The sequence below is a fragment of the Spinacia oleracea genome, chromosome 5, assembly GCF_020520425.1.
Source record: "Spinacia oleracea cultivar Varoflay chromosome 5, BTI_SOV_V1, whole genome shotgun sequence".
Classification (NCBI taxonomy): Eukaryota; Viridiplantae; Streptophyta; class Magnoliopsida; order Caryophyllales; family Amaranthaceae; genus Spinacia; species Spinacia oleracea.
Genome location: NC_079491.1, coordinates 60,832,754 through 60,899,400, shown reverse-complemented (window position 1 = coordinate 60,899,400; position 66,647 = coordinate 60,832,754). Strand labels below are relative to the sequence as shown.

The window sequence follows — 66,647 nt, the reverse complement described above, 5'->3', positions numbered from 1 at the left end:
GCCTCCTGTAGAAACAGTGGCTGGTCCAGTTGATGATAATAATCCTTCTCCCACCATTGTTTGTGCCCTTGAGGCTGAGCGGGCTATAACTGAGAATGTTTCTGAAGCCTTGGCATCTTTGGAAGTTAGTGTCCAGGAGCCGGTTCTTATGGAGATTGATATTGGGGCAGCGTAGAAGACTATGGGGGTGGATCCTGCGAACATTGCTCTCTACAAGACTTTATTTGATGATCCGGAAGAACTAGAGTAGTGTAGTTCTTTGCTAGGGTGTAGGTGCTCTTTATTTATTTCAGTTGTGTTTGTTTTTTATTCCTAGCACTTTGTTTTCCTTCTTATTATATTTTAATAAAGGCGTATTTTTAGTTTCCATTCAATTTTGTTTCTCCTCTTTTATATGTCTAACACTTTTTTACACAAAGAATATAATTTTTTTATTATTATTTGGACCGAATCCTTGGTAAGGATTGCCTACGTATCTTGTCAGAATCAGGTCGCGCGTAGTTCTAGCTTAATTTAGAATAATTTCTAGTATGCCGGATTTCGGTAAATATGTCCTGAAGTGGGAACATATTACTTAATCGGTCAAATGAGTGAAGTATTTATCATTATTTTCATCTGCCGTTTTTTTTGCCATAGGTTGCTTGAAATTCGACCAATTTGTATAGCTGTATTCTTGGTAAACCTATTTGGATACGTATTGTACCCCCCAAGTGTTCGTTATTTTTCCGTTATGTGCGGATAAAATGACGAGCACTTTCGAAAAAAGAAAACTTTTGGCGGGCAGAGAGTTTCAACGCCCAGGCTGGGGCGTCAGAAATTTCGGCGCCCAGCGCTGGGCGCTGAAAATGACTTGGGCGGTCAATTTTGACGCTTTGCTTCACAGGTTCTTGCGTTTATTTCTATTTCGTTTTTTGTGCCTTGATATTTTGCTTTGTAGTTAAAGTTAATTTTGAGGCTATTTTGGAGGCTTTTTTACTGTTAGCGTGAAACGCATTTTTGTCCAGATTAATTTTTTCTATTGGTGACTCAAAACAGTTTTGAAAATGGAGTTAGGGTGCGGAATTTATGAAGATCTTTGTGTAGGCTTTGGAGGTAGGTTGGTAGTGAAGGGTATGAAGGAATCTATGTTTTATGAATCTATTTTTTTGGTAATATTTGCATTGTTTTTGGATTTTTGATTTCCTTTGATTTTGGGTTGCATGGATTGGCTCCTATGATGACACTGGTTGGCTTTTTAGGTTTTGGGGATATGAATGGGATAGTGTGGTTTATTTTGTGGGTTTCGGGAATTGATTCTCATGGCACTATTTCAAAACCGAGTGGGCTTTGTTTGTTGGGCCTATAGTGGGCCGCTTCTTTATTTTTTTTATTTTGCAAGTACATTTGGTGTTTATTTAGAATAAAATTTCCAGGAGAAATATTACGCCTTTATTGATTCGGAAAGTAAGGAAAACACACTGAAATAAAACTGACCCATATTCTAAAGGGCCTTAGGACCATCTAAAGTCTCTATTATTTTTTCTATCAATCTAAAGAACTACTAGGCGCTTTTTACTAATGGTGCTCTATGTGGCTCAAGCCTGGGGTTTAGTCTCATAAAACTTCGGTCCTTCACCGGTACTCATCTTGAATTCCATTCCTTTTGCGTTGACCCACTGATATGTCTTCACCCATCCGTTCTCGACCTCTTCTAGTGTTGATGCAGGAGAGATTAACCGGGTTGGATCGAAACCTTCATCTTGTAAAGCTAGGGTAGTCATCACAGTCTCGTCCTCAATAGGCTTCGATTCGTTAAACAATGTCCACAGAGCCTGGTTGTCCAATATTTCAGCTGTTTTAGTCTTGGTGAGGTGGGGTGCCTCATCCAAGGTGTGGCAGTCATGGAAAATTTCAAATCCGGGTTTTAGCAAGCCATCCTGAACGAAGGGTTCAGGGAAATCACAGCATGGGTGTTCTTCTCCTTCCCGAATGAACATCCCGTTAAGGGTCCTTTGATATGGGGGAAGGAGGGTGGTTTGTTTGGTTTTGTTAAGGCGTAGCCTAGATAGGCGGTCAGCAGTATCTTCCTCCGTTGGTTCATAACCTAAGCCAAAGGGAGTAGATTTGTCGGGAAAAGGATGGAATGTGCATTCCTTCTTCCTTATGCCCAATGGGGTTCCTGGAAAATAGCCTTGAGCTAACAGCATTTTAGGGATGACTCGGGATGCATGCGGGTCTAGGAATGCTGGATCATAATCTTCGATGAACTGGATTGTTTCTTCCATTTGAAACCCATAAAGGTCGTCTGCAGTTTCGGCCGTTCCAACCATAGTACAACTGACGTCGAGAGGAGGGGCGTGGATTTCTAGTATTACCCCGTTATGGTTAAGTTTAACCATTTGGTGCAAGGTAGAAGCCACACCTCCTAAGTCATGGAGCCAAGGTCGCCCCAAGAGGAGGTTGAAAGTGGGCTTGATGTCGATAATTTGAAACTCCGTGGTGCGTGCCACAGGCCTAGTTTGTATGGTAAGGTTGATTTTTCCCAATACAGGCCTTCGGGAGTTATCATAAGCTCGTACCCCTTGCGTGGAGGTTTGGAAATCACCGTTTCCTAGCCCCAAGCAATGGGCGGTTCACAATGGGCAGACATTAACCGCCGAACCATTATCTACGAGCGCTAGGGGGATGTTTTGTCCTTTGCATCCAACCACTAGGTAAAGGGCTTTATTGTGAGCACCCCCCTCTTTGGGTAAGTCTTTATCAGTGAAAACTATGGCCTTTTCTCCGGCATCTCTCGTGACATGGCTAACCAATGAGTCAGGTGTGATATCTGTAGGTACTGAGATGAGGTCAAGTGAGCGAATAAGCTTTTCGCGATGTTCCTTTGAAGTACACATAAGATCCCAGATGGTAATCTCAGCCTTGGTTCTTTTTAGTTGTTTCAGGAGAGGATTTTCAATGACTTCCGCGACGGTGGCGTGCCGCCCGTTCTCAGGAGTTTGCCTGACCGGGATGTCGTCCATAGGAGGTGGGTGAATATCCGGTTGGTATATCCTTTCGGATCGGTTGAGGTTGTCGACCTCGGGCTCCTGAGGGGTGGTGTCAATGAGAGCATACCGGGCCAAGTTTCAGTGAAGAGGTCCTGGCCTGAGACTTGAGATAGGTAAATATCTTCAGCATCATCGTTCCACACACCGCACACTTCCCTCTCGATTCGATCCATAGGGACCATAGCGAGTGGTGCACCTTGAGGTGTAATATACACCGTGGGGTCGAAATTCTCTGGTTGGTCGAGAGAGATGTGACAAGAGCCGAGTGGGCTCTTGTTGTTGTTGGGTTTGGCAACGTTAGGGAGAGGTATCACTTCATCCTCTATCATGTCCTGGATCGTATGTTTTAGAGTCCAGCAGTTTTCAGTGTCATGCCCATTTCCTTGATGGAATTTGCAGTAAGTACCTTCGACCCAATATTTGTTTTTGACAGGAGGGTCACGGGTGGGGCCTATAGGTCTCAACTTTCCTTGATTGGTTAGTCTTTCAAAGGCTTGTACCAAAGTTGACCCGAGTGGGGCAAACTTTCGGTCTCGGACCCATCTTACAGGGTTTCTTCGGGCGGGAGCCTCTTCTACAGCATGGACTTCTTGGGCTTGGGATGTGTTACCTCGATTATAGGTGTTGGTTTTATATGTGGGTTTGCTCTGTATGGTTTTGGCGAGGTCGTCCTCGATCTTTATTCCCACATCATAAACTCTTTTGAAAGTGTCGAGTCCCAGGTACCTAAGGTGTTGTATGTAAGCCGGGTCCAGGTTGTCAATGAATTTTTGGACCAATTCTGTTTCGGGAGGCCTATTGATTAGCTGGGCCGCCTGGTCCCTCCATCTAGCAAAGTAGGTTGTGAAACCCTCATTTTTCTTTTGGAAGAGAACTTCCAGCTCGTGCATGGTGACTTGGAAATCCATGTTCGACGAGTATTGCTTGATGAAGACATTGACAAAGTCTTCCCAAGTGGGGAAGAACTTAGGGTCCTGGTGATAGTACCATTTGAGCGGCACAGGTTCCAAGGACAAAGGAAAGGCAGGTAAGTACATGGACTTGTCCACGCCTTTCAAGTTCATGGTATTCACAAAGCTCAGTAGATGATCACGGGGGTTGTCCGTGGCCTTGAACTTTGGTAAGTCAGATGAACTGAACTTTTCTGGTAATTTGCCAGGAAAAGGTTCAGGCTCCAGTGAGAAGTATTTGCTCCCCATGGTTTGCTGTAGGACCATTTTTTCAATCCTCTTCTCGTTTTCGAGGTCATTTTTGGCTTGCGCAGCCGCTAAGGCTTCGTTTTCCATTTTCAGTTGGCCCATAAGTTGGGTCATTTGGACCATCTGGTCTCGCAAATCTTCAATGGACATGTTTGGAGGTGCGAATCGAGGTTGGGGAAGCGGAGATCCTTGAAATGAGGGACGACGGACGGAGCTTGGAGTTACTAAACCTGGTGTTGGCGATGTATCTTCGAGACGCACTAGCCGTTGATTCCCTGATCGGCACCAAGTGGCAGGACCAGTCCTAGGCATAAGATAAGCTAAAGTTTAGGTTCCCAAAGTTTCAAAATTCACAAATCCAGCCCTTGATGTTTCCTGCCCTAATCCCGATCCTTATCGGAAGACCCCCTAATATTTTCTTAGGTATCCGAATTTCTCGGAGCAACCCCCCAGGTTCCAGACCCAGGAGTCAACTTTCCCGTATGAGCATTCGGTACATGTTTCAGTCTGTGGAAGAGATTCCTTACTTTCAAATATTCGCGAAAGCGAAGTTTTTGGTAGCTATCCGGGAATAGATTTATATGTTAGCCCGCGGGGGCGGGCTGCTTGTAACGTTATTAGTCTAGTCTGGTTTTCTGACAAAATCAACCAAGCTTAAGCGGTCACGGATATCAAATAGAATCTGATTCTATTTGCACTCTATCTGAGATAAATCTAATCTGTACAAGGGAGTTCTAGACACTTCCATGCAACCTTCCATTGCTGCGGCTGGCCATTCCCTGTCTAGTCAGAGCCGCCAGGTTTGGAACAAAACAGTCTCAAAATGAAGATGTAGGAGATTTCGATAGTGGGGGTCAACAGAAGATTCAGAAATGCAAGGAGTAGAGAGCTAAATATTTGTTAATTTAGATCTAAGATTATCGAATGAGATGTCGGAGGGAGAACGCATGGGACTGAGGGGAGAACATCTTTTTTGTCAATAACCTCAGACCAGAAGGGGCGGTTCCGTATGAATCGAGGGATCGGGTTTACTTAGTCTAGACTTCGACTCTCTAAATTGGTTTTTTTTTTTCGCTCTTTCTTCTGTCGGTACACTTTTTGGTTGTTTTTTTTTTTATTTTGGTCATTCTTTGGATTTTCGAAACACTTGCCCGTGTGACATTCATAGTTGTTAGCATGTTCGGTTTCGATGCCGAGCATTGCCGTCGTAGGAGGCCCAACAACGACACAAAGAGTTATTAATTTTTCACGAGTCGCTTTTTGAAATCGAGTGCTTTTCTTACGCCCTCGTAGCAATTCTTTTGATGAACATTTTTTTTTGCGCTACGTATTTTCCTTTCGCTCGGGCACCGAGGCTGCTGCGCCTGACCAGAAGGCCAAGCAGAAACTTCAGCGCCCAGCTAGGGGCGTGAGAAATTCCGGCGCCCAGCCAGGGGCGTTGAAAATGCGTCCCTGGCTGGTTCTCGTTTTCTGTCTCCTGTTTATGCGACTTCGACTTGCGTGCTTGCCTAATAACGTCCTTTACGCGTAACAGCGTTTGTGGGATTCGTTACAGGCCATCCCGAGCGTCGCTTATTTTGTGGCGATCATTCGGGTTTGCGGAACACGTGTTTTGATATAACTCTTTGGTAAATTAGTCTATGAATGTTTGGGCAGTTTTTAAGGTCGTTGGTTTTCTAGGATAGTTTGTCACACACAATCACATATTTCGCTACACATAACTACATTACAAACATGGATTTGAAAATTAAATATGCCATGTAGTTTATGATAGGCTTCTATGGGTAGTTTATTTGCGCCTGGCTTGGTACCGCTTCTATCGTAGATCCAACACATGCCCCGGTCGAGGTAGTGTCTTCAACAGACGAATTTCGCTCAAGAGGCCAACCCGCAAGTGCAAGCCAAGGGGGCATGCAGGCGAGAGGGACCTAATGGGCGAGCGATTGGGTTCGGGATAGGTGTACTACCTGCACAAGTACCGAGTGGGAAACATGCGCGGCGTATGCACCCCCTATTGGCGAAAAAAGGTATCCTTAGTCCCAATTCCCGAGGGAGCCGAGATTCGTTATGATGTTCTGCCCGTTCACATTAATATGCTGATTGTCAGGTCGTCCCAACTTGATGGGGAAATAAACGCGGGGTAGGATCGTTTCACCCTTCGGCTATTTTGATTACCTACAAGAACGAGTATTTCCTTCACTATCCCCAGCGGAGTCGCCACTGTGAGGGGGTCGAAAAAGCGCGAGGCTAATGCGTGACCTTGTCCCTCGTGGGTGTGACGATTCTTTTTATTCAATCAAGTGTAATTGGATTTCCTGTTAGTATACACCCAATTGACTAGTAATATAGGAGTCGCCATTCAGTTTTTAATGACAATGAGAAAAACTGACAAAACCCGGTTATCGTGACATAAAGGGAGTGCAATTATGTTTGACCACGACGGCCGTAGGTTCCCTTGTGATCCCTGGTGTGGGGATCTCTCAACATACACCCGCAAGGTAGAGATTGAGGGTTCGGGGGATTGTCGATAACTCCAGAGGCAGGATATCCTTACTAGCTCAGCATAAATAATTGAAGGGACACGCGTTAACTATTAAACTAATCTGAGTTGATTTTAGCAATATGCAACATATAATACTAATTCGATCGTGATTATCTGTTTTAAGTAGCATTAAGGGACCTAGCATGATAATTCGATTTCCCAAAAATATTATATTTGTTAGGCGTGATAAAACAATCAGATTAGGTTAGTTTAACAGTTCATAAAAAGGGCGAGGAAAGCAGTTAAATCATCGAAAAGGGACACATTACGACGCACCCTTGAGAGGTGCGTCACGGTTCTCAAAAAACTAACCACTTTGACTTTGCTATTTCTCCTTTTTATTTAACGAATCTCAATTATGGGACAGGATACGTTCTGTTCGATTTATGGATCGATTGCGACAGAACGCGTGAACAGTTTCGCAGCGAGAGGCTTAGGCTAAGGGTTGGAGTCAATACTCAGAATATAATTATGTGTTGTTGTGTGTTTCACGTCGAAACTAGGGGCCTATGTATAGGGAAGAGTTTGTGGAAAGATGGAATTGCAGAGTTCTAATCCACAAAGAATTAGGAAAAGAGACGTACCCAGGTATTTTCAGCGCCCAGGCCTGGGCGCCGAAATCTTCGGCGCCCAGAGCCAGGCGTTGAAAATAGGGTCTGGGCAGTTTTGTTTAGTCAGATTCGGATTCCTAAAATCCGTAGAGTTTGAGATTAATTCGAGTCTTTTAGCGCGTATCAATTTTATGACGGAATGCGTCTGGGCCCGTTACGAACTCTAGGCTCGTTAGGATTTTAATTAATACGTAACTCTTATTTCTGAATCATATTAGGAATAGGATTCTCGCAGTTTTCTATCTCATTTAGGATTTATGTTGGAATGCAACACCTAATTCTGACAGGTTTCTATCTTTTATGATTTGCCACTTTTAGAAACTACCTTTTACGGAAGTTACTATTTTTAGCAGGTTTCCATAAATAGCAGGTTAGGGGTGAAATGAAATGGGGAATCGAGATTTGTTTATTTTATAGGAGACGCGTTGTCAAGTGGAGTTTTTATGCTTTCATCATCGAACCTTTCCCTTGCGGGAATGGGGACAAAAGTAGGTGTCTACAACAAGGTGGAGAGAGAGCACGTGGGATACGCAGCAGAGAGCTGCACAGCAACCAGAGTGGTTCGCAACACCATCTCCAACACCGCAAGCTCTCCAAAGTGGAGCAAGTGATCCCACTCGGATCCGAAGCTCGGTCCATAGCAGACTGCGACCTTCGGTTCATGACAGGCTGGGTAGCCCCCGTAGATCCAGTAGACAACCCGAGGGCAGTGGCCAGTCGAGAAGGAGAAGGAGAAGTGACCGAACTCCTAGCCCCCTACACGCCCCCGAGCAGTCCCTTGGAGGAAACTCGAGAAGCGAAGGTATCAGGGCGAGGCTAGGAAAGAGAATCATGACTCCAACATCTTCTCCATTCTCGGATGATATTGTCATGGAGACAATTCCCAAAGTGAGACTACCAGCGCACCTGACGTACAGCGGAGTCACGGATCCGAGGGATCATGTCATCTCTTACGAACAGCAGATGTTTCTGAATCCCTACTCCGAAGCCTGCTGGTGCAAATACTTCCCAACCACGCTGACAGGAGTTGCTGGAGAATGGTTCAGATCGCCGCCGAAGGGATCAATCAAAAGTTGGAAGAAGCTGAAGAAGAGGTTTTGTGTACAGTTCGTGAGCAACAATCGCCCAGAACGAACCACTGCCGAGCTAACCTCTATACAGCAAGAAAGAGACGAGAGCCTGCGAGACTTCATGGCCAGATTCATGAAGGAATCCACCAACATTCCGAACCTGCAGCCAGATGTAGCAATCTTCGCCTTGAAGCACGCGCTACGGGAGGGGAAATTCCGAGACAAACTGACAATGAAAAACCCCTCCAAAATAGCGGACGTGCTCCAAATGGCAGATGCATTCATCAGAACCGAAGAGTTCAACAAGGCAGCAGCAAGGCTAAGAGGTTCCTCAGATCCGAAAGATAACAGAACAAATCAGAGTAAGCCCGAGGGCAACTCAAGAAAGGGGAAAGAGAAGGTGGGTGCGAGAGAAGCGAGTCCCAGGAGAGAAGGGAAGAAGGGTGAATTTCAACCCAAGTACACCAACTACACCCCACTCACCATACCCCGAGGAGAAATCTTCAACCTCCACAAGGACGATGAAAAGTGGAAGCTTCCAGACAAGCTCAGATCAAACCCCCGCCACCGCAACAAGAACAAGTGGTGTGAATTCCACGATGACTTCGGCCATACCACTGAGGAGTGTAACTCGTTGAAGGATAACATTGAAGACCTCATCCGACGAGGCTACCTCAAGGGTTACCTACTCGACCATAGGGTCAACTTCAGCAACGTAGGGGAGAATCAGCCCACTCCCACCGAGTCAACTTCAGCAACGTAGGGGAGAATCAGCCCACTCCCCCGAACATGACTTTCACCGCTGATGATTGCCTCGGGACACAGTACAAACATGACGACCCGTTGGTGATCGAAATGGATCTCAACAACCACAACGTCCACAGAGTACTAGTCGATAGAGGGAGCGCTGTCAACATCATCTTCAGGAACTGTTTTGAACAGCTCATCCTCGAAGAGGGAGAAGAGTCACTGACCAAGGTCAGTTACCCATTGATCGGATTCAACGGATCCGCAGCTATTCCCCGAGGAAAGATCACCCTACCCGTTACAATCGGCCAAGGCCTGGCGGCAAGAAACGTCCGAGAGGAATTCTTGGTGATGGACTGCGACTCAGTGTATAACGTCATCATGGGACGAACCATGATCCACAAGATACAAGCAGTTCCATCCACATACCATCAGATGATGATGTATGTCTCGGATGCTGGCTTCGCCGAGCGGATAAAGGGCGATCAAGAGGTGGCAAGGTCAACCTGCCACACGGCCATCCGAAAGCCGAAACTAGGAGACAGTCCCGAGGACGAAGATGAGAAGAGTTCTCCCCCAGGTGGAGAAAAAGATGCCAAGAGGAGAAAGGCAGGACCGAGCAACCTGGTAAAGCCGCAGAAGTTGATGCTCGACCAGAGATTTTCTCCCGAATCAGACCAAGAGATGGAAGATATTTCCCTAGAGGACGAGTCAGACAGAAGTGTCCGAATAGGCAAAGGCCTTGGCTCGGGACTTCGAAAAGAGTTGATCCAGCTGCTGAGGGATCACAAAGACATCTTCGCATGGTCGGCAGCTGATATGCCAGGGATAGATCCGAAGATGATATGTCACAAGCTGGATGTCAGTCCCGAGGCTCGGCCGATCAAACAGAAGAAAAGGAACTACTCCTCGGAGAAAAACAGAGCTATCGCCGAAGAGGTGAAGAAATTGCAAGAGGCAGGCTTCATCGAGCCATGCATGTACCCCAAATGGTTGGCCAATGTGGTCATGGTCAAGAAAGCGAATGGCTCATGGCGCATGTGTGTGGACTTCACAGATCTGAATCGAGCCTGCCCAAAAGATTGCTATCCCCTCCCGAGGATAGATCAGCTGGTGGTCTCTACCAGTGGCCACACATTGCTGAGCTTCATGGACACCTTTTCAGGGTACCATCAAGTATTCATGCACTCCGACGATAGAGCGAAAACCGCCTTCATCACGAGCGGGGGAGTGTTCAACTACAGAATGATGCCCTTCGGATTGAAAAATGCCGGAGCCACCTACCAAAGACTAGTTGATCACGTCTTCGCCGATCAAAAGGGGAGGAACGTCGAGGTTTATGTGGACGATTCCATTGTGAAAAGCGTGAAAGAAGAAGATCACATCAAAGACCTGGCCGAAACCTTCGCCAACCTGAGGAAATACAACATGAAACTGAACCCGAAGAAGTGTGTCTTCGGGGTGAAGTCAGGGAAGTTCCTCGGATTCATGGTAAGTGAAAGAGGAATAGACGCGAACCCGGACAAGGTCCAGGCTGCGCTAGATCTACCCGAACCGAAGACAAAAAGAGACGTGCAAAGACTAACGGGCAGGTTGGCCGCACTGTCAAGATTTATATCGAAAGCTTCGGATAAAGGGGCACCCTTCTTCAAAGCTCTCAAACCCAAAACCCTCCCCGGAGGAGAAGCAGAACTCATAAAAAAGAAAGGCGTCTCGAGGAAAGTGGACCCCGAGCTGACATGGGAACAAGAGCAAAAAGATGCATTCCAACAGCTCAGGGCTCACCTAGCTCAACTGCCGACGTTAGCCAGGCCCAAAGAGGGGGAAGCTCTATACTTATACGTCGCAGTCAGCCCCGGGACCGTGAGCGCAGTACTCCTCCGAGAGGAAGAAAAGAAGCAACAGCCAATCTACTTTACCAGTCGAACCCTGACAAATGCCGAAACTCGGTATCCACTCATTGAGAAAGTAGCATACGCAGTGGTGGTAGCAGCTCGGAAACTAAGGCCCTATTTTGAATCCCATCAAATAGTGGTACTAACTGACCAGCCACTGGAGAAAGTGCTAGACAAGATAGAAAGGTCGGGAAGATTGGCTGCTTGGGCTTTCGAGCTGTCTGAATTCGGAATCAAGTATCAGCCGAGGACGGCCATCAAAGCACAGGCGCTCGCAGACTTCTTGGCCGAATGCTCATATCAAGAGGTGCTAGATGACACCAAGAGAACATGGGAGGTCTACACTGACGGATCTTCCACAGTGAACGGCTCGGGAGCCGGAGTAGTACTGATACCCCCAGTGGGAAAGAGCATAGAGTACGCCCTGAAGTTCGGTTTCAAAGCAACCAACAATGAGGCCAAATACGAGGCAGCAATCGCAGGAATAGAGCTGTGCTTATCTCTTGAGGCCGAACATGTTTGTCTCAAGACTGATTCTCAGCTCGTAGCCAACCAGATCCGAGGGGAGTACGAGGCCAAATAGCCAAGCATGACAGCCTACCTAGCAAAAATCAAATCCTTAACGTCAAAGTTAAGATCCTTCGAAGTCATACTCATTCCCCGAGGTCAAAACGCACAGGCGGATGCGCTGTCCAAACTTGCAAGCTCAACGCTCTCTGACCTAAACAGGTCAGTCCATGTGGAAGTACACCAAGAAAGGAGCATCGACATGCCACCCCCTACAGTTTGCAATGTACGTCCCGAGCCAAGTTGGATGGACGCAGTCATTGCATAGAAAGAGAGGGGAGAACTTCCCGAAGACAAGCTGCAAGCAAGGAAGCTGAAAAGGTTCAACCGGTGGTTCATCATTGACGCCAACGGAGAGCTCATGAGAAAGTCATTCTCAGCCTCACTGCTGAAATGTGTAGGCCCAACCGATGCCGATTATATCATAAGGGAAATCCACCTCGGCATATGTGGAAATCACATCGGAGGAAGGGCATTGGCACACAAGGCACTAAGGGCCGGATTTTGGTGGCCCACCATGGTTTCCGAAGCAAAGGCGCTGACAAGAAAATGCGAGAAATGCCAAAAGTTCGCACCTGCAATCCACCAGCCAGCCCAAACCCTTCAAGCAACACTCTACCCCCTACCATTCGCGCAATGGGGTTTGGATATCATTGGTCCATTCCCTTCGGCTGTGAATCAGAAGAAGTGGCTGATTGTGGGGGTCGACTACTTCAGTAAGTGGATTGAGGCCGAAGCAGTCTCCTCCATCACAGAGCAGCAGGCCCGCAAGTTCATTTGGCAAAACGTCATCACAAGGTTCGGAATACCGAGGCTATTGGTCTTTGATCATGGGAAGCAATTTGACAACACACCACTGCAAAGATGGTGCAAACAGTTCGGTATCCACCTCGCCTACTCAGCAGTGTGCCACCCTCAGAGCAACGGCCAAGCCGAAGCCGCAAACAAGCTCATCCTTAATGCACTCAAGAAGAGAGTCGAGGACGAAAAAAGCAAATGGCTAGAAGAGCTCCCAGGAACACTTTGGTCCCTTCGGACCACCGAGAAGGAAGCCACAGGACAAACACCCTTCCACCTGGTCTACGGTTCCGAGGCTGTCATCCCTGTAGAGATCGGAACAGAAAGCTTAAGGGTCCAGGCATACAACAGGTATGATGGAGTCCATGGTCAAAGCAACGACCAACTTATGTCCGAATCATTGGATCTACTAGATGAAGCTCGGGACGAGGCCAGAACTCTGAACGCAGCATATCAGCAAAGAGTCAGCAAGCACTACAACCGAAGAGTCAATGCCAGGCCTCTAAAGGTCGGTGACCTAGTGCTTAGAAACGCCGCTGCAGTTCAGAAGGGAAGGATCCATGGGAAACTCTCGGCAACATGGGAAGGACCATACATCATCCACTCTGAAAAGAGGACTGGCACCTTTATGCTTAAACAGTTAGATGGAACAATCTTGAAGAACCATTGGAATGCCGATGTTCTCAAGAAATATTTTGTATGATCTAACTTCCTTGGTTTTGTAATCCAAGTAAGTCGTTTAATGAAAAGAGGAGAGCCACTGGCACCATGTGTTTCATTAAACATATCCTTATGTCTTTTCTTTTCTACCACTATGCATGCAACTTCGGATCTGATCAATCCGAAGCTAAAATCAACCCGAAGTAGCCATTCCTTGGGTTCCAAAGGCCCAAGAAATAGCTAACTCAAAAACGACCCGCAAGGTACCGTCCAGAATCTTCGGATTCGCGGTACCCAGGGACACTTCGTTCGCAACAAAGTCTCTCGAATACAGTTATAGCAAGTACGGCTCAAATCCACGGATTCCCGAAGCTAATAACTAAGAGGACTTGCGATTTCTTGCCCAGGTTTCCGAACCACAAGAACTCGGAAGAACGGAAGTAGACACTGGAAGAGCTCAAAAGTAGAGTCTATACATGTCTACAAACGACAAAGAGATCAAAAGAAGACTCTTAACAGATCTACGGATCTGGAGAGCTCAAAAGAAGACTCTAATGTCAAATTCCAAAGAGCTCAAAAGCAGACTCTCAACAGATCCGCAGATCTGGAGAGCTCAAAAGCAGACTCTAAATGTCAAACTCCAATAGAGCTCAAAAGAGGACTCAACAGATCCACGGATCTGATGAGCTCAAAAGCAGACTTTGAACAAAGGTTCGGACCCTGATTCAGCAAGGCCATGATTAAGTCAACAAAAGAAGGAGCCTCTTAACAGATCCACAGATCTGAGGAACTCGGAAAGACTAAAAGAGATCCGAGGACGCAAACGGAATCCAGGGATCCCAAAATAAGTTAAATACTTCGGAAGTGCAAAAGAGATAAAACGAAACAGTGAAGTCATTTTTATTCAACGTTTGGGGAGCAAATATGATTACACCAACTAAAGCTCAGATCAAACCGAGGAATCCTCAAAAAATTGAAAGAAAAATGACTTAAAGCTAAAATCGGCAGCCATCAACAGACAAAACGTCGGCCTACCGAAGTACTAAGAAAGCAAAAAAATGAAATTATTGAAGTACAACGCAGTGCCGAGGCAAAAGGGGGGAAAATCAAGCGCAAGTTTGGGGGTCCTCAACTGGAACCAACCGACTCTAAGGAAGACGACTGCCCAAGTCCCTAGGGGACGTCACCATCACGCCCCTGAGGAACGGCTTGCGAAGAAGTACCAACAGTGGTGTCCTCTTCTGAGGCGACCTTCCGAGCCTGCTGTCCCTTAGCAGCTCCTTCGCGCTCCCTGGCCGCTGAAGGAAATAATGCCCTTGGTCCAATTATGCATTCTATGTTAAGTCTAATAAATGCGGTTCAGTATTAATTAACAAGTTAATAATTCAGTGAGATCAAGTGAGCTGAATGCCTAGCTAGAGGTCGCTTCAGTTCAAGTGGAATTAATAATATTAATCCACAGCTTACTCTTGACTGAACCCGTAGGGTCACACAAATAGTACGTAAACGGATCAAGTATTTAATGGCATTAGATACTCCATCTATGGATATTCGGAATCGACGGATCTTGGTTTCAGTGGGAGCTGAGATCGTCACAGGCAAGAAATGAATACTCCGGAAACGATGATATTGCCGGAAACGGAAATATGGATCGTATCGGAAATATAAATATTATCCAAGTCGTAGATGTTGCCGGAAACGGAAACATGGTACGTATCGGAAAATATTGTCGGAAATGGAAATATTACCAGAATCGGAAATATTGCCGGAAACGGAAATATTGTCAGAATCGGAAATATTATCGGAATCCGAAAATAATTCCAGAAACGGAAATATTAAATATTTGTTCGAAACGGAAATTGATTCCGGAATCGGAAATATTAAATATTGTTCGTATCGGAAATGAATTCCGGAACCGGGAATTTAATCGGAAGCGTATCGTACGAATTAGCATCGGACGAGGCCTGCCGGACGAAGGCCCAGCACCAAGTCGGGCCATCGCCCAGCAAGCCAAATGCGCGCCACAAGCCCAGCCAAGGCAGCGCCCAGGCCTACCGCAAGGCAGGCCCAGCGCGCGCCAAGGCCACGGCTGCGTGGGCCTCGCTGCGTGGGCTGCTGCTCGCACGCACGCGCATGGGCGGCCCTTGTGGCTGCCGTGTGTGTGTGAGTTTGTGTTCATGCATGATTCCTAAAACTATTAGAATTAGTATATGATTAAATTCCTATTCCTAAAAGGATAAATTAATTAATTAGAGTTCTTATAGGATTTTAAGTTTAATTAATTCGTATCCTACTAGGATTCCAATTCCCTTTCCATAACTCTATAAATACGTGCCTAGGGTCACATATTTTCAGAGATTAATTCAAGTATTCAAAGTGAGTTTTAAGAGAAAAATTCAGCCATATTCCTTGCTCAATAGTGCCGAAAATTCTAGTACCTTAAGGGCGATTCTAGTTGGTCAATCTTAAGGCGGATCCGGACGTGCTGTGGACTATCTACGGAGGGACGACACTTGGAGTCCTAAAGACTTGTTCTTGTTCGGTTCGGGCGCAGCTAGGGAAGGCACGCAACAAAGAGTATGCATCTAAATTATGCTATATGATTATGTGTAAATAATATGTATTCCTGGCTTAATGGTTGTTTCCGCATGATTTATGTATTATCATATGTATCATAACCTAACAGCCGCATCATCCCTATCAGCCTGGCACTCCTCCTGGTTGTCCTCAGCTTTGAGCCATTTAGGCACATGCTCGGCCCACTTAAAGGCAGGCATGTTCTTGGCAAACATCCTGCGGGCGCCGAGGATACCCTCCCAGTACATATCCTGGCACTGCTCGAGGCTATACATCCGAGCCTTCTGCTGCTCGAGGTCACGAACCTGTTCCTTTAGACGCTTAATGTCATCCTCAAGAACAGGAATCCGGTCAACCTCGGCCTGAAGCTTCATATTGCTCTCCCGAAGGTCGACAATCGTGGTGTCTTTACCTTGGAGCTTGGCCTCCAGGTCAACCTTCTCAGCAGTGTGCCTCTTCTTCTTCGCCTCGTATTTTTCGGCATCCTCTCCCGCGTGGAAAGCAAGAATGCCGACCTCCTTCCCAATCCGAGCCAAGGCATCCCCTCCTTCCTTGGTAACTCAGCAACTTCCTCCCTTGCCTTAGCAAGCTCGGAAACGATCAAGCTGAAGTTTCTGTCAATGTTGGGGATGTCCCGAGCATAGATTGCCTCAAACTTTTGGAGCCTCCTCTCATCATGAGACTGGCAAGCAGCAGACAGAGAGCTCCAATAGGCAACCTAAAAAATAAAAAAAAATGGGAGGCGAGCTTAGCTAACAAAAGAAGAAAGGGAGATACGACCAAAACAAAACATGTACACATTACCTCGTTAAGATGGTACTGAGCCATCTTGGTAGGGTGGTTCACCACCTCCCCAGGAACGCGGAACTGAGGGATCCCACGAAGCAAATTCTCATGGGCAGCTTCAGGACCGACCAAAGAGCCCACATGAGACAAAGGATCCTCACCCAGCACGGCAGGACGAGCATAGCGAGCCATGGTCTCCCGAACCTCCAACGGAATCCTCTTCAAAGGAACGTTCGCGCAGGGGTCACCATGGATCAACCCTTCCAGCACGGAGGTAGAAGTTGAGCCTAGGGTCTCACGAACCCTCTTAAATCCACGACCCTCAGAAGCTCCACCTTCAGCGAGCTGGAAAGACGAAGGTTGCTCAGCACCTTCAGCAGCCGAGGTCAAATTCTCAGCAGCCTCCGTATCAGAGATCTCCACCACCACCTTCGGTGGAGTCTCGGGATCCCCCTCCATGTCGCCAACGGCGAACTCATTCGTTGCGGGGTCCTCGGCGGCGAACGTAGGGATATCAGCCTCAGCTTTCTCCACCTCATGGGTGATATCCTCAACGAACACTTCCGTTGGAGTCAAAGGCTTCAACGGAGAAGGAACATCGGCCTCCTGAGCCAAAGGTTGGTCGACAAGCTCGTTTGACACCAGCACCGCGACGCTCTTCAACTTCTGGCCGGGTTTCGGGATAAAGCGGCGCAAGTGCGGCGGAGGCCCCATCTCCTTCTGCTGACGAGCAAGGTAGAGTTTTCCTGCTTCAGCAAGGCTCGGATCCTCAGCAACAACCTGATGAATCCTCTCCTCAGTCAGAAAAGGTCGACGACCCAAGAACTCAAGAACCTCGGGTGAAAGGGTTACCTCGGTCGAAGACGAAGACTTCTTCTTCTTCTTCTTCGGAGACCTCTCCTTAGCAATCGACTTCCCCTTCCGAGAAGTTTCATCCTCCGAGAACTTCCGCTTCTACAACCTCCGCGACTCCTGGAAGACGCGGGAAAATAAGGATACAAGTACAAACCTTCAGAAAACAGGAGGAAATAAAGTACACCTACCTCGGGAATAGCGAAAGAGGGAGGAGATGAAGCAGACGAGGTAACCGGTACAGCAACCGTCACTTCAGGACCCTATACAAAAACAAAATAAGATGAGCCCCACATCAGAAAACGCTTAGCACTTCGCATCCGAACAAGCAGAACAAGGAGGTTACCGGATCAGAAGTAGTTACTAGTTCAGGCAGAACACTCTGTCTGGGAACCGCTTCTCCAGGGTTATCAGCAGACCAAGGATCAGCTCGGATATCGTCGATATGAGCCAAAGCGTGGGCGGAGAACCGATGATTCTCTAGCCTCGGCTGCCGAGGGTTGGAAGACTTAAAATCGTAAGGAGGACAGCTTTCAAGAATCCTGCTACCCTCCAATTTATACCCCAACACCTCAGGGTCAACAGCAGCCTCACCGAATGCTGCACAAGGAAAAGTAAATAGGTTAGATACAAACAAAGCTAGAGGCAAGCACCTCAGCCGAAGCGCGATCTCAGCACAAGAAAGCTCACCCCTATCATAAATCCTACTGAGACCGGCAGCAGCGAGGAGAGCCTCTTGAGTGATATAGTGGAAATTAGGAAGCCAGTACAAAGGCTCCCTAATCGATTTCGCTCGGAACAACTCAAGCAGAGCAACATGATCCTAATTGCTCGGATCAACAGGGCCAACCCTAGACATCTCCGGATCCACCCTCACAAACCACTTCGGCGGTGCATAGTAGTATGGATGCTTCGGATCGACAGGCACCCGCACTAGGAGCCACTGCTTCTTCCAGTTGTGAACCGAGGAGACATAAGGAAACGCAGTTATATGCTGCGACTCCCCCTTCCGAAGCCTTTTATTGCTGATCGCCCACCAACCGTGCTCCGCGTTTTGGTTCCTCGCCAGCTCGTGCATTTCCTTGAAAACCTCGATAGAGGGAGGGTAACCGAGGAAATCGCACGTCCAGCGGAAAGAGATTATGTGACGCATAGACTTCGGCGTCAGTTGGGCCAAGGAAATGTTGTACTCCTCCAACACGCGAGAAACGAACGGATCCAAGGGAAACCGAAGCCCATAGTCAAAATGGTGGAGGTATACGGCAATAAAACCCGGAGGCGGCCTCGTCACCCGAGCATGCCTCTGAAGCGGAAGCTCACACCAGTAACCCAAGGCATACTGAATTCCGTAAAGATCCTCGGCGAGACGATGGTAACGACCACGGCGAGCGGTTACTAGCCACTCCCCATCAACGGCCGTGCCGTCAGGACCAGCGATCTCGCTCGGATCATCGAAGAGAGCCGCAAGTTTACCTTCAGGGTCCGCTTCCTCCCACCGCCTTGGGAAAAAAGGGCGAATAGGAAAGCGGCCAGTGACACCAGTTCCAGGACTTGGCCCGGCATAAGCTCCACTCCCCGAGAGCTCTTCAGCCTCGGGGGAAGTTTTCGTTGGTCTATCTTCGGAACCACTAGACGAAGACACCACACCAGATTTCTTTTTCCATCTCCCCCCAGCCATGGCAAAACTCCAAAGAAAATAGAGTGCCGAAGTGCTAAGAACTGAAAGACAAAAGAAGAAAATGAGAAATAAATTACCTAGCTCGAAGCGAAAATCGCCGGCGAATTAAAGGGAGCCAAGATCCGAGCTTAATTCTCTACGAATTCACGAAGATCTGAAGAAAACTCACAAAGAAATCGGCGGAATTCTGGGAAAAGTTCGAGAATTTTGGAGAACAAAGTTTTGAATGATCGTTTGGGTCGGGTATTTATAAGCCTTGGCTCGAGAAACCGCCCAACTCCCACTTTGTCCTAAGCCGTTCGATCAACGCCACTCGCACAACATCCATGTGACACCTGCCCCACTGACGCATGGTTCCAACGCCCTTTTTGAAAAAAAAAGAGGGAAAACTTTCCAACTTCTGACACATGAAAACCCGCCCATTTATTCCTAAATGGACCGGGTCTGGGGGGCATATTGTTTGGGCTCCCAATTGACCATCAATTGGGCCACTAAGTCCAAAGCCCAAAGGCTCAATATAGCAACATCAAACCCACATGCACTACAGTCCAAAAGGCTATTCAGCCACCAATCAAGGCCCAAGGCCCACTTGCAATAAATGACCTAAGGGCAATCATTGCACGAACACTATAAATAAGCCTTCATGGCTCACATACCAAGGTACGTCCATTTCACGCCTTAAGACCACTCTTCTAGAGAACTTCTCTCTCTAGAATCCGAGCATCGTTCTTACTTAGGCATCGGAGGGGCTTTCCTCGGAAACACCCCCGAGGCTAGTAACTTGTTTATTTGGCAGGTTGATTTGAACACAACACATTGGGGCTAGCAAGATCTTCAACACACACAAAAAGGGCCTTCATTCGAAGCCCATTGTTTCACCCGCTTCAACACCGGAACAAGTTCTTAGACGTACCTATCAACCAAGAGTAGTTTCTAGACTATTAGCAAAGGCTTTGCTTACCTAAAATATTTTAGAATTGAGTCTAAATACATAATGTGCTTAATTTTTCAATGATTTAAGGGTCTTGGAATCATTTTATTCACACCTACCGGAACACATAACTTGAATAAAATGCTTAATAAATGATAAATTATGCATGTATGCTAGAATTTAAGTTTATTAAGAGAACTATGAATGGTTATTTATTTGTTTATTCTTTTCAATTGTAGTTTTAACTATGGCAAACAACAATCAAAACATCATCATGGGTTCTGAGCTTATGGTCAAGCTGAACCAAAAATTTTCTTGAATGGGAAGCTAAGCTGGTTGTAGTAGTCAGACTCAATGGATTTGAGTATGTACTGTTCAATCCCATGCCAAGCTACTATGCCAGAGACATGACCCCTGAAAGACATGCCGCCTGGGATGCGGATCTCAAGAAGGTTATGAGTCTCATGCTGAACAACATCCCTGATGAATGGGCTAGGAGGTTTGAAGCTTAGAACCTTTTATGCTCATTAAGAACCTGAGAGATATCTGTCGTGGAAACACGGAGGACAGGGACCTAAATGTCTATGAGTTGATTGAATCAATGTCTGGCCCTAAGGTTAGTTCTCATAACAGATGTTTTAGGATGGAGGTCCAAGAAACACATGTTCAGCTCCTTCGCACTAAACAAAGGGTGGGTGTTCCACTAAGGTTCCATGTAGACCTTATGCTTTCATATTTTGATCGCCTAAGTCTGCTAGGAACACCAATAAGTGAAAGGATGGCAGTCTCTACCTTGCTCAATTCACTCCACAATGGGTTTGGTCGCTTTAAGCAACTATACCTGAGTGAACCAAGAGAAGAAACAGTTGCAGATTTTGTTCACCTGGTCAGAAAGGCTGAGATAATACTCGATTGTGAAGCCAAAGATTTACTCAAGGCTAGAGGTAGACCCTTTGTAGACACCTACTTTTGTCCCCATTCCCGAAAGGGAAGGTTCGATGATGAAAGCGTAAATCTCCACTTGACAACGCATCTCCTATAAAATAAACGAATCTCAATTCCCCTTTTTATTTCCCCGAAACCTGCTATTTATGGAAACCTGCTAAAAATAGTAACTGCCGTAAAAGGGTAGCTTCTAAAAATGGCAAGTCATAAAAGATAGAAACCTGTCAGAATTAGGTGTTGCATTCCAACATAAATCCTAAATGAGATAGAAAACTGCGAGAATCCTATTCCTAATATGATTCAGAAATAAGAGTTACGTATTAATTAAAATCCTAACGAGCCTAGAGTTCGTAACGGGCCCAGACGCATTCCGTCATGAAATTGATACGCACTAAAAGACTCGATTAAGTCTCAAACACTACGGATTTCAGGAATCCGAATCTGACTAAGAAAACAGCACAAACATCAATTTCAACGCCCAGCCCTGGGCGCTGAAATTGCATGGGTCCTATTTTCAACGCCTAGAGCTGGGCGCCGAAATCTTTGACGCCCAGAGCTGGGCGCTGAAATTAACTGGGTACGTGTTTTTTCCTAATTCTTTGTGGATTAGAACTCTGCAATTCTATCTTTCCACGAACTCTTCCCTATAAATACTGCCCCAAATTCGACGTGAAAAGAACACACACAACACACAATTATATTCTGAGTATTCACTCCAACCCTTAGCCTAAGCCTCACGCTGCGAAACTGTTCACGCGTTCTGTCGCAATCGATCCATAAATCGAACAGAACGTATCCTGTCCCATAATTTGAGATTCGTTAAATAAAAAGGAGAAATAGCAAAGTCAAAGTGGTTAGTTTTCTGAGAACCGTGACGCACCTCTCAAGGGTGCGTCGTAATGTGTTCTTTTCTATGATTTAATTGCTTTCCTCGCCCTTTTTACGAACTGTTAAACTAACTAAATCTGATTGTTCTACCACGCCTAACAAATATAATATTTTTGGGAAATTGGATTATCATGCTAGGTCCCTTAATGCTATTTAAATCAGATAATCGCGATCGATCTAGTATTATATGTTGCATATTTCTAAAATCAACTCAGATTAGTTTAATAGTCAACGCATGTCCCTTCAATTATTTATGCTGAGCTAGTAAGGATATCCTGCCTCTGGAGTTATCGACGAGCGAAGTACTCCTCTCGGTAGTTACAGTCCCCCGAACCCTCAATCTCTACCTTGCGGGTGTATGTTGAGAGATCCCCACACCAGGGATCACAAGGGAACCTACGACCGTCGTGGTCAAACATAATTGCACTCCCTTTATGTCACGATAACCGGGTTTTGTCAGTTTTTCTCATTGTTGTTAAAAACTGAATGGCGACTCCTATATTACTAGTCAATTGGGTGTATACTCACAGGAAATCCAATTACACTTGATTGAATAAAAGAATCATCACACCCACGAGGGACGAGGTCACGCATTAGCCTCGTGCTTTTTCGACCCCCTCACAGTGGCGACTCCACTGGGGATAGTGAAGGAAATACTCGTGCTTGTAGGTAATCAAAATACGAAGGGTGAAACGATCCTACCCCGCGTTTATTTCCCCATCAAGTTGGGACGACCTGAAAATCAGCATATTAATGTGAACGGGCAGAACAGCATAACGAATCTCGACTCCCTCGGGAGTTGGGACTAAGGATACCTTTTTTCGCCAATAGGGGGGTGCATACGCCGCGCATGTTGCCCACTCGGTACTTGTGCAGATAGTACACCTATCCCGAACCCAATCGCTCGCTCATTAGGTCCCTCTCGCCTGCATGCCCCCTTGGCTTGCACTTGCGGGTTGGCCTCTTGAGCGAAATTCGTCTGTTGAAGACACTACTTCGACCGGGGCATGTGTAACACCCCGACAATTCTCTCTTTTCTAAAAGAACATTTTAATATAAAACGTAGAGAATTATCAAGGCATTATCGCCCGTGTGAAAACGTAACGGCTTATTCAGAATTTTGCAGCGGAAAACATAAAACTAACTGTAGGTTTATAAATAATCATTTTCAGAATAAATCCCAAAAACCAATCAACGAAAAACAAAGTTAATGTTACTAATTCAATAAGTTTTAGAGTCCACTTAAACAAACCAAAACCAACTTAGAAAATCAAATGAACTACAAGCTCTCTAATCCCGATCCCAATGATGCATCATCTTCAAACCTGTAGATGGGCAACGCTTATTGATCCTTAGAGACTGCTCACCAAAGATGGGTCATCACAGGATCAATAAGGCATAGCCATGATCAACACACACAAACAAAGCACGTAATCAGCAAAGCTGAGTACTACATACTAAAGCAATAATAGTAATCCTAACATGATACTATTAAACATAATTAAGGGCAGACAAAGCATGATAATCTGACGACCATACTTAACTAGACTAGGCTAGACTGGACTAGACTTTTATAACAATAATATTATTTTAATTGAAATAGGCAATGGACCGAGTTTTCTAGCTAGACGAGGTACGGGCGCGACTCCGTAACCTCAGTGACCTGCGATATCGAGGAACGTTTGACTGAAAATAGGACGCGGTGATCAATCCGGTCCGAATGAAAGGCCATGGGCTACCACCATGAACCCCAACTCCTGTTTGTCCGTCACTTTAGACGTGCACAGTCTAAAGCTATTGCTACTCAGTTTCACTTTACATGATTTACAAATTGACACCCTGTTATGACTCAACAATCACATAAGGCATACAACTCACGTTTATTTACAACTGTTTTATCTTGGAATTAAGTAAGTGCTCACAAAGGCATCGAACAAGACTCATTCCAATTAACTCCAATCTTTCCTTTAATACTGATCAACCCCTGTATATGGGTATAAGGTTTCAACTTACTAAACAAGGTCCTCCGCCCTCATAAAGTAGTGAAAAGCTAAAAGGGAACAACAATCAACTGATCTGAATTATATACTAAGTAATCTAGTGTTCCCAATCAAACATGTTTGCATCAATCATCCATACTAACATGTTATAATCCTCAAAATGCAATATAAGTTCAATATGTTCATCCAACAGTATTAAACATGCAATTTCAACCTGACTAAGTTCATAACCAACATCAACATAACCAAGTTTATCAACAATTCAACATGGTTTCAACAATTAACACACATTCCAAGCACACAGGTATGTACGTACCTTGTGTAAACAAACTAATAGGCCACTTTAACACTTTCAAAAGTCGCCTAGAGAGAATTCTCCGCCTAAAGCAACCAATAAAGATTCCCAATCAACTTCTAATAACTCACAACAATAACAAAGCATTCTAAATACATCCTAAACATATTTAGAATTTTCCCCAATATCAAAACTTAAACATTTGCTTTCCTAGCATCATAATTATTGAACTAGTGATTGAAATTCGTTGAAAACTTTTTGCAAACATCGTACTTTAAATTTTCAGCAATATAAATTCATTTAAAAGCTTCACCAAGGTCAATCTACGTTCCTAGTATCTCAAAACAACCAATTCAATAATTCATACTCAACCTATCATGATTAATAATCATAAAAGCCTTGAATTTCATACTTTAAACAATAAAAAACCAATATTACAATGTAATTAGATAATCTGAAAATTAATAACTTTATTATAAAATTCATATAATCTTAAATTTATAATTTAAATCACAAAACCCATAACTTTAATTCAAGAAAACATAATTCAAATTAATAAATCATGATTAAGCCCTAACTTAATTTTAATTAATCAAAACTGAAAATTAATTCGTTTTTAATATCAACACCAAATCTGAAAATCATATTCAAACCATAAAGATTATAAATTTAATTCAAGAACATAAATCAAATTATTAAAACATAATTAAACATTAATTAGTTTTAAGGGTTTAGAAATAACCAAAAATGGGAGAGAGGGAGGTGCTGGCCGGCGGGCAGGGCGGCGCGGCAGCAGAGATGGGCGGCGGCACTGGTCGGAGGAGTGCGGCGGACGGTGGTGTCTGCACGGTGGTTGCCGGTGGTGCTGTGCAAGAAAGCAGAACACGGTTAAGGGGCAAAAGGGAAGAGGACGAAGCAAGAGGTGAGAGAATGAGAGATACCGGCAGCTGGGCAGCGGTGTTGAACGCGGTTGGTGGCACGGCTGGCGCTGCACGATGGGCGGTGGTGGTCGCAGCTCGGTGGCGGCTGACTCACGCAACAGAACCACGAGCATTAGGGAGGCGAGAAACGAAAGGGACAACAAATCAAGAAAAGGAAAACCGGAAGGAAGAAGAGATTACCGACAACGAGGACGGTGGTCGCGGCGGCGATAGGTGGTCGGCGGCTGGGCAGCAGCAAGGGAAGCAGCGTGAGGGAGAATTGAAGGAGGGGGTTCTGTTCTCTTTTTCTTTACGTGAAATTGAGGAGGGAAAGGGTTTTGGGGTTTTTGGTTTTTCACGTGAAATAGAAAGAGGATGGAGTAAAGTGTTATGGCTTTTTGTTATTTTGGGCTTCACCCAATTGGGCTAGAGTTAGGATTTAGTTTAGAACTTGAATCAACACCGCTTAGGATTGTTTTTTAAATTCAATCGAACGTGTTTTTGTAATTCTAATTCTTTTCAACGGAAAATTCTAAAATTATTTTTGATTTCATAAATCGTTGAAATATTTAAAATATATAAAAATAAATATTCGTTAATTACATATTTATTTCTAAAATTCGTAAATTCTATTTAAATATAATTAACTATATGTTAAAATACATTAATAAAATTTATAAATTTACGGGGGATTACAGCATGTGTTGGATCTACGATAGAAGCGGTACCAAGACAGGCGCAAATAACTACCCATAGAAGCCTATCATAAACCACATGACATGTTATTATCGCCTCATGATAAATGTTAGTTATGTGTAGCGAAATATGTGATTGTGTGTGACAAGCTATCCTAGAAAAAATAACCAACGACCTTAAAAATTGCCCAAACATTCATAGACTAATTTGCCAAAGAGTTATACCGAAATACGTGTTCCGTAAACCCGAATGATCGCCACAAAAATAAGCGACGCTCGGGATGGCCTGTAACGAATCCCACAAACGCTGCTACGCGTAAAGGACGTTATTAGGCAAGCACGCAAATCGAAGTCGCATAAACAGAAGACAGAAAACGAGAACCAGCCAGGGACGCATTTTCAAGGCCCTTGGCTGGGCGCCAGAATTTCTCACGCCCCTCGCTGGGCGCTGAAGTTGCTGCTTGGCTTTCTGGTCAGGCGCAACAGCCTCGGTGCCCGCGCGAAAGGAAAATACGTAGCGCAAAAAATGTTCATAAAAAGATTTGCTGCGAGGGCGTATGAAAAGGCACTCGATTCTAAAAGCGACTTGTAAAATAAAATAAAATAACTCTTTGTGTCGTTGTTAGGCCTCCTATGACGACAATGTCCGACACCAAAACCGAGCATGCTAATTAAACGACCTTGAATGTCACTTGGGCAAAGTATTCAAAAAATAATGTTCAAATGGAGTCTTCAAGGAAAAATAATGTTCAATAAATCCGAGTCTAGACTAGGTTATGCCGAAGTACAATCTAAATCCTAAGTCTTAGTTGTCTTATCCATAGAATCGGTCCTAATGCTTGGTGTCGTTCTGCAAATAAAAAGGTTAAAACATATTGAGTCTCCCTTCCTAACATTTAAATCAATAAGCACCCGTATGTAATTGTCATCCCTTGCTAAGAGTCTACGGCCTCAATACTCTCTCTCACCCATAAAAAGAATATGTTATGTATTTGCAAAATGGAAACGGTCACATTCTGAAAATCATTCCCCCATAGTCGCATAACCCCCAAAGTGAACCTAAGGTATCAATACCATTGGCAAAGAAAAAAATTAATGGCCTCAAGGCTTATAATCACATTGGGTCACGACTATCATAGTCCTCTCTAGTCACTCGCTCCTTGAAATACTGCTAAGTACGGACTAAAAGATTTTCCATGAATGCAACATGACCAACCATGAAAATACCCAAATCGGCATACCATAAGGCTACCATTGGGGTAAAGCAATACACACTAAGAGAGAAGCCGCACTGATGATTCTAGTCTTGCAAAAATAAAAATTCAATCTCCCCAATTAACTACCTTGCCAACATTAAGCAAAATGGCGCATGACAAATGAACACCGAAGGTTAAAATCTAAAGTGTCAACCAACGAAAGTTATGGTCCAATTAGCCTAAGAGTTGCTTGGTCAAGTATTATAGGCTTACGCCACGTCATTATTTTGAGTTTAGGCCACCTCCTTATATTCCTACACGGGTTATAATCAGAAAGATTAATGAAAGTTTGAGTCTAAATCACAACTTCCAATTAAATCCCGAAAACTGGAATCTGAAAAGAAGCAAAAAAATTATCTTCGATGTAATTCTTTCGTTAAAATTCAATAAGGTAAAAATAACATTTTGAATCTACGCTATTTGCACAAACGACTAAACACGCTTACAAAGGTAAAAACAGCTGTGAACAAATGTGGATTGTATGCCTTATGTGATTGTTGAGTCATAACAGGGTCTCAATTTGTAAATCATGTAAAGTGAAACTGAGTAGCAATAGCTTTAGACTGTGCACGTCTAAAGTGACGGACAAACAGGAGTTGGGGTTCATGGTGGTAGCCCATAGCCTTTTCTGGGACCGGATTGATCATCGTTTTCTATTTTTATTCAAACGTTCCTCGATATCGCAGGTCACTGAGGTTACGGAGTCGCGCCCGTACCTCGTCTTCCTTAGTGAAGACTTCTGGATGGACAACTCGGTCCATTGTCTATTTCAACCAAAATAATATTATTGTTATAAGTCTAGCCTAGTCTAGTCAAGTATGGTCGTCAAATTATCATGTTTTGTCTGCCCTTATTTATGTTCATTAGTATCATGTTAGGGTTGTTCGTTTAATAGTATCATGTTAGGATTATTATTGTTTTAGTATGTAGTACTCATCTTTGCTGATTACGTGCTTTGTTTGTGTGTGTTGATCATGGCTATGCCTTATTGATCCTGTGATGACCCATCTTTGGTGAGCAGTCTCTAAGGATCAATAAGCGTTGCCCATCTACAGGTTTGAAGATGATGCATCATTGGGATCGGGATTAGAGAGCTTGTATTTAGATTTGTTTTGTTAAGTGATTTAGTTTGTTAATTTGGACTTGAAATTTGTCGTGTTGTTCGTGTTTCCTTATTTCCGTTAATTGGTTTTTGGGACTTAATATGTAATCGATTATTTATAAACCTAAAAGTTAGTTTTATGTTTTCTGCTGCAAAATTCTGAATAAGCCGTTATGTTTTCACACAGGCGATAATACTTTGATAATTCTCTATAGTTATATTTATAAAAAGGGTTATTTTAGAAAAACGGAATTGTCGGGGTGTTACACCAGCAACACCGAACAACCCATCGAGCTCAGCACTATCAACATTAAATGGAAGATTACCCACCAAAATGTTAAGGTCAGGGAAGAAGTGAGGTTGTTGTCCGGAATCAATTTGCAAAATCAACCCTAATTAATTCAACAATTACAAGCGAAAAACAGAACCCTAATTTTAACAAAAACAGAGAAGATAGAATCATACCAGGGAGAAAGAAGACAAAGTGAGAGTGAGGAGTTTCGGAACTCGGAAGGAGTGCAATGAGTAAGAAAAGTTTCTGATCCCATCTTCCAGGGCTGAAAGTGCACAGACAAAATAATGAGAGAGGAAAGAGCTGATAGCAAGAATGCAGGATAGTAGAAGACGAAAGGGGAAAGAGTCACAGCTCATCCAAGAAAACGGAAGGGTTAGATGTAAGAACGTGGCATGATCTGGCAGAAGGGCAAACCAGTAGTAAAGAGTGAGAAGCGGGGACAATACCGTCACAACATTATTGCTGCAATAGTAATTTCAACTTTGCATGTTTTAAAGTGTTAGGATTTAAAAACTATGTTTTATTTTTATAAAAAGTGTCGATTTTTTAATCCGACTCTTTGTATGGGAGCCGTGTCCAAAAAATAAGTCAAGACACTCCTTTGACCGTGTCGAAGTGTCTACAAATATTTGGATTGGAGTGTCAGACACTCCGACACCTTGTCGGACACGACACCGACACCCATGTCTGAATAACATAGGTGTACAGTACTTATCGTACAACCCATGTAAATAAGATTTTGTACTCTAAAAAACATGAAAAAAACAAGTATTTAACTCGAAAGAATAGAAAAAATACAAGTAGTATATTTATTTTTCTTAAAAAAGGTTGTTCAACTGGTTTAAAAAAACAAAAAAAACCAATTCAACGGCTAGTGGAGCAAGTAGCAAGCAACATCAGTACATCATCCTCTCTCTCTGACTTCAACTTCAGTCAAAAACCCCTTTGTACTACATACAAAAAAATTATCCCGAAAACCTCAAATTCCCCAAACCCACATGTAGTTGGCCCACCGCTCACCTGCCCACCTCCTCCAGTTACCGGACCTCCCTTCTCTCAACAGGCACCAATACGAATCAGTGGGTCTAGCTAGCGCTAATAATTCCTTGAGTCCTTGCATTTGCGTGCTAGCGTAGACGGCTCTTGTCGGCACTCGGTAGCGACTGTAGAATTCCACGGCGGCACAACTCACCGGAACCAGCTCTCAAGACACCAAGCCGACCAGTCTGAGTAAAGTCAGTTAGTTTTCCTTCGACGCCGACGCCGACGCCGACGCCGACTAACAGCATCCCAACTGCCGGCTTTTCTCTCGCTACAGTAATTGATGTGGGATCCTCAATTTTAATCACCAGGTAAATGCTAAAACAATAGTATAATATGATTTCCTAAAAGTTGTTTAGCAAGTTTAATTGGAATAATTTGAGACATTGCAGGTTATTATATTGTAAATGATTATTGAACCGAGTACAGGAAGCATAAGTTACTTGTAAAATGTAATTGGTGATGAATTTCTGGTTCACTAATAAAGTCATAAATATGTGTTGTATTTGTGGTAATATAATTGGTCATACACCTAATTTCCCTTGTGGTCAATGGTCTCTTAACTGCTGTTGTGGTGAGGAAGGCAGCAGGTTTTTATTTGTTTCTTGATTAATTAACATTATAAGGGAGGGTGGGAATATACTGTATATTGCAAACAAACAAAAAATACGATTAGGTTTGTAATCCCGAGCTGAGATATTGTTTGATTTCTTACCACTAGACTGGGAAACGGTTCCCAATTTCCCATCGTTGGGAGAAATATTTTTCAGCCATTGAGAAAATTGTTTTCTTCCTTTACCAACCAAACAACTTAAAATGGATAAATTCACTTTTCCTTGAAAATGTTCTCCTATAGAGTACAACCAAGCACTATCTTTAGGTGGTATGATTAAGAGATGATACAACATGCGAGTTACTTGGGATGTTTCTACTTTGAACTGTACTAAATGTTTAAATGGTCATTTTTTGATCCTAAAGTGCCTTTCCAGAAAGTCGGTTGGGTGTAAACTGTATTGCAGTTTCCCTTTGGTCCTAATGTCTGATGTTGTTTGTCATAGGACTCTGAGCTTTCTAGCCAGCTGATATTAGGTTGTTCTTAATTCATAAAATTTGTTAACTTCGACCATATTTTGTTACAGAAAATTAAATCTTAATACACCTCACCCAAGGTTGTCAAAATCGGGATTCTACTTTGAATCAGAAGGGACTCTTAGAATCGAATCGTAAAATCGAATTTTATTCTCAAATTTCATTGAAAGTGCTTATATTATAGTTGAAAAACTTAATAATTGAAATATATAGTTGTTTAATAGCTTAATAAACAATAATTAACAATATTTATCTATTAATAACTTTCTCCACATGATTCAAATTTACGAGTTTTTCGCTACAACAACAACAACAACAACAAAGCCTTAGTCCCAAAATGATTTGGGGTCGGCTAACATGAATCGTCGTAGGAGATCGTCATTGTCACCAATCAAACCAGAAAGGAGCAGGAAGTAAAAGAAAAAAACAAGGAAGAGAAAGTGGAATTAATGAAAGTAAGATAAGAGAAAAATGTATTTACATTATAGAAGAAATATTGTAAGAGATAATAAAAAAGTAAAGTTTAAAATAAATGAATAAGTAAAATAAGTACATTTCAAAATAGGATGTGAAATTAAAAATTAAAAAAAAAAGTTAAAGAATTTTAAAAATAAAAAATAAAAATAAGAATAAAAAATAAAATAAAAATAGACAGAAACAGAAACATGAAAGCTGTATAAGTCAAATGAAGCTCATATCGTGCTCAATCACCTTCCTCCAAGTTTTCTTAGGTTTTCCCCTACCCCTTGCAATTCTATCACTTAGCCCGTTTCTTTTTGCTATAGTCATGGACGAATTGACGAGGTCAATCCAAGATGGTATACCCTGGTGCATGATGTTTGCAGTTGATATTGTGTTGATTGATGAAACAAAAGAAGGAGTGGAAAGTAAGTTGGAGTTATGGAGACAAACTTTGGAATCTTGGGGTTTTAGGCTGAGTAGAAACAAGACGGAATATATGTAGTGTAAGTTTAATGGAGTCCAAGATAGAGAGACGGGGGGATTACCTTAGATGGGAAAATTGTCCAATGTTTGATCTTCCCTTGATAAACTTGGGTTTAACCTATCGATTTATAAGTATAGTACTAGTGTAAGCTGCATGATATAGTAAAGATAAACTGGAAAACGAGACTATAGTTTTAAATCTTCAGTGTTGGACTTTGCACATGTTTATTGTTACTAATCCTATGATCTAATCTTAATTCTATTTATTAATATTTGTGGTAGGGAGTAGGTGAGTTATACAGATTTTACTTTACTTTCAAAGTGGGCGAATCAGTCTGTTCCCTTTTTCGGTATTTTGAAGGCAGATGGGTACTTTTCAAGATTTCGAGAGTGATGGAGCTTCAAGAATTTGCATTGATTATTTGAATGATGGGTCTTGTGACACTCATGAAACCAAAAATTTAGGTGATGATCTCATTGATGATTTGGATTCTTATATGGAGGATATAAATGACCGTTTAACCATATCAAGAATGGTAAATGACTCTATTATCAGAGGCATGGTGAATGCTGTATCACAAGAGGCTGCTGAGGTAGTTGGTGCTAAAGAACTTGAAGTAGCTATGTTGAAGGAAGAATTGTGCTGTATAAATTTTGGCAACAGTGAAATTGATGCACCCATTAGCTTGAGAAAACATGATGAAACAGAATTGCAGGAGCATGGTCGAGAGTCTCATGGATTTTTTAATCTGTCTGTCAAAGAACAACTTGAAAGGCTTGGAAAATGTATTGCAAATACAAAAGGACCTATATTTAAGGTTTCGTCACCTGACATAACAGGGTTAGGTGGAAATGGTGAAGAGAGATTAATCGTGAAGAATGATTTGGATGAAGCATTTTATTGCCTCAAAGCTACGCTAAAAGTTATGTGTCAACAAGTGAACAAAATTGCTTATTCACCAGAATCTTTTTCTGGAGAGTGGAAGGTGGAGTTGGATATCCGCAAAGAAGTGGAAGCAATGGTGTTCAGCACTGTTGTTCAAGGTTTACAATGCGAATATGAAAATCAGCTTTGGGATTTTAGGAACTTGTTAGCATTGAATGATAGGTTCAATGAAATTTCAAGTCTACGTCATGAATTAGACTCCATCAGAAAGTGTTTTGTTGGTCCTGAAATTGGGAATCTTAGTTCACAAGGGTCTATTAAAATGGATTTTCATCGTAAGGTTTTAATCAATCATGGTTTACCTTCTGCTCAGCCTTTGGATGAAAATGGTAGATGTGAAGTGTCTAAAGTTAGTCGTCTGCCAGAGAATTTTGAGACTTCTGCGTTGAAACACATGTCAGCACCAGAACTCTATCAGTACTGTAGGACTGTGATAACTGGGTTGAAACGGGAACATGAGTCAACAGTGCAGAAAATGACGGAGGTAAATTTCGAATTAAGGCGTGAACTTCTGAAAGAGAAGGAACTCGTGAAGGAAAAAGGACCGTTTGCAGCATTTAAAAAGGACAAGGATTTTGAAAAATTAAAGAAAAAGATTCCGGAGGTTATTGCAAAGTTGGATAACATTGTTAAGGAGAATGAAAAATTGTCCGAGTTTTGTAATCATTCCAGGGACACACTGGGTAATCTGCTTACTGAAAATTGTCGTCTCAAGGACTTGCTGCGCGGACAGAAATTTGAACAATCTTGGGCTGAGGAGAACTTCCATAATCTGGTAGGAGATCTTAAGTGTGCTGTATGTGATGAACATATAAAAGCGTCTATTAGTGAAGAGATCTACAAATGCATAATAAGGGAGATGGGTGAACTGATTAACTGTAGCTCTGGAGATCTAGATATGAAGTCTAGGATCAAGCAAGATATTTGTGGAACTATTCATGAAGGAGATTTTCATGCGATTGATGTTGCCAGTAAATCAGATTATGAAGATTTTTCATTTTTGCAGTCTTCTATCATACAAAATATTTATGGAATTATATACCAAGAAGCGTTAGGAGATATGTCAACGGAACTCACTGGGTTAGAGGACAAATGTTTGAAGGACAATGAAAGCTTGGGTTTTCTTCAAAGGAAGTTCTCGGAAATGGAGAACGAATTGTCAATGAAGGTTGAAGAAAATAAAGAATTGAACCATCAGGTTCTGGTGTTAGAAGATTTAATTAATGAAAAAAATAGATCATTGCTTGAAGTTACAGCTCTCCTTGAGAAAGATAAGGCGCAGCTTACTGAGGAGACAAATAAATTATTGTGCTTGAAAACACGTCAGGATGCTCTATTATCTGACAAGATTGAAGAATTAGTGTTGCTGAAGGACAAGATGGAAGACTATCTGAAACAAATTGACTTTTATAAACTTGAAGTGGACAAATTGAATATGACACTTGAATTTTCTGAAGATAAGTTGAAGAAGTCCAATGAAGAGAAGACAAAGTTTATTTCAGCTTTAGAACTGCAGAAAAATGACTTGAAATCGATGAAGGAGAAAGACAATGAACACATTAAGCATATGAAATCTATATGCCATGTCATTCAGGGTTTATCCAAGTCATTTGGCGACTTTGAACACAGAATAAAAGAAAGTATTGGCTGGAACAATGTGAGGTACACGTGCTCTTCTTTCTTGTGTTTTAGTATCTTGGTGAAATTACTTCTGCAAGCATACCTTACTTCATTCTCATTCTTTTTTGTTGGTATGCTACACAGTTTTAGGATTTAGGAAACAATGATTGATGAAATCTGATTGCTCAAACTTCATCATTTAGCAAAAGCATTGACTTGGAGAGAATACATAAGCAGGTGTTGATGTGGCTTAGCACTCGACTCTTTTGTACAAATTAAAATTTGGAAATGAGCATTGACTTGGAGAGAATACATAAGCAGGTGTTGATGTGGCTTAGCATGTGACTCTTTTGTACAAATTAAAATTTGGAAATGATTAAATTTAGAAAACATTAGTGGAGTAGGGATCTGGTTTAATTGTTATCTAATGTGGATTAGCATATTGTTTCTAGAGTCTTTTCTAAATACATAGAGAGGTGGAACTGTTGCACATTTTTAATCCTTTAAAATACATGGTTTAAAAAAATGTAGCTCTTGTGCTACTCAATTTGCCTTTGGGTGGGTGAGGGAAGAAAGCCAGAAACAATTATTACATAAAGCACAAAAAGATATCTAGACTTTAGAGGATTAGAGTTGTAGGAAGCAGGAAGTAGGATACCCCAAGTGACCAAGTCTCCACATATTACTTAGAGGCAGTACAACAAGCAGGAAATAGGATATACTCCAAGTGACCAAGTCTCCACAGGTTCTTGTTGCAGTGCAATTTCACTGTATGTTCATACTTATGATGGCCATGAAATTGGAGTTTCAGTTGCCTACATGAATCCCTCATTATCTGAATTTATTGAATTTTTAGCTAATGCTATAAATTGTTATGTGTCTACTTCCGTTGGTTGTAACTAGCGGTGAACAGGTTTAATATAGATAAAATTTGGCGCAGATATTATTTTACAAATGGAACTGTTAATGAAGCCAAAATATCCTTTATGTGAAGATTTTAATATAACTTGAGAACTGTTTAACATAATAAATTTTTGTTCTCCCTAGCTAATTAGTTTCTGCATTAGCTAAAAGTTTCCTTCTTTCCCTTCATGCTCAAGTCTACTCCTGATATAAAACCCTTGTGGTCTGTGGGTTGAGTTATTATTGTCGTAAGTCTATTAAAACCTTTGTGTGAAACTTATAACTAATTTACTACTTAGGATATGTTCTCTTCACCTTATTCTTATTGCTTATTCTTCTTAAAATCAGACCAGATCATACTAGAAAAAAATCACATATTACACTAGAAAAAGCAAAAAGCAACCGCAAAAAACACTAGACCGCACCAGTAAAATCCAGACCAGACCAGGAAGAATCAGACCATACCAGAAACTAGAAAACACACCAGGTGAAGATAAGTAGATAACTGAGCATAATTCTATTACTTGGACTGTACAACGTGAGGGGTGGTTAACAAAGTATATTTTCGATTCTTCCTAGCTAATTTAGTTAATGCGTCAGCTAAAATGTTTAATTTTTATTTTATTTAATATTTTATTTAAAATGCGTCAGCTAAAATATTTTCGATGTTTAATTTTTATTTTATTTTATTTTTATTTTTAAAATTCTTTTAATTTTTTTTTTTAATTTACATGCTATTTTGAAATATACTTATTTTACTTATTCATTTATTTTAAACTTTACTTATTTTTTTTTTATTATCTCTTACAATATTTCTTCTATAATATATATACATTTTTCTCTTATCTTACTTTCATTAATTTCACTTTCTCTTCCTTGTTTTTCTTATTACTTCTTGCTCCTTTTTGGTTTGATTGGTGACAATGACGATCTCCTACGACGATTCATGTTAGCCGACCCCAAATCATTTTGGGACTAAGGCTTTGTTGTTGTTGTTGTTGTTGTTGTCAGCTAAAATGTTTCTTGGTCTCCCTTCATGCTCGAGTTTACTCCTGGGATAAACCCTTTGAGTTCCCTGCATTGAGTTATTAATGTCGTAACTCGTAAGTCTATAAACTTCTGTAATTTCCTTGATTTCAGCTATGGCATGCTGCAGTCAGATGTCTATTAAAAACGAATTAACTACTACTGAGTATAAATTATAACCAAAAGTTAACAGGCTTATTATTAATTTGATTGATTGCCAAATTGAATAATAAGAAATTGAAGCTCTGAGTTGATTTAAGGGGAATGTTTATATATCTTTAGGAAGTAGGAGCAATAAATCAAATGTGATACGTTGATCCACCTATATTTAAGATAGAGACAAGTCCAGACAACATCGTTCTTTGGTAACTTCATGCCCTCATCATTATCATAGTGTAAGTGAAGTTGAGCATTTAATACATTATGTTTTAGTGATATCTGTGTCCTATTTGTATTCAAGGTTTGTACTTGATACTTTATGTGGGACGATTTTATAGCTGTTACAATTTCTGTCTTCTAACTCTTTTCTTCTTTGTTTGTCTTAGCCACTAAGACACCCATATTTTTCGCTTTTATACTTTGTTGTATGATAAAGATTACATGAATTCCGAATATTAATTAACAAATTTCAAGAAATAACCATGCATCTAAAGTAGATCTCTTATATCCTAAAATAACAAAAATAACACTCCATTTTTTCAGAAATAGTTTTCATCTTGTCTCATGTGTCGATTAAGGTTCTTTTCGGTTTTTTCATGAAATGCCCCTGATGTTTAAAGAAATGCACGAAATACCCTCAACATTTCAGAAATACACTAAATACCCCTGGGCTTTTGTAAAAATGCACAAAATACTCTTATTTTTTTTTTCTCCTTTTTTTCCCTTTATTATGTCTCCTTCTCCTTCCCATGGAGTCTGTAGTTTTGAACAAAATATCAAAAATGGGTGTTCTCTATCCTCCTCCATGGCAGCTGGTGCCCGTCCGTTGCAATGGCGGATCATCATCTTCTTTTCTCAACCACCACCAACACTTGAAATTGAAAACCAACGAATAAGGGATGCTGGGAGGTAAATTTTCGGGGTTTAGAGTCGGGTTTCTGCTGCGAATTTTCTACGAATTAGTAGTGTTTTTTGTTGTGAATTTTCTGCAAATGAAGGGGTGTTTTTTTTCGATTTTTGTAGATGATATTTCTGGTTTTTTGTGCGAATTTTTATGGTGATTTTATCGTTAATTTTTGTTTGGTTTAAGCTACGATTTTGGGTGATTTTTTTGGTTGATTTATGGGTTAAAGAAAGAAAACGAGAAGAGAAGAGGAAGAGCTCCTTGGTGGTTGTGAGTGGCGATGGAGGACATAGATTTGGATGAAGCAACGGGAGAGTGAAAGGAGCAGGCGGGAGTGTGTTTTGTGACGCTTTGTGCAACCCAAATCATCCCCAACTCCCTTCTTCAAAATCGCTGGCACACCCAATTCCTTCATGCACTTAATCAACTCCAATCCAACCTGAAACCCCCCAAATCCACACAATTATAAACACCCACATCACCAATTTCACTAACTTACACAACCTAAAATACTTAGGAAAATATGAAACGGAAAGAACATAATCATTAGGCATACCAATACCAATTTCAAATCATCAAGAGCACTAACAGGAATCCTACAACTTCGAGCAATCATTAGCAATCTGACTAACCTTTGAACCGTATATGAAGTAGTGGGAAGTTGTGTTTAAAGGGAAGTTGCTGCCACCTACCGGGAATGATCCTTCCTGTTTTTCTCACCTGTCAATGGGGTTATTTCGGATTTTGTTTAAAATTTGTTTTTTTAATTTTAATATTCTGGAATTTTAATACCCACAAATAATTGCCGGAATTAGGGAGTTGTTGGTGGTGGTGGCAGCAGGATGGTGGTTCCGATGGTGTTGGGATTTGAATTGTAATGTGATAATGATAATGGTGAGGAAGATGAGTGGCTTCCATGGGAAGGAGGAGGAGACAAAATAAAGGAAAAGGAAAAGGTAAAAAAATAAATTAAACTCAATTTTAACGTAAAAGTTAGCGGCACTTTACGTTAACGGTCTGAAGGAAAATTGTCATTAAGGGTATGTTGTGCATTTTTACAAAACCCCGGGGGTATTTGGTGCATTTTTGAAAAATTTGAGGGTATTTCGTGCATTTCGTTAACCCTCGGGGGCATTTGATGAAAAAACCTTTTTTTTTTTTTGTGTTTGTGATTTTACCTCTGTGCCGGGGCATCTATATCAATGCATAAAGATACTACCTTCGTTCTATGAAGTTTTACCCACTCTTTGCTTTGGTATATTCAACGAAGTTTTACCCACTTGGCATTTTTTCTTTCTGGGTAAACTTTATATACTACATTATAGACCTTTGGCCCACACACTCTCTCAACTCTCTAGTACTTTCTTTTCCTTAAACTATAATCCCTTCATTCTTAAATGTTACTCCTGCCATCCAATTTAATAGTCGCAATTTCTTTCTCCATCCTTCCTAATTTAATTGTCACACTTTTTTTTTGGCATGGACTCGCTAATATTTTATTACCTCTCTCTTCCCACTATCAGATGTTATGGTCTTACATCATCTCACATTCAATTATAGAATCGGAATCTCGAAACTTTTATGTCCGGAAACCGGACCGGAAATATTCCGGTCAAATTCGGTCCAGACCTGAATATTCCGGTCAGATCCGGGTTTGGCCGGTAGGATCGGAAAATTTCTGTATTTCTGAATATTAAAATAAAAAAATAAGAAAAACCTCCCTTTCATAGTTAGATGTAGATCAAGAAGATGTAGATCAAACAACAAATTACAAATCCAAAAAATTAGACTACTGCAAGTCTGCAAGTCTCACCTTACTCTAAACAAGGTAGATCAAGCGTTATATTTCGTACAACAAGATCCAAAATTACAAGTCCAAACACATTAATACTTAACAACAAATCAGAAATATTACAAAAATTAGTTTGTGAAAGATCAAGAACATAATCTAAGATCCAATTGGAGTCCTCACGCTATAATTTTATACATTCTAACTACCTTCAACAAGCTGAACACTCCAGAGAGTAACGAGCAACTTTATGGAGTACAAAACTAAATACCTTTATCCGCGAAAAGTAACGGTGCTTACGCATGACGCTTCGGAGATGGAGACAGAAGTGTTGGATCCGCGATCTTGTGTTGTTGTGCGTGTCATGAATGGCGGTGGACGGCTGGTTCAATGGTTGTGGTCCTGTGAAAAGAGAATAGGGGACGAGGAGAGAGAAAAAGAGGAAGCAACTAATAGTTTGTTACTCCCTCTGTATTTTAAAAAGAGATACACTTTCCTTAAACGACCGTATTTTAAAAAGAGATACACTTTCCTTTTTTGACATGTTTTAGTCTCTACTTCCATTATATTAATATTTCTCTCTTTCTTGTGGTCCCCACACTTACTCACATCATCTTTTTACTATAATAAACAATTCAACCACTACCCCACGTTTATCTTATTTTAATAAATTCAACCCACTCTCCTAAAATTATGTGCCGGTCAAAGTGTATCTCTTTTTAAAATACGGAGGGAGTATTAGGGTAATGGGTGACGGTTACTCTTTTATTTATTTATTACTCCCTCCGTCCCAAATTACTCGTTACACTTACTATTGCACAAAGTTTTAGGTGATAAGTGGTTGTTTGACTATCAATTGTTATTTTATTGAAAAAGTAGATGTGATATTCCATCCGTCCCTTAATACTCGACCTGTTTTGACTTTTTGCACTATTCACATAATTTACTTTGACCCTATTTTATTTCTAGTATATGAAAATAAATGTTAGTATATAATATATTGTTGGCTTCATCTTAATATATACTTTCAAAATATTAAAATTTTATAAGTTTTTATAACATGTAGCTAAAGAAATTGGTGGTCAAAGTTGTGCATCGGCAAGCGTGTCCGGTCAAAACAGGTTAAGTATTAAGGGACAGAGGGAGTAGGTGTTAGTGGGGTATTTCTTTAATTGAATGAGAGAGGGTGTAGGGACAAAAAGAAATTTAGTGGGAAGAGAGACGATATAATAATTGTGGGGTCATTCCTAATTTAGAAGTGTAACAACTAATCTGGGACGGACAAAAAAGGAAAGTGTAACCACTAATCCGGGTCGGCGGGAGTATTAATTTGGCTTCTCGGGCAAAAAAAAATCATTTTCTATTTTAAAAAAATCCGGATTTCCGGTCTTGACCTGTATTATCCGTTTTTTGTCCGGAGCGGACCGGAAGCCGGAATCCCATAGTGTTTAAAGTTTAGTGTCCGGACCGTAATCGCACAATTCAGGTTCGGTTCCGGACGGGATTCAGGTCCCGGTCAAGTTTTGCACACCCCTATCTACCACCATACCACTATTCTATTAAACTATAATAGATAAACTTACTATAACTTATCGCATAAAACTCAGTGAACATTCTATGGCGACAATTAAAATGGGACGGAGGGAGTAGTCCTCTTTTCTGTATTGAGTTGTTTTTTTTTTGTTAGTAAAATTTGGAATCTTTCTTTATGTCCTAATATTTATCATTTTATCCCCCTTATACCTTTATAAATACCCAAATGATCCACTTGTTTATTCCCAAATAAACTTGTATCCTCATTATTGCCTTAATTATTTCTCTCTCCTACCACATGAGCTAGATTCCATTGAGACTCGCGTGACAAGTGTACTTATGTTTCTTTCCTGTTAGTCCATTTTGGAATATTTCCTTATTTTTCCAACAATTATCACCCTCTACCCTTATAAATGTCCAAATGGCCCACTTATTTATTTCTAAATAAACTTTTGTCCCCATTAAACCCCTTAATTATTTCTCTCCTACTCATATGGGTTAGATTCTATTGAGATTCATATGACAAGTGTATTGTCTTAGATTCCGAAAGGATTAACATTCAAGAACGGAGGGAGTATTAAAACTCAGAGTTTATTTCCTATTTATAAAATACTTACACTATTCATATAATCTATTTTGATTATCAATTGTGATTATACTTAGAAAAAAATATAATCATGTGGCGTCTTGTTATAATTGTCTAATTTATGGATTTATAATATCAACTTTTTAATAACTTTTACCCATTGATAATTAAAGATATTAATGATTGAAATATTGCATTGACAAACGTGATTAAAAAGTGTGTCAACTAAAAAAGAACGGATGGAGTAGTAAATAAAGTAAGTGGTCCCCAAAAGTTATACCATGTCTCCTCTTGCATCTACGTATCTATATTAACCAAGTAGATCTTCAAAGAATCAAGGTAGTACTTTCCAACACCATACACCTTATGGAACATCTCAAAATAGTTTAAGACTATGTTCCAGAAAAAAGGACTATTTTAGTTGTTATAATAAATATCAATCGCGCATCAGACTATGTTGCATTTTTAGGACATAAGTTCAGATTAGACTCATCAAGACATAAAACCTTGCATAGATAGTAATTTTTTTTTAATTTCCTCTGATAAGTTAGGATAATTAACCTAACTGTTGTGTATCTTTCCTCTATAAAATGTAATGTTTTAAGATCTTTGTTTTAGAAAAGAATACACCAAAGTACAAGGAATCTGTCCTAACACTTTCAAGTTAATTCATGGAATCTCGAATATTCATGTATTGCCTTTTTTGTAATCATCATCCTTTTTTATTTATCTATCCAATGTCTTTTGACTCTTTGGACGGGGATGGATGTCCTTTTTAGTTTTCATTTTATTTTTTATGGAAGGAGGATTTTCACATAACATGCACAGTGGTTATGTTAGAGCTTTAGGTGTTATAAGTGTTGACACAGGAGTATGTAACTCCTAACTCACTTTTGCATATTTCCAAATGTTTCTCTGTAGTTATCTCTAAAACATAATAATCAATGTGATTATACCTGTAGGCTGGAGAATTCTTCTTTTCAGTTACATACTCTGATTCCCAAGGTTAACGTGCTTCGAAGGACGGGTTTCTTATACAAAGAAAGGCTGGATAAGAAGTGTTCTGACCTTCAGAAAGCTGAAGCCGAGGTATGTCCCTTTGATTTTTTAACATTTGTTGTGGACCTCTGATGGAACTTAAAAAAGATGATGCAAACTCCATAATTAGTCATCCTCTATTAGCTGATCAATAGCTTAATGTGAATTTTGCAACTCACGGATGTTACTAAATATGTATTTCGTATTTTTTTAATACAACACTAATTTATTAAAAAGAATTTAATGAAATAAAATAAATCATGTTTTGTTCTATGCAGAGTAATAAATTTGAAAAATTAAGGACATAGTATAAGTTTATTTGGTATGGAAGTTTATATTCCTCAATATTGTTGCCTACACCAATTCTTGATACATAATTACAATTTTCGCTCGTAAAACAAATGTTGTACTATTATACACGTGTTTCTAATACTACTATTAATCGGGTTAAGCATGGTATGGTTTGGTCCGAAACCGATATATCAGTATTGGATATCGATCCATAAATAAATGGCCAATAAAACGGCCAATAAAACTACAAACGATATCCATGATGTGATATCAATGAGATTTGGATATCCAAATTGGGTGCCTAAGATTTTAGCCGACTATCAAATTTGAAAATTTAGACTTTATAACTAAAATCTTTTAATATCCAAAACACTAATTACTAACGTTACCACAAATTCCCAATTACATGATATTCAACACTAGTTACCAACGATGTCAAATACCTCATTTCTTTTAAAATAATATCCAAATTTTCCAAATCGGATATCCTTTCCAATAACCATAGTCGATATAGGTTCAGGTACACTATTTTCGAATCTGATAATTTTGTTCAACCCCAATTTTTATCATTATTGGTGCGTCTCCTAGTCGACGCTATTGATTTTCCCGTCAAAAAAGTATATGTTATTAACTTCATAAATATTTTGTAAATCATACGTGTAATATTTTTAATTTTGTCATTAGTATTACTACGTATGCAAAAATTATTGGAAAATCAGTAATAACATAAATTTTGAGATTATTTCCATGCTTATCATACATTCTTCAACTAAATATTATTTTAGATTCTTGCCATAATATTTATTTTCATGTACATATATAGTGTAGAAGGAAAGGAAACAGTTTGTTTAGAAAATTTAGAGTTTTCAAAGTTTCTTTAATTAAAATATTTTTTTCATAGAAAAAAACTAATACTCAAGGAGACACCAGGAGAAGACATGTAAGTCCTATCTAGATGATAGCTAATAGCCTATATTGTCTCGGTGAAAAGTTCTTTCGTAGATACACTTCCTCCGTTTCTGAATACTTGCAACACTTGCCTTCTCCGGCTGTTTCTGAGTACTCAAAACACTTCTTCATTTGGTATGAGACCACTAATTCTTTATTGTTCCTCTCTCATATTTAGTTATTTACCACACTTGCATCAATTCTTTATTACTTCTCTCTCACACAAACAACTAAAGTATCTCAGTTAATCCCACTTGCACATTAGTTTATTCATTTCTTTGTCTACCCCGAATATTTTTAAAATAACCGCGCAAACACAAGTGTTAGCGAGTATTCGGAAACGGATAGAGTATCATATATGAGCCGATTTTCGGGAAATTATGGTGTTGCATTGGCATTGTACACTACTGTATGCACGCTATGAGTGATTGAGTGCGTGATATTTTCTTATGAATATTGTGATTTTATAAAACAAAGATCGTATGGAGTATGTAGTTATTTAGATATGTGACAATATTCTATATTTTTTGATTGAAGTGATATTTTTCTCTTCAAATAAAAATATTCTATATTTCTTGTTTGAAGTGATCATATGGAATGGGACAGAAGATTATTTGACGAATGTTGTCATGGGATGTGAACCTTAAATTTTCTGACTAAAGTTGCGGTCTTGTGTTTTGAAAATATTACTCCTTAATAACTTGAATAGTTTGACGTTCTTTAAGACACACCTTTGACTATTAATATCTTTAATTATTTCTCTGATATCTTAATTCATGTAACATTTGACTTTTTTGCACTATTCATTTATTAACATTGACCTCATTTTACCACTTGTATATAAAAATAAATGTCACTAACTTAATTATCATGAGGCTTATCTCAATGTATATTTTCACAACATCAACTTTTTATAACTTTTTTCTAATATACGTACAATTAAGATATTAATGGTCAAGGTAAATGTTTGAATAATGCAAAAAAGTCAAATATTGCATGTATTTAAGAAATTAACAAAAATTAGAATAGTTGAGATATTGAAAATACACATTAAAAACTCTAACTAGGTCCCAAATGATAAGGGGTAATGTCTTTTCTTATATATTACTCTGTAATTAATAAATGAGGTCAACGTTGTTAGATTTTGTCTGAAGAAACTTTATCCGTTCAATTTGTTCGAGAACAAATGGATTAATATGGTATATGATATATGATCATGATTTAATTTAGTCCCTAACTTTTGGCTACCTTCCCATCTTATTTGTGATTTGGATGTAGGTGGATCTTTTAGGGGATGAGGTGGATACTCTCTCGAGCCTTCTTGAGAAGATTTACGTTGCCCTTGATCATTATTCTCCAATATTGCAACATTATCCCGGAGTAAGTTCTATGCTCAATTTCTTTTGCATGCCTAATTGCCTATGCTTCGGGGGGGGGGGGGGGGGGGGGGGGAAATTTGTTCTCATGACCTTGAGGTCATGGAATCAAGTCTGACTAGGGACACTTTAGAGGTGGGATTCCCTTTCCTCCATTCTCAAGGTGATTGGCTGTTGTGATGGGTTGGGCTATTCCTTGTCGTAGGAGGCCCGTTCTGAGGTTCCATACTTGTACTAGAAGGAAGAAGACGGGTTCTAAAATTTAAGCCTCGTCCAATCTTAGAAGTCCAAGTCTAAAGTCTGTTGGTCATGGATTGTGGACTTGAGGACGTATTTCATCTCTGTATACATTTAAAGTAGGCATATGCCTTGGCTTTCTTATTATTTAGTTTCCTAATGTTACTAAATTTATGTTTTAGGGAGTAGTCAATTTCTTATTTTTGAAGTTATTTTAAGCTGATATGTAGGTCTTAATTGTTGTGTTTCTCTCAATTCAATGTTATGAATTTTAATAAGATTAGACCAATTAGTTAACTTTAGTGGGAGTACCCAATACTTCTGAAGGATTATACACCCTACCTAAAACCTAGATGAAAAAGATAAAACTGGTCTTTTACTTGAGGTCAGCTAGATGTATCCTAGAGCACCACAACCTAGTATCAGGGATTATTCTGCTGAACTTAAGTATGAGGCCGTTTTCTTTTAGTTTATGATCCTGTTTTGTCCTTAGTGGCTTAGATCCTTCTTTTCTTCCATAGAATTTCATTTTCATGAGTTTGAAAATCCTTATTTAGTGCCTTACTCCTGCTCAAGACATTTCTACCTTTTCATCTTTTTTTCGCCTAAACATGACAACAATGGCATCCTAGTTGTAAGGTTTTGTTATCTATTTGACCATCAATAGAAGTCAGGGTGGGTAGTGGTGGTCCGTGGAGGGGGGGGGGGGGGGGGGGTAATGGGATAAAGATAGGCTCCCAAGTCCCAACTAGTGTTTTTTTCCCAGAAAAATACTAACATGGGTTTTAAAACCTCCTCTTAACTTGACAAATTTGGAAGGAGAAAGAGAGGAAGGTCATAGGTTACCTGGGTCAGTGCCTCTTAAAATCGTATTCTTGCAATTTGTTAATCCTCAATTTTGTATTTACTAATCAATCTTTAAAAGATTTTATTCTAGAAGAGTATTACAGATAATGCACAGAAGGTATTGTTGTATTTTTTTAGAACAGAATTTCACAGAATTGTAATTCCATAAAAATATAAATTAATTGTTTAAAGTATGATTTAGAAGATAGATGAAGGAGAAAATTTTAAATGATGCTATTATCCTAGGCGGAGTTATTATTTTTTATATGAAGTCAGTATTCAGATTTTTTGTATGTACAATTTCTGCTTTCCTGTTAGACTACATATATGTTTGTTATGTACATAAACAATTTTCCAACTATGCAGATCATTGAGATTTTAAAGCTAGTTAAAAGAGAACTAAGTGAAGAAGCAGTAAAGACTATTTAATTGCGCCTTGCTTAGATGTCTTCAGCTGTGTTCATTGCCCGGTGCTTGATCGGTTGTTACTTTGTACTTTATCCACTTTTCCAAGCGTGTATTTAGCTGTCAGCATATGCAATACTCAACTTGTTCAACTTCTCAAAAGTTGGCACCCCATCTGTTCCTCTGTCCTCTTATACCCGTTCCTCAGTCATGGATAGTTCTTCATTTGCTCACTCCTTACGCCTATGTCTTGGTCATCATCTGCTCAATCCTTGCTCAATCCGATGCCACACGCTGTGGTGTGCCTTGGTTGGCATGGCGCTGGGTGTCATTGGCCAACTGTGTGTGGGGTGACGTTGCCCGGTTAGTTCTCTTCTCGTCTTGTCTTTATTGTTTGAAATGTTTTCTTTAATAATGGAATCATTCACTGCTTCTGTGCATAAATTAGGTATGATTTATAGTATTGCTTTTTTACCTTATTAATCTCACATGTGCTTTTAATTGTGGAGGTTTTCTTCCTCCCTGAGTACTGCACTTTCGATTTTCAGTTTGTTTGGGTTGAAACCGGCAGTTGTGTGTTGTTATATTTCTTTTGTTTTCCAGTTGTACATCTTCATTGAGATTCTTTCATTGAAAATGAGTTTTTTTAATTCTTTTGCAGTGACTTTGCCTCCTAGATTTGTTCTTATTTTCTTGTTTAATACATTCTGAACTAATTTTGACTGATTCAATCTACTTGATTGAGAATTGAGTTGCGGTGAAACGAGTTTTTTTGAGGACCCTTATCTGTTACTTCTGATTTTCCTTTCATTCAAGTTTCTATCATATGTTTGCTAGTCTCAGTAATTCCTACACTTGAGCTCTGTTTGTTTCAACGGAAAACAGAATTGTAAAGTAGTTTTCCCTTGTTTCTTACGAGAAAAGTTATAGAGAAAAAGAAAATGGAAGTGGAAAGGAGAGATGGATGGGAGGAGAGAGAAAGAAACGTAAGGGAGTAGGGGAAAAAAATGTGACATTCCTTATTTTCCTTTAATGTTTTCCACCCCTTACAAAAGAAACAAAGAAAACCATTTTCCGGTAAAGTGGTTTCCATCAAAACAACATAGCCTTAATCGAATTCTGGAAAGTTCTTTGACCACACTTTGGTTGATTTGATGCTCTTGTTGAACTTCAATCTTTCAGCTCAAAATATTGTGAACAAATTTCTGCTACCTCTTTGTTTTCCTGTTGAAACTTTGCTATTGAAAAATATTCTGCCTTGTTGATCTTCAATCTTTCAGCTGTTCATAAGGTTTATGATTTGTTGCTTTCAGAACGGAAATTAATGTCCTTCCTCTGATTTCACGAGTTTAGTTGCAGACTTTAGTGTTGGAATTGGCATGTAGATGAAAGATTGTTATTCCCCCAACTTGGTCTCCTACTGACGTGCCTCGTCACAGAAAACAGTTTGGTAGTTTACGGCATCATCCGATGGAGAACAAAGGTTATTTTGGTCATTTGCCCTATACTTCCTTACTTGTGACAGGATGGATACTCACGTCTGCCTGTGCCGGGTTGTGGCAATTGCTTATACTTCCTTTCAATTTCATCTGCCTTTTTATTTTTGCACCTTCAGCAAGAGAGTTTTGTATGCCACCACTTTGGCTACTCGTGGTTGGTTAACTACTCTATTATATCTTAATTTGGGGATGGCACTTTGCTTTGCTTGCGTTCTTCGGCTGGACATTTTATGTCCTTGCCCAGTAGCCCATTATTTTTAAAATTCTGCCAAGTCTGTATGATGTTAGGGGTGGACACGAGCCGAACCGAGCATAATTTTATATGGCTCGGCTTGGTTTGGTTAAATATTCCCGAGCTTGAACTTACCTCGAGCTTAAAAATCCTTATCGAGTCAGGCTTGATAAGAATTCTTCGAGTTCGAACCGAGTTTTGAGCTTTCTCGAGCCTTGACTGTAACACCCGACAATTCTCTTTTTTCTAAAATTACCTTTTAATATTAATATAGAGAATTATCAAGACGTTATCGCCCGTGTGAAAACATAACGACTTGTTCAGAATTTTGCTGCGGAAAACATAATGAATAACTTTAAGTTTATAAATGGTCCACTACGGAATTAACTCCAAAATCAACCAATGAAAAACCAAGTCAACATACTAATTCAACAAGTTTAAAGTCCACTTAAACAAATCAAAGTCAACTTAGAATATCAAAATTAAACTACATAAGCTCTCCAATCCCTAACCCAATGATGCATCATCTTTAAACATGTAGATGGGCAGTGCTTATTGATCCTTAAAGGTTGCTCACCAAAATGGGTCATCACAAGATCAATAAGGCATATCCATGATCAAACACACACAAACAAAAGCACGTAATCAGCAAAGCTGAGTACTATATACTAAATAAAACAATCCTAAACATGGTACTAATATATGGACAACCTAGCATGATGCTAATAAATGATAAACAATAAGAAGCAACAATATAAAGACTCACATATGATGTAACACCCTAATAATTCCTTGCTTTTATAAAACCATTTTCCAACTTAAAATAAAGGAATTACTAAAGTATTACCGCCACCGTGATAAAGGTTAAGGCTAGTACCAGAATTACGCAGCGGAATTTAATGTCAACTAACTTTTAAAACATAAATAATAATTATTGAGGCCTCCTGTTAGGTTATGATACATATGAACAACATAAATCATGCGGAAAAATCTTAATGCCAGGATACATATTAATTGCACATAATCATATAATTAGTCTAGGATGCATACACTTTGTAGCGTGCCTTACCTAGCTGCGCCCGAACTGAACAAGAACAAGTCTTTAGGACTCCAAGTGTCGTCCCTCCGTAGAAAGTCCACAGCACGTCCGGATCCGCCTTAAGATTGAACAACTAGAATCGCCCTTAAGGTACTACTTATTTTCGGCTAAATAGGGCAAGTGTTATGGCTGATTTTTCTGCTTAAAAATCCTAGCTTTGAATACTTGAAAACTTGTGTATAAATTTGTGAACCTAGACACATATTTATAGAGTCATGGAAAAGGATTTAGAATCCTATTAGAATACCAATTAGTTTAATTAGAATCCCTTTAGAACTCTATTAAATAAATTCCATCTACTAGGATTAGGATTTAATCATAGAACGAATTCCAATAGCTTTAGGATTCGTATCACACACAACCGCACACGAGCATGAGCACCGCAAAGTCTGCGCAAGCCTCGCGGCCCACGCGAGCTGCACAGCTCGCAGCCCATGAGCATTGCTCGCAGCCCATGTTGCGCGCGCGCCATGCTGGGCCTGGCGTGGCCTTGCTGCGTTGTGTTGATGCGTATGGCTTGCTGGACGCAGGTCTGGCTTCGTGCTGGGCCTTCGTCTAGCAAGTCTTGTCCGATGCTAATTCGTACGACGCGCTTCCGATTAAATTCCCGATTCCGGAATTCATTTCCGATACGAACAATATTTAATATTTCCGATTCCGGAATTAATTTCCGTTTCGAACAAATATTTAATATTTCCGTTTCCGGAATTATTTTTCCGATTCCGATAATATTTCCGATTCTGACAATATTTCCGTTTCCGGCAATATTTCCGATTCCGGCAATATTTCCATTTCCGATAATATTTTCAGATACGTACCATGTTTCCGTTTCCGGCAACATCTACGACTTGGATAATATTTATATTTCCGATACGATCCATATTTCCGTTTCCGGCAATATCATCGTTTCCGGAGTATTCATTTGCTTGCCTTTGACGATCTTAGCTCCCACTGAAACCAAGATCCGTCGATTCTGAATATCCATAAATGGAGTATTTAATGCCATAAAATATTTGATCCGTTTACGTACTATTTGTGTGACCCTACGGGTTCAGTCAAGAGTAAGCTATGGATTAATATCATTAATTCCACTTGAACTGAAGCGGCCTCTAGCTAGGCATTCAGTTCACTTGATCTCACTGAATTTATTAACTTGTTAATTAATACTGAACCGCATTTATTAGACTTAACATCAAATGCATACTTGGACCAAGGGCATTATTTTCTTCAGTCTCCCACTTTTCCTTAGGGACAAGTGTGCATTTCCTAATTCCTTTGTCGCTCGATGCTTGCTCTTGAACATAAGGTAAGAGTTGTCATCCTTATTATGTCCAGAGGTGTTTCTCGGTTTCAGAGTTCAACTGATCAAATAAACAGATAATCATAGCCTATGATTCATCTGAGCACGGCCATGCATTTTACAGTTTCTAGCTCTCCGAGTGGCCTTGTAAAACTTTCAGCATCTCATCCCGATTTATGGGAGGACAATCTCAATCTTGCGATCTTGAGATTAGACTTCGTTTGATAGGTGATTACCTGAGCGTTGCCTTTATAGCCTCCTTTTTACGGTGCGACGGTTGACAACGTCAAAGTAAGCAGTTCTCAAACAAGTAATCTCAAATCACTCAAGTATTGAGGATTAGTGTCTAATAATTTTAATGAAATTTACTTATGACAGATTTTCATCTCTTACAGTAAAGTTTCATAGGTCTGTCCAATACTAGTCTTCTCAAAGTAAGTATCTATGCAAATGATTACGACATTGCCATGTCCACATAGTTCAAGAAACAGAACTACTAGTCATCTTGCATTCTAGTCGTCTAACGTTTTCTATGCGTCCATTTTTATAGAAAACTCCGACCAGGGACCATTTTCAACTTTTGACATTCAAGTTCACTTGATAGACATTTCTTAGCCACAGGACTGGTCCTGACAGTCTATCTTGAATATTTCGTTAAATTGAAGGGACTCATCATTTAATAAACCACAAATTAAATGAAAAAATGAATTCTATTCATTTATTGTGAATGATTAACCAATAATGTTTTACAAAGTATTAAACTCTAAAACTTCAAAACATTAAACAAGGACATCAAAGCCATTCTCCAATATGCTTGATTCCCATAGCTGCAGTGTGCGAGTTGTGCTTCGCCTGCGGCAGAGGTTTAGTTAATGGATCTGAGATGTTGTCATCAGTTCCAATCTTGCTTATCTCGACTTCTTTTCTTTCAACGAACTCTCGTAGAAGGTGAAATCTACGAAGTACATGCTTAACTCTTTGGTGGTGTCTAGGCTCCTTTGCCTGTGCAATAGCTCCATTATTATCACAATACAGAGCTATTGGTCCTTTAATGGAGGGGACTACACCAAGTTCACCTATGAACTTCCTTAGCCATATAGCTTCCTTTGCTGCTTCATGTGCAGCAATGTACTCCGCTTCAGTTGTAGAATCCGCAATGGTGCTTTGCTTAGCACTTTTCCAGCTTACTGCACCTCCGTTGAGGCAGAAGACAAACCCAGACTGTGATCTGAAATCATCTTTGTCGATTTGGAAACTTGCGTCCGTATAGCCTTTAACAATTAATTCATCATCTCCACCATAGACCAGGAAATCATCTTTGTGCCTTTTCAGGTACTTCAGAATGTTCTTGGCAGCAGTCCAATGTGCCTCTCCTGGGTCTGACTGGTATCTGCTCGTAGCACTGAGTGCATACGCAACATCCGGGCGTGTACATATCATAGCATACATTATTGAACCAATCAATGATGCGTATGGAATCCCATTCATTCGTCTACGCTCATCAAGTGTTTTTGGGCACTGAGTCTTGCTTAGAGTCATTCCATGAGACATGGACGCTTAGAGTCTGCCATCTTGAACCTTTCAAGCACCTTATTGATATAAGTGCTTTGACTAAGTCCAATCATCTTCTTAGATCTATCTCTGTAAATCTTGATGCCCAGTATGTACTGTGCTTCTCCTAGATCCTTCATCGAAAAATATTTCCCAAGCCAAATCTTGACAGAGTTCAACATAGGAATGTCATTTCCGATAAGTAATATGTCGTCGACATATAATACTAGAAAAGAAATTTTGCTCCCACTGACCTTCTTGTATACACAAGGTTCGTCTGCGTTCTTGATGAAACCAAAGTCACTGACTGCTTCATCAAAACGTATATTCCAGCTCCTTGATGCCTGCTTCAATCCGTAGATTGATTTCTTAAGCTTGCATACCTTTTTAGAATTCTTTGGATCCTCAAAACCCTCAGGCTGTGTCATAAACACAGTTTCTGTTAAAACCTCGTTTAAGAAAGCGGTTTTGACATCCATCTGCCATATTTCGTAATCGTAATATGCAGCGATTGCTAACATTATCCGAATAGACTTTAGCATTGCAACTGGTGAAAAGGTTTCATCGTAATCCACACCGTGGACTTGCATGTAACCTTTTGCAACCAATCTAGCTTTGAAAACTTCAAGTTTCCCATCCTTGTCCTTTTTCAGTTTGAAAACCCATTTGCTTCCTATGGCTTGGTAGCCATCTGGCAAATCGACCAAATCCCAAACTTGGTTTTTTGACATGGAGTCTAATTCAGATTGCATGGCTTCTTGCCATTGCTTGGAGCTAGGGCTCGTCATAGCTTGTTTGTAAGTCGCAGGTTCATCACTTTCAAGTAATAGAACGTCATAGCTCTCGTTCGTCAAAATACCTAAGTACCTTTCCGGTTGAGATCTATATCTCTGCGATCTACGCGGGGTTACATTTCTAGATGGTCCATGATTCTCACCATATACTTCTAAAGATCTCTGAGTTTCATCCTGAATGTCATCTTGAGCATTCTCTAGATTTTGTTGTTCGACTCGAATTTCTTCGAGGTCTACTTTTCTCCCACTTGTCATTTTGAAAATGTGATCCTTTTCCAAAAAGATACCATCTCGAGCAACAAACACCTTGTTCTCAGATGTATTGTAGAAGTAATACCCCTTTTTTTCCTTTGGATAGCCCACAAGGATACATTTGTCAGATTTTGGATGAAGTTTGTCTGAAATTAATCGTTTGACGTATACTTCACATCCCCAAATCTTAAGAAAAGACACATTTGGAGGCTTTCCAAACCATAACTCATATGGAGTCTTTTCAACAGCTTTAGACTGAGCGCTATTTATAGTGAGTGCAGCTGTATTTAGTGCATGTCCCCAAAATTCTATTGGAAGTTTGGCCTGACCCATCATTGATCTAACCATGTCTAACAAGGTTCTGTTCCTCCGTTCCGACACACCGTTCCATTGTGGTGTTCCAGGAGGAGTCAATTCTGATAGAATTCCACATTCTTTCAGATGGTCATCAAATTCATAGCTCAGATATTCACCGCCTCTATCAGACCGCAATGCCTTAATCTTCTTGCCTAATTGATTCTCTACTTCACTATGAAATTCCTTGAATTTGTCAAAGGATTCAGACTTATGCTTCATTAGGTAGATATAACCATATCTACCGAAGTCATCAGTGAAAGTGATAAAGTAGCTGAACCCACCTCTAGCAATTGTACTCATTGGTCCACATACATCTGTATGGATTAAACCCAATAGTTCAGTTGCTCTTTCTCCAACTTTAGAGAAAGGTTGCTTTGTCATTTTGCCAAGTAAACATGATTCACACTTACCATAATCCTCTAAGTCAAATGGTTCTAGAATTCCTTCCTTTTGAAGTCTTTCTATGCGTTTCAAGTTAATATGGCCTAATCGACAATGCCACAGATAGGTGAGATCTGAATCATCCTTTTTGGCCTTTTTGGTATTTATGTTATAAACTTGTTTGTCGTGATCTAATAAATAAAGTCCATTGACTAATCTAGCAGATCCATAAAACATCTCTTTAAAATAAAACGAACAACTATTGTCTTTTTTAAAAAGGAAAATCCCTTAGCATCTAAGCAAGAAACAAAAATGATGTTTTTAGTAAGACTTGGAACATGGAAACAGTCTTCCAGTTCCAAAACTAGCCCAGAGGGTAACTACAAATAATAAGTTCCTACAGCTAATGCAGCAATCCGTGCTCCATTTCCCACTCGTAGGTCGACTTCACCCTTGCTTAACCTTCTACTTCTTAGTCCCTGTGGATTGGAACATAAGTGTGAGCCACAACCTGTATCTAATACCCAAGAACTTGAATTAGCAAGTATACAGTCTATAACGAAAATACCTGAAGATGGAACGACTGTTCCGTTCTTCTGATCTTCCTTTAGCTTCAAGCAATCTCTCTTCCAATTCCCCTTCTTCTTGCAGTAGAAGCATTCGGATTCAGAAGTGGGTTGACTGACCTTCCTCTTTTCAGAATTGGCGCCAGTTTGCTTAGTCGGGCTGGCCTTCTTGCCACCTTTCTTAGCATTCCTCTTCTTACCAGATTTCTTGAACTTGCCCCCACGCACCATAAGCACATCTTGCTTATCACTTTTGAGCGTCTTTTCAGCGGTTTTCAGCATACCGTGAAGCTCAGTGAGCGTTTTGTCCAGACTATTCATACTGTAGTTCAGCTTGAACTGATCATACCCGCTATGAAGAGAATGGAGGATGGTGTCTACAGCCATTTCCTGAGAGAATTGTTGATCCAGCCGAATCATATTCTCAATGAGTCCAATCATTTTGAGAACATGTGGACTTACGGGCTCGCCTTTCTTAAGCTTATTCTCAAGAATTTGCCTATGAGTCTTGAATCTTTCGACTCGAGCCAGATCTTGGAACATGTTCTTTAACTCACTGATGATCGTGAAAGCATCTGAGTTGATGAACGTTTTCTGTAGATCTGCACTCATGGTTGCAAGCATTAGACATTTTACATCCTTGTTGGCATCAATCCAACGATTGAGGGCTGCCTGAGTGACCCCTTCGCCTGCGGCTTCGAGCATCGCTTCATCCAGGACATACTCATTTTCTTCCTGCATAAGAACTATTTGCAAGTTCCTTTGCCAGTCAAGGAAGTTTTTCCCGTTCAACTTCTCCTTTTCGAGAATTGATCGGATGTTGAATGAATTGTTGTTTGCCATAGTTAAAACTACAGTTGAAAAAGAATAAACAAATAAATAACCATTCACAGTTCTCTTAATAAACTTTAAATTCTAGCATGCATGCATAATTTAATGTTCATTAAGCATTTTATTCAAGTTATGTGTTCCGGCAGGTGTGAATAAAATGATTCCAAGACCCTAAAACCATTGAAGAATTTAAGCACATTATGTATTTAGACTCAATTCTAAAATCTTTTAGGTAATCAAAAGCCTTTTGCTAATAGTCTAGAAACTACTCTTGGTTACCGTCTAAGGACTTATTTAGGTAAACCTATCAATTTTGCCACGACATAAAATGACTCCTTACTTATATCATTGAGTTTCACCAAAACTAACGTGTACTCACAATTATTTGTGTACCTTACCCCTTTAGGATCAATAAGTAACACCTCTCTGAGCGTAAAATTATTACTAGATTGATGTAAAGGTTATCCAAGTAAGTGTTATTTTGGCATGGCACCTTTTAACTCAATTTTTAAACTTTGGAACTTAAGGCTCTTACTATGTTGGTTAGATTTTAAGTGAACTAAAATCCTTAATCATGCAACATAATCAAGCCATAATCTCATGCATAATTAAGACATATTTAAAGCAATAAATAACTTAAAGCATGCATAAGATAAATGTGATCTAGTATGGCCTGACTTCATCTTGAAGCTTCAACTTCAAAGTCCGTCTTGAAAATGGATTGGAAACTCCGTCTCGAATTTCTCCATGGGAGGCTCCATTTTCTTCAAATAGGCTAAGCTATAATTAAACTAATTACAACTATTTGATGGTACGCAGACCATATTTGAATTGAAAAACAAACTTTGGTGCATTAGACCAATTACATTCAAATTAATGGTACGCAGACCATATTTTCTATCCTATTTGGGCCATACTAGTCACTTTCAATAACCTGCAAAACAGTACATATACAATATATACCATTCACCCATTCATTATCATGAATGGCCCACATAGCTGGTTAGTAAAACATGTTATAATGCATCACATAAATATTTGTAGCAATTAATCAAGGGCACCAATAATCTACCAGTTATTCAGTCTTTATTAATTCTAATCAAGTCGTTTTACCTTAAAGGATTTGTAGACCTAATCAAGAGTGTATGACTAAAGGCTCCCACTTAAACCAATAACTTTATATGCTTTACTAATTTCAAACATAAAAATGTATTTCTAGTCTAACCGGAAACATACAAGATTAATTAAAATTTAAAGCTCATATAAAATTATAATCGAATCCATATATTTAATTTATTTTCAGTTGAATTAAATGAATTTAAATTAATTCAAGGTTTAATTTTAGTAAAATAATTAGTATAAATTAACATTTATAATAATTATAATAATCAAAATTAAATTCCGAGAAAACAATTTAAATTATTAATTTTAAAGTTAATTAAAATTATTTCCGAACTGAAAATCCAAATTAAAACCAAAACGTGTCAATCGTCGCAAGACGAGGCACTTGGGCTTGCGCCCAAGCCCTATCGAGCCACGAGGCCGCATCGCCCCTCGACTGACCGTTGCACAAGGCACGAGTAGCAGCAGCCACGCGCAAACGCAGCAAGCCAAGCCACGCTTGCGCGCAGCCTGCTCGCCCGCATCGCATCGCAGCAGCTCTCCCTCGCGAGGCATCGCTGACTGCGCGAGCCAGCGCTCGCTTGCGCGAGGCAGTGCGCGTTGTGGCGCAGCTCGCTTGCTGCCCGCACGCGACTGCTCGCAGTGCCTTGACCATCGCCCATCGCATAGCACACACGGCCAGCACCATTGCCTCGCGCGCGCACCATGCTATGTTGCTCGCTGCATTCGTACCGCACGGGCGACGAGCTCCCTTGCTCGTCGTCGCGTGCCCGCACTTTACAACACCCCTTAAGGGTAACACGTAGCGTCCATTGCTTTGTGCGTGCAACATTCATGAGCGATTTTCATAAAAATTGAAAATTTTTAATTTAAAATTAACGACAAATTAATAAATCATATTAATTTCATAATTTTAGGGCGAAAAATCGAAAATTTATTAATCAATTAATTTCCGATTAACATGGATTCAAATCTAGGTCATAACAATTTAAAATTTATCATAAATTAACAATTTTTATGGTGGTTTTTAATCATGGATACCTAATTAAATCGTCAATTAATTATGAAAATCAAATCAAATTCTAAATTATTCGAATTTCAACAAATTAATTACAATTACAAATTAGGTTGTATAATTAACAAACTTAGGCATTCAATTTGTTAAACATATACAGTAGGTCAATCAAAAATTCAAGAGTTAACAACAAGAATCGCAAATATTCATTTTAACATCTTAAAATTACAAACTTTTGCGTTCAAAAACCTAAAACCTCCGTAAAGTCATAGTTAGGCTTCGAATTTGGGAATTCTGGGTTCGGCCGAAAATTAATATTTTTGTCAAAATTTTAGAATGCCTTTTACATGCGGAATTGACACATAAATCACTCGATTTGGTTGAGTAACGAAGAAACTGCCGAAAAACTGCGTACATATAATTAAATAAACGCAATTTGCAATTAATTAACAATTACGAAAATTAATCACCCCTTTTAATTCTTTGCAAATTTGTAAAATTTAACCATGTTAAGCAATTTATAGATTATGCAAATAATAATAGGCTCGTGATACCACTGTTAGGTTATGATACATATGAACAACATAAATCATGCGGAAAAACCTTAATGTCAGGATACATATTAATTGCACATAATCATATAATTAGTTTAGGATGCATACACTTTGTAGTGTGCCCTCCCTAGCTGCGCCCGAACCGAACAAGAACAAGTCTTTAGGACTCCAAGTGTCGTCCCTCCGTAGAAAGTCCACAGCACGTCCGGATCCGCCTTAAGATTGACCAACTAGAATCTCCCTTAAGGTACTACTTATTTTCGGCTAAATAGGGCAAGTGTTATGGCTGATTTTTCCGCTTAAAAATCCTAGCTTTGAATACTTGAAAACTTGTGTATAAATTTGTGAACCTAGGCACATATTTATAGAGTCATGGAAAAGGATTTAGAATCCTATTAGAATACCAATTAGTTTAATTAGATTCCCTTTAGAGCTCTATTAAATAAATTCCATCTACTAGGATTAGGATTTAATCATAGAACGAATTCCAATAGCTTTAGGATTCGTATCGCACACAACCGCACACGAGCATGAGCACCGCACAGCCTGCGCAGGCCTCGCGGCCCACGCGAGCTGCACAGCTCGCAGCCCACGAGCATTGCTCGCAGCCCATGTTGCGCTCGCGCCATGCTGGCTCCCACTGAAACCAAGATCCGTCGATTCCGAATATCCATAGATGGAGTATTTAATGCCATTAAATACTTGATCCGTTTACGTACTATTTGTGTGACCCTACGGGTTTAGTCAAGAGTAAGTTGTGGATTAATATCATTAATTCCACTTGAACTGAAGCGGTCTCTAGCTAGGCATTCAGTTCACTTGATCTCATTAAATTTATTAACTTGTTAATTAATACTGAACCGCATTTATTAGACTTAAGATTAAATGCATACTTGGACCAATGCCATTATTTCCTTCACCTCCTACAAGTTGGAACCATAAAGGCCCAAAATTAAAGTATTAAAAATTCAACGAAACCCAAACATAATTAAAGTATAGTTAAAAATAGTTTTAAAGTACGAAAGCATGCAACTCTCTCAATCATCCCAAGCCACATGATTTCGATCGTACTTCGATCTACCAACCTGCTATATTATTCTACTCCCCAACAATGCAAGTGCAAATGATGGATCATCATAGGTCATTAAGGCAAAGGCCATGACCAAAAGACACAAAGCACGTAGTCAACAAAAGCTGAGTACTTACAAGACTAGAGAGAAATGAAACTATAAACATGCATCACTCACTAAGTACTAATCAACATGCAAAAGCCATTTAATAATTAACAAACAAATCATGAATACAAGACTCGACTCTTGACTTGACTCTTGACTCGACTCTTGCCTCACAACTTAATTAGAATAAGCTTCAAACGGGCCAAAAGAATATTCCATAAAGGAAGGGTGTTGGGAGCCCACCAAACACCATAATAAATAATAAATAACGGACCATACCGAGTGTCGGGCCATACCGACGGAATTCCAGCGCATAGATTAAATGAAACAACGTCTTGTATCATACTCAAGATATATACGTTCCAAGAGTTTTGAAGCTTTTTCTGGTTGCACTTTACGTTTATTAATATTTTATTAATGGCGAACGCGAGACTCGACAAACATACATACATACATACAATTAATAAACGACAACCAAAATAATTCATTTTAATTCATTTAGGACTTGTGATCAACAAATCAAGACGTAGTGAAATTACTACCAAGTTCCTTCTCACAAAGTGAGATTCCAGATCATGCCTGTTAACATGAGGGTTGTGCCCTTGCACGACAAATCCTAATTCATTTCATGCAAACTATTCACAACTGAACATTACATGTGCGGTGGCTTATGTGAGCTAACCCTTCACATGTGGTAAAATAAATAGTACAACGTGGTACGAATAATTGGCTCAAAAGTATGCTAGACATCCCGTATAATAGCATAACAATAAATAATTCATCCCTTGCATGTGAAACAAACCATACATGCATAAATATTGAACAACATGATTGACAATGAAATCCATACTCATAATAATCCCAATATGCTTGTTCAACCAATAATTCAATAATTCCAGTATAATAATCCACATGATTGTTCACCAAAACAAATATGAATCCACATAATATAATTCACATCAACAACAATCATGTAATGTCTTTGACAAATGGTGTTGTCGCCCTAGACTTGTACGTACCTTAAATACCTAAGCGTAGGGGCCATTTTGCAAAAACGAGCACTCACATAGAAATCACCTCCTATCATCAAAATAATGAAACTTTAATTATTTCCATGTTCATTAAATTTCCAGCAACTTTATAAAATACTAAACCTTGTTAAAATTTAGAATTCAATCGTTCTTTAATAAAATAATCGTCTCAATTTGCAAAACTAAACCCTAGTATGAAAACATACTTTTTCCGCCCTTAAAATCAATAAAAATCAACACTTTAAGCCTCTATATAAATCTGAAAATATAATTGATTATCATAATTAAATTTATCACCTAATTATGCTAATCAATTGACCCATTAAGTCTAGGTTAAAACCCTAACTTGAATTTCTCAATAAAACCAATTTAACATCATAAAAATCAAACCTTTATTAAATAAGCAAATCTAAAAATTCATGCTTTAATAATTAAAATACACCTCATGAATCAAAACATATAAATCCTCAAAGTACAGTGTTCATAACCGATTCCCAGCATTTTAATCATTCAAAACAATAATAATAATATAATTTGAAATACGAAATTGAAATAAAATAGTTTAAGGGAATTAGGATTATACCAATCCGGCCTATAGCACGGAACAACCAAGAAAATTGTGATTGGCGAAAGAATTGAACGAACGAACGAACAAAACACACACACACACACACTCTTCGTGTGTGCGCGTGCGCGGGTGAAGGAACAAAGGCAGCAGCAATGGGCGCGCGCGGACGAAGGGGCAAGGGGCGCTGGGCGCTGTGCGCGAGAGAGACGATAGGGGAGTGTGCGCTGGGGCGCGAGAGAGGGACGAGAAAGGGGCAGCGCTGGGCGTGAGGGCACGCAACACTCGAGGGCGAGGCACGAAGGCACGCATCACTCGAAGGCACGAGTGGGGTGCTGGCGTGCGACGAGCCGGACAAGAGGAGAGAGGAGAGGAGGAGTGTGGGGCAAGCAAGAGAGGAAAGGCTTAGTGAAAAATAAGGGGTTCATTAATGAGGAGAGTCCTATTTATAGGCTCTCATATCCCTAATGGGCTAGGCTTGGCAATTTGACAATGGACTTAGCATTTAAATGATTGGGCTAGCCTTAAGCTTAGAATTAAATCCTTTTTGATTGGGCTTGATTAATAAAACGAGTTGGACTTTTCATTTAAAACCCAAACCTTTTAAAATTACTTGCGACCCATTAAAATTCCCGACTCGAAAATTAAATTCGTTTTGTAATTAATTAAAATGATAAATATTCTAATTAATTAAAATACATTTAAATAATATTTAAATGCGAAATAAATTCTAAAAATCGTATGCTTTATAAATATAATAAAATATATTTATAATTATTATAAAAATACGAGGTATTACAGTCTACCCTCCTTAAAAGAAGTTTCGTCCCGAAACTTGGGTTCGGAAATCAAAATTCAAACTCAAAATTTGAGACTTTATGAGACTTTAATGCGTTCACTTGCAAAAAAGTTAAGTTGTTGTACTCTTTACATGATTAAACAGGACAATAACAAGTGCAAATTCAATAGAATGCACTAAATTGAGCATAAAATAGGGGAAAACAAGGTAAAAAGCGCGAAATTCTACCCCCCTAAAAAGACACGAGTTACGACCCCGTAACTCAACTAACCTCGGGAAAAGCTCGGGATATTTCTTTCTCATTTCTTCCTCCGCTTCCCAAGTTGCTTCCTCAGATTCTTGATTAAACTATAACACTTTGACAATTTTCACATCCTTAGTACGTGTACTATGCACTTTACTATCCAGGATTTTGACAGGTCTTTCCTCGAAAGTTAAACTTTGGTCTAATTCTATGGTCTCCGGTTGCAACACATGCGACTTATCCGAAACATATTTCCTTAACTGAGATATGTGGAACACATTATGCACTCTATGCAAGTCCATAGGCAAGGCTAGTCTATAGGCTACCTTTCCAATTCGTTCTAAGATTTCATATGGGCCTATGTACTTAGGGCTTAACTTCCCTTTCTTTCCAAATCTCATGACACCTTTCATTGGTGACACTTTGAGCAACACCTTATCACATATGTTGAACTCTTCATCCCTACGTTTCAAGTCCGCACAGCTCTTTTGGCGATCCTGCGCTGCTTGAATTTTTGATTGGATGGTTCGGATTTGGTTCATGGTGTCCTCTATCATTTGAGGTCCCAACACTACGGTTTCACTAATGTCATTCCAACAAAGTGGACTTCTACACTTCCGTCCATACATGGCCTCAAATGGTGTCATTCCTATACTAGCATGATAGCTATTGTTGTATGAAAACTCAATCAAATCCAGGCTATCTTCCCAACTTCCTTGGAAATCGATGATGCATGCTCGAAGCATGTCCTCAAGGGTTTGGATGGTTCTCTCAGTTTGTCCATCTGTGGCTGGGTGGAAGGCTGTACTCATTTTCAATGTTGTACCAAAGCTCTTCTGCACAGTTTTCCAGAAATTCGAAAAGAACCTTGAATCCCTATCTGATACGATATCCTTAGGAACTCCATGTAACCTCACAACATTCTTAATGTAAGCTTTAGCAAGTTGTTCCATTTTCCAGGTTTCCTTCATTGTATGAACACTGCTGACTTGGTCAAGCTATCTACCACAACCCAAATTGTATCATTTCCGGTTTTTGACTTAGGCAAACAAGTGACAAAGTCCATAGAAATACAGTCCCATTTCCAGCTTGGAATCTCTAAAGGCTGGACCTTTCCTTGAGGTCTCCTGTGTTCTATCTTAACTTTCTGATAAGTCAGGCATCTAGCCACAAATTCAGCCACTTCGTTCTTCATTCTTGGCCACCAATAGACCTTTTTCAAATCCTTATACAACTTGTCACCACCTGGATGCACAGAATATGGCGTATTGTGCCCTTCTCTCATCAATTTCTCCTTCAATTCACCACACTTTTGAGGCACACACCACCTGCCTTTGTACCTCAAAATTCCATCATCATGGATCTTGAAATCTAATTCCTTTCCTTGCGAAATATTTCATTGATTCGCTCCAACTTCACATCACCAGCCTGATTCTCCCTAATCTCGTCGAATATTGACGGCTGGATGGTTAAGGCATTCATCATTCCCTCCAGACTTTTACCACTCACTATTTCAAGGTTCAAACAATGCATGTCCTTACACAGCTCGTTAGCAACTACTAACGCATTAACACTATGACTTGGTTTCCTACTCAAGGCATCCGCAACTACATTGGCTTTTCCTTCATGGTACTGAATATCCAAATCATAGTCCTTGATTAACTCCAACCACCTTTGTTGGCGCATATTCAGATCCTTCTGTGTGAAAATATACTTTAAACTCTTATGATCCGTAAATATCCTACATTTCACACCATACAGACAGTGTCTCCATATCTTCAATGCAAATACTATGGCGGCCAACTCTAAATCATGGGTAGGGTAATTGGATTCATATGGCTTCAACTGCCTCGACGCATACGCAATAACCTTTCCGTTCTGCATCAAAACACACCCTAAACCATTCTTAGAGGCATCACTATATACATCATAGGTACCACTCTCATCTGGCAAGGTTAACACCGGCGCGGTTGTCAATCGCGTCTTCAAGGCTTGGAACGCCTCCTCACACTGGTCATTCCATTCAAACTTTGCTTCCTTCTTCATCAAGGTTGTCATTGGCTTGGCTATCCTAGAGAAGTCTTGCACAAAGCGTCTATAGTAGCCAGCTAATCCCAGAAAACTTCGAATGTCAGTCACACTCTTGGGTGTAGGCCATTCACCAACAGCTTTGATCTTAGCAGGGTCTACTGCCACTCCTTCTTTAGACACAAAATGTCCCAAAAATGCAACCCTTTCCAACCAAAATTCAGACTTTGAGAACTTGGCATACAACTGGTTATCTCTCAGGGTACTCAACACAGATCTCAAGTGTTCAGCGTGATCCTCTTCACTCTTCGAATACACTATGATTTCATCTATGAAAACCACTACAAACTTGTCCAAATAGGCATGGAACACACGGTTCATTAAGTCCATAAATATTGCAGGTGCATTGGTTAACCCAAAAGGCATAACGGTAAACTCATAATGTCCGTATCTAGTCCTGAATGCGGTCTTTGTATATCGTGATCAGCGATTCTCAATTGCTGATAACCTGAGCGCAAATCGATCTTTGAAAAGATTCCTGCTCCTTTCAACTGGTCAAATAGGTCCTCTATCCTAGGCAAAGGATACTTTGTAACACCCCGACAATTCTCTCTTTTCTAAAATAACTTTTTAACATAAAACGTAGAGAATTATCAAGGCATTATCGCCCGTGTGAAAACGTAACGGCTTATTCAGAATTTTGCAGCGGAAAACATAAAACTAAATTTTGGGTTTATAAATAATCGATTACATATTAAATCCAAAAACCAACCAACGAAAATAAGGAAATATAAATAGTACGACAAGTTTAAATTCCAAATTAACAAACCAAGTCACTCAGCAAAACAAAACTAAATACAAGCTATCTAATCCCGATCCCAATGATGCATCATCTTCAAACTTGTAGATGGGCATCGCTTATTGATCCTTAGAGACTGCTCACCAAAGATGGGTCATCACAGGATCAATAAGGCATAGCCATGATCAACACACACAAACAAAGCACGTAATCAGCAAAGCTGAGTACTACATATTGAAACAATAATAATCCTAACATGATACGATTGAACGAACAACCCTAACATGATACCAATAAAACACGAGTAAGGGAAGACAAAACATGTTAATTTGACGACCACACTTGACTAGACTAGGCTAGACTGGACTAGACTTTTACAACAATATTATTATTTTAATTGAGATAGTCAATGGACCGAGTTTTCTAGCTAGAGGCTTCACTAAGGAAGACGAGGTACGGGCGCGACTCCGTAACCTCAGTGACCTGCGATATCGAGGAATTTTGAATAAAAATAGGACACGGTGATCAATCCAGTCTGAGGAAAGGCCATGGGCTACCACCATGAACCCCAACTCCTGTTTGTCCGTCACTTTAGACGTGCACAGTCTAAAGCTATTGCTAATCAGTTTCACTTTACATGATTTACAAATTGAAACTCTGTTATGACTCAACAATCACATAAGGCATACAATCCACATTTATTCATAACTGTTTTTATCTTGGAATTAAGTAAGTGATCACAAAGGTATCAAACAAGACTCATTCCAATTAAATCCAACCTTTCCTTTAATACTGATCAACCCCTCTATATGGGTATAAGGTTTCAACTTACTAAACAAGGTCCTCGGCCCTCATAAAGTAGTGAAAAGCTAAAAGGGAACAACAATCAATCGATCTGAATCAATATATATAAAGTAATCTAGTGTTCCCAATCAAACATGTTTGCATCAATCATCTACTAACATGTTATAATCCTCATAACGAAATATATATGTTCAACATGTCCATCCAACAATATTAAACATGAAATTCCAACATAATCAAGTCCATCAACAAATTTCAACTTGGTTTCAACAGATAACACACATTCCAAGCATACAGGTATGTACGTACCTTATGTAAACAAACTGATAGGCCACTTTAACACTTTCAAAAGTCGCCTAAAGAGAATTCTCCGCCTAAAACAACCAACAAATAATCCCAATCAATTTCTAATCATTGGCAACCATAATAAAGCATTCTAAATGCATCCTAAACATATTTAGAACTTTCCCCAATATCAAAACTTGAATATTTGATTTCCTAGCATAACAATTATTGAATTAGTGATTGGAATTCGTTGAAAACTCTTTGCAACTTCGTACTTTAAATTTTCAGCAATATAACTAATTTCAAACTACTCCCAAAACTGTGAAATCATAAAAACAATAACTTTAATAATTTATAATCATCCTACCATGATTTCAAAACTATTAAAACCTTGAAAATTCATTCTTTAATCATTAAAACCCCTTATTTAACAAAATTAATAAATTTGAAAATTTTGCTGCCAGTCAGCGACTGGTGGCGGTGGTTGGTAGGCGGTGCGACTGCAGCGACGTGTGAAGGGGAAGCAAGGCACGAAGGAAAATGAAGAGGAACGAGAGAAAGAGAACCGACTTGGCGGCTGGCAGCAGAGACGACGACGGTTTGGGGTAGCGTCGCCGGTGGAGTGGTGGCTGGCGATGCTCGGTGGAGGTGTTTGCAAGTGGCGGCGTTGGTTCAAGTACATAAAGCAGCGAGTGAGGAGGAGATGAAGAATAACGAAAAAGAAAAGAAAAGAAAAACGGAAAGGGAGGAGAAGGAAGGAGACTACCGGCGGTGTAGTTGGTCGACGGCGGCGGCGCTGCAAGCAGGGGAGTACATAGCAGGAACGACAGGTGGTGGTGGTGGTCAGCGTTCAGCGGAAGGAGAGAGAGAGGTTTTGCTTTTTGGGTTTTCACGTGAAGTTTCAAAGGGGAGGGTTTTCCTGTTTCTTTTGTTTCACGTGAAATTGAATTATGGGTTGAGGTATGGGTTCTCTTGTTTTGAGATTTGTCAATTTGGGATAGGATTAGAATTGGGTTTGTTTGAATCCAAAACCGGTTAAGGTTGTTTTCCAAATTCAATCGAACGTGTTTTCGTAATTCGAATACTTTTTGATTTCCAAAATTCTAAAATTATTTTTGATTTCATAAATCGTTGAAATATTTAGAACGTATAAAAATAAATATACGTTAAATATATATATTTCTAAAATTCGTAAATTTTATTTAAAATATAAATAACTATACGTTAAAATATATTAATAAATTTATAAATTTGTGGGGGATTACAATCTACCCCTCTTAAAAGAAGTTTCGTCCCGAAACTTGACACGACAATTCGCATATTTTTCAAAAGTTTTCAACTTAT

The 66,647-nt window shown here is 39.9% G+C and overlaps 2 protein-coding genes and 1 long non-coding RNA gene across 5 annotated transcripts; 2 read left to right on the top strand and 1 right to left on the bottom strand.

The window, feature by feature from the left end:
• The first annotated feature begins 8,212 nt into the window (after positions 1–8,212).
• Positions 8,213–9,214, top strand: LOC130461545 (uncharacterized). The gene is made up of 2 exons (XM_056829688.1): positions 8,213–8,643; positions 8,740–9,214. Exons 1-2 carry the CDS (start codon positions 8,213–8,215, stop codon positions 9,212–9,214), a joined length of 906 nt encoding a protein of 301 aa, XP_056685666.1.
• Positions 9,215–22,872: 13,658 nt separating this feature from the next.
• On the bottom strand, positions 22,873–24,936 carry LOC130461951 (uncharacterized). The gene is made up of 3 exons (XR_008922017.1): positions 24,813–24,936; positions 24,092–24,156; positions 22,873–23,134 (listed from the first exon to the last, which is right to left on the bottom strand). It is a non-coding gene; the product is annotated as an uncharacterized lncRNA (long non-coding RNA).
• A 4,290-nt stretch (positions 24,937–29,226) lies between these two features.
• Positions 29,227–47,724, top strand: LOC110791128 (WPP domain-associated protein). Of its 3 annotated transcripts, none has more exons than XM_021995887.2 (6): positions 29,227–29,690; positions 31,696–34,021; positions 41,842–41,968; positions 44,435–44,536; positions 45,982–46,383; positions 47,380–47,724. In XM_021995887.2, exons 2-5 carry the CDS (start codon positions 31,779–31,781, stop codon positions 46,042–46,044), a joined length of 2,535 nt encoding a protein of 844 aa, XP_021851579.1. In that variant the 5' UTR covers positions 29,227–29,690; positions 31,696–31,778; the 3' UTR covers positions 46,045–46,383; positions 47,380–47,724. The 3 variants fall into 3 exon arrangements, with proteins under 3 accessions (XP_021851579.1, XP_021851577.1, XP_021851578.1); XM_021995885.2 differs by having other exon boundaries at positions 47,374–47,724; XM_021995886.2 differs by having other exon boundaries at positions 47,334–47,724.
• The last annotated feature ends 18,923 nt before the right edge of the window (positions 47,725–66,647 follow it).

Excerpts from the sequence above, each read along its gene's own strand:
- LOC130461545 (XM_056829688.1), top strand. The coding sequence starts at position 8,213 with ATGACTCCAACATCTTCTCCATTCTCGGATGATATTGTCATGGAGACA. Across the intron at positions 8,644-8,739 it reads GTAGCAATCTTCGCCTTGAA|AACCGAAGAGTTCAACAAGG; the intron begins GCACGCGCTACG and ends TGCATTCATCAG.
- LOC110791128 (XM_021995887.2), top strand. The coding sequence starts at position 31,779 with ATGGGTACTTTTCAAGATTTCGAGAGTGATGGAGCTTCAAGAATTTGC. Across the intron at positions 34,022-41,841 it reads ATTGGCTGGAACAATGTGAG|GCTGGAGAATTCTTCTTTTC; the intron begins GTACACGTGCTC and ends TTATACCTGTAG. Across the intron at positions 41,969-44,434 it reads TTCAGAAAGCTGAAGCCGAG|GTGGATCTTTTAGGGGATGA; the intron begins GTATGTCCCTTT and ends ATTTGGATGTAG.